The sequence below is a fragment of the Choristoneura fumiferana genome, chromosome 8 (assembly GCF_025370935.1).
Source record: "Choristoneura fumiferana chromosome 8, NRCan_CFum_1, whole genome shotgun sequence".
NCBI lineage: Eukaryota > Metazoa > Arthropoda > Insecta > Lepidoptera > Tortricidae > Choristoneura > Choristoneura fumiferana.
The window spans coordinates 348,096-420,184 of NC_133479.1; the positions used below are offsets into that span (position 1 = coordinate 348,096).

At 43.1% G+C, this 72,089-nt stretch overlaps 1 protein-coding gene across 1 annotated transcript; it reads right to left on the minus strand.

Moving 5' to 3' along the window:
* Positions 1 to 14,518: 14,518 nt before the first annotated feature.
* LOC141430082 (low-density lipoprotein receptor-related protein 2-like) lies at positions 14,519 to 51,455 on the minus strand. The gene is given in 25 exon segments (XM_074090624.1): positions 14,519 to 15,605; positions 16,387 to 16,580; positions 16,924 to 17,045; positions 17,048 to 17,178; positions 18,019 to 18,180; positions 18,433 to 19,274; positions 19,444 to 19,666; positions 20,103 to 20,329; positions 20,995 to 21,153; positions 21,621 to 27,560; positions 27,836 to 28,181; positions 28,264 to 28,368; positions 28,446 to 29,627; positions 29,712 to 29,815; positions 30,095 to 30,281; positions 30,740 to 31,043; positions 31,471 to 31,730; positions 32,206 to 33,811; positions 34,311 to 34,577; positions 35,117 to 35,343; positions 36,120 to 36,296; positions 36,856 to 37,110; positions 38,186 to 38,352; positions 40,574 to 40,682; positions 51,330 to 51,455. Coding segments are annotated over 25 exon segments (13,512 nt in total). The 5' UTR covers positions 51,373 to 51,455; the 3' UTR covers positions 14,519 to 15,432.
* Positions 51,456 to 72,089: the final 20,634 nt, after the last annotated feature.

Sequence of the window (72,089 nt, forward strand, 5' to 3'; positions counted from 1 at the left end):
TAGGTGCAACATTTTTTTGTTATGGAATTATCATCATCATCCCACCCTATACACGTCCCACTGCTGGGCACTGTTCTCCTCTCAGAATGAGAACACTTGGGCCGTAGTTCCCACGCGGGCCCAGTGTGGATTGGGAACTTGACACATAACTCCTGCCGTGAAGCAGCAGTGCTTGCCATTGTTGTGTTTCGGCGTGGAGGAGACAGCCGGTGAAATTACTGGCACGTGAGGTATCCCATCTTAGGCCTCTAGGTTGGCAGCGCGTCTGCAATACCCCTGGTGTTGTAGATGTTTTATGGGCGGTGATGATCTCTTACCATCAGGAGACCCACTTGCTCGTTTGCCTACCAGTCGTATAAAAAAAAAAAAAAAAAACTACCATTAAATTTTTATGGTATTTTGCCGCCCCCTAAATGTGCCGCCCGGGGCGGACCGCACCCCCCTCTCCAACCACGCAGTGTGTGTGTGTGTGATGTGTGTGTGTGTGTGTGTACTGTGGTGTGTGTGTGTGTGTTTACTGTGTGTGTGTGTGTGTGTGTGTGTACTGTGTGTGTGTTTGATTGATTGTTTTTAATGTAAACCACGATTTAATTTTCGGGAATTCCAACGGGAAATTAAAAAAAACCTGAAATTTCATTTAGTTGCTGGATCTAATGATTTACGTGTGGCGATTGTTACAATTAATGTACGATTTAAGTGTAGCTGCTTTTTGGCACACATCCAATGGCTACTATGCCTATCAAATCGCCATTTTTTCTTAAGCTGCTGGCCTTAAACAAACTATAAATCGTGGTCTAGAAATAGCCTCAGCCTTAGCATATAGGTAATAAACAATTTTAGTATAGTCAGCACCAAAAATAAGTTGGCCAGCGAATTGTGGCCACATGGAATGATGGCAATTAAAAAAGTTAAGAATTGCAACACATTTCACAGATAAAAAAGCGCGCGAATATTCGTCCATTGTATTTGTATGTGTCTACAATTCTGCACTATGCGTTATTATTTAATATTTGTATTTTCATCATCATCCAGCCTATATACGTCCCACTGCTGGGCACAGGCCTCCTCTCAGAACAAGAGGGCTTGGGCCATAGTTCCCACGCGGGCCCAGTGCGGATTGGGAACTTCACACGCACCATTCAATTGCTTCGCAGGTTTTGTGCAGGTTTCCTCACGATGTTTTCCTTCACCGCAAAGCTCGTGGTAAATTTCAAATGTAATTCCGCACACGAATTTCGAAAAACTCGAGGTGCGAGCCGGGGTTTGAACCCACAACCCTCAGCTTGAGTCGATAGGTCAAATCACTAGGCCACCACGGCTTTTTTACATAAGTATTATGTTTTTTTTAAATCAAAGCAAACTCAAACCATGCCCATAACCACCTGTCCTAGTAACCGCGAGATATGTTTGACTAGATAAAGTATATCAATTACGTTATGCTGATAGCATCAGATAAACCTGTTAAGCGTTATTAGATAATACTACAGTAGAACAGAACCACATGTCTGCAATGTCTGCATATTCAACATAATTGCATACTGCGACGGTAATTTTGTGAACTAGATGAACCATTTTAAATGCTAATGGCATTTTGAGATAAAGTGCTTTTAATAGAAGTCAAACCAGGTGTTCTGGAAGTAATTACTTTTTATGGTTTCATGCTACCACATACTAGGCAACTCCACACTTTAGAGCTTAGTCTTACAGTTTGTACCGGGTGTGGCCTGTAATATGAGCAAAAAATTAAAACATAGATCATTCTCGTCAAACTGAACAACATTCGTTCAGCGACTTGTGCAAGGTCCGCCCGGATTGCTACCACCATCTTTGCTCGCTAATCCTGCCGTGAAGCAGCAGTGCTTGCACTGTTGTGTTTCGGTGTGGAGAGTAAGACAGCCGGTGAAATTACTGGCACGTGAGGTATCCCATCTTAGGCCTCTAGGTTGGCAACGCGTCCGCAATACCCCTGTGTGTGCAGATGTTTATGGGCGGTGGTGATCTCTTACCATCAGGAGACCCATTTCTCGTTTGCCATCTAGTCAAATAAAAAAAAAAAAAATAAAAAAATAAAAAAAACTTTTAAAAATAATGGAGTCTCTGAATTTTCCTTCTTTCATACAAATTAAATATTGCTGTCAATGTACGCCATCCTAGAACACAACCTGACGTCGCCTGTCACGCTACAAACATCAAGCATTTTGCATTCCATTGCTTCTTCGAATAAACTTAAAAGTGTGTAATAAAAATTAATAAACTAATTATTTTTAAAAGTCGCTGAACTAATGTTGTTCAGTTTGAGGAGTATAATCTATGTTTTAATTACTTGCTCATATTACAGGCCACACCCGGTATATCATATAACAGTGACTAGACAACCTTTTCAATATTATGATTTATAGCCAGTACATGTCACCAGCACCATATCAAGCATGCATAAATATCTGATACAACCCTATTGCCTTGGCCGGTATGATGTGTCAGATATTTCTGTACTGGGCTGTGGCAGATATATACAGATGACTGTAAATTCAATTTGAATACTAAAAATACTTAAGCTTTTATATATTTCAAACATCATCAAGAAATTGAATGCTTTTATTTCTATTTAATCCCTAAAATTGGTTACTTATTATTATTTAACACAAAACCAGTCTAGAACAGTTAGAAGTAGCAAGTAACAGTAGAAATAATCCTGCACAAAATAATAATTAATAACAAAGGATACCTATCCAGATGAATACCTCAAAGAAAGTTTTAAAAAATTATTCAAATGTAAAAATATCAACTTATCGAAAATACAAACTGAGACATGGATGCACAGAAAAACCAGAAGAAGAGACCATTGATATGGTATTGTATTTTCGATATGGTTTCACGGATACCCATAAAAGTAACAAATTTGGAGTTGAAATAAAAAATACAAAAAGACTCCAAAAAACCAATCATAATATCAACTTATCCAAACTTTCAAAAATAAGTACCACAGACTCTTATTCTGACGTAATACGGCCATAGTAACATATTTTTGAGTGGTTCAAATAGATACTTATTTTTGGACTTGACTGTACCTTTTTAATGGTATGTTTTTCCTGATAAAACTTAAAAATTGAGCCTTATAATTGTACTTGGTTGTTTGCCAAAACCTTTGTTAGGTGTAATTCCAAAAACTTTTATACAGTAATCAAGGACAATTGCTTCAAAATCTTTGTGTAAAATTATACTCTCTTGGACAAAGAAATTTACTCTTTCTGAATTTGTATTATAACCTTTGTCTTAAATATAGCTCCATGACTAACAATATAATTACAATCCTGATTGGAATAGTTTTTTTAGAAAATAACAAGGCAGCAAGCACAATTCTTTACCTACAGCTTAATGAAACAGTTCAGAATTTCTTGCAGAATGCTGATACGAGTTCAATTACAAATATTGATTTTGATAAATTTGCTGCTCTGTTTTTATTATAGACATGGACAGTGTTGAATGACTTGACATTTTGCTGCTAACCCGGATAGTCAATGGGTACTAATGTACTTGTGCAAATTTAACAGATTTCAACATAATTTGTAACTAATTTTGTTACTAGCTTGGGAACTAGTTTAGTATACCCACAATGGAGATAAGCAATATCTTAACATCCAGATAAATACACCAGATAATTCATCGGCATGATAAAAGAACACAAACAATAGATATGTTTATGGAAATTCCGTATTCACACAAAAATAAAGCCAAGTAGAAAATAATTATGATGCTAATAGTCTTTCATACATGTGCTATGTCAGACTGTTAATTAGGTACTGCTCTAAAGAGGATGGTGTTAATTGAGCTAGCACTTTGCTATGTGCAAGGAATATAAAATCATTGTCAGGGCCAAACAGTTGTAATTTATTGTTGGGCAACTGTAGATACGAAATAATTAAAACAAGTTTTGAGCTGTTAAATAGACTGAATGGCCTTGTGTTCTGATTAATACTGGCCCCTTTCACTGGTATGTTAGGGAAAACAAAACGCAAGTGAATAATAATTTTGAAATAGTTTAGTTTGAAATAGTTGTAGTAAATTAAGAATTTGAGGGTGAACACAAAGTTAATTCAATTTTTAAACTCGTACCTTTTCGAGCTCCTTTTCGATTTCCGCCGCTCGGATGACCAGCGGGCCGCGCACGGCATATTCCAACTTCAAGATATTGGGGTTAATATTTTCGATCGTGATCGCTTTGGAAGCCATCCTGTACTGCGTGACTTGATTCTTCGGGGTTTGAACACTATTCGCGGCGTCCCACCGTGCCGCCACGCCGGACAACAAACGACTGCGGCTTATCATCTTCAACCCCGACATGGTTAGCTGCAATCAGTTACACTACTTTCAACACGTCACTTGCAAACACCGCAGCTAACCATACGGTAACAATCCCTGTTATTTACGAAATAATTAAAGGCACTGTTTTCTTTAATTCTCTCAATTTCAAAATTTCTCTCAACAACCTATCGTCCCATAGGATATAATGGCCCCGAGACGACAGCCGATGGAATGGAACGATGTTCGATCGATCGATATCACTTGAAACGTTCGTTCACATATGTAATTACAAAACAACTAAATGTTGGAAATAAATATAGCGTATTACTCTATAAAATTCATGACTTATCAAGAGTCAAGTTCGAAGGTTATAGTTATCTGATTACAGCAAGAAATAATACTGAAATAACAAGGGCCTTATTGATAACAATAACTAATACGTATTGCTAAGCTATAAATTATTAAATTAAGCAAATAAAACATTTAATAAGCAGTAAAAATAAAAAAAATCAACTACTTGCGGTGTTACGTAATTTATGTAATTTGATTGTAGAAGAAAATGAAATGAATGTATGAATACATTGTTTGTTTGGAGTATTTCTTAAGTTGGCAAGAACTGAAAAGAAAACTGAAAACGTAGGCGGGAACGTAAGAATGTGCAGGATGGCAACATTCTCAATCAGCTGTTTTTAACGTGTGCTAATTTTCACAATTTTCAGTTTTCAAATTGACAGTTTGTTTATCGTATTGATCGATGCGATCAGACTGATTCACATTTTATATTATTACACACTAGGATATTTCTTACATAACTTGTAATGTTTTTGCAATAAATGGGAACCTAATGGCTTACTAATGTTCAATATACCTAAACCTGTGTTTTTATTTAACCCCCGACGCAAAAAGAGGAGTATTATAAGTTTGACGGCTATGTGTGTGTCTATGTGTCTGTGTGTAGCACCGTAGCTCTTAGACGGGTGGTGGACTGATTTGAATGCGTTTTTTATTTATTTAAAATCAGGTTTTCTAGCGATGGTTCTTATAGTTTTGGTGGCGTAATCTCGGAAAATATTTCACTGAACCGATTTAAGAAAATATTTTCTATTTTTAGTTCCTGCGAGACGCAGCTGACGAAGATGCGGACAACAAACCTATTTATTAATTATAATAATATACCTACCTGGATGACCGAGCTTTGCTCAAGCTAAAACTCCAAAACACGCGTTTTTCCAGAAATTAGACCAAAGCTATAATAGATCGTTTGTTCATCCCTGAAAACCCCGACATACCAAATTTTATCGAAATCGTTAGAGCCGTTTCCCGAAATATATAAATATACAAGATACAAGAATAAAATTGTTCCTTTAAAGGTATAAAATAATAAAGAGATTCGCTATATTTGTTTAAGTCTGTCTTTGTTAAACTAGTGAATCGATATAAAAAAATTAGACAAAATAGAAAGCTGCACTAGGTACTCCATTTCTAAATACTTAATAAAAACTACTTTTTTTTAAGGGAAATCGGAATGTTTCTCCGGGAACTCAAATGAAGTAACCAAGAGCAGCTGGGCTACTACGAAACTCGAAGTTCGTATCGTACCGTCCCTCTCGCTCTCGTATTAAATAGTATAAGTGTCAGAGGGACCGTACGACACGAACTTCGAGTTTCGTAGTAGCCCAGCAGCTGCAAAATGCATACTTACCTAATATTATCTTAGTATATATAGTACCTACATACGTATCTATGATTATTCTGTAGGTAGGTACGTGTGCTTGTAACCTAACTCCTCCTAAACGACTGGACCGATTTAAGTAAATGAAATTTTGTGTGGATACTTCAAAAGGTTCCTGGATGGTTCGAAAACGCAATTGGATCCGGTAGGTGGCAATGTTATCGGTATGTTATCATATTTATTCAGGGCCTCTCCGCACTGCAAATTTTCACCGCGCGATATTTATTCGCGTAAATTATATTCCGTGCTTTACATACAACATCTGCGATTTTTTTACCGCCAGTAATTTTAATTCAATACTCATATTATGATTCAATGTGTAACAGAATGGCGAGAAAAAAATCAGCGCGGTGAAGATTTGCAGTGCGGACAGGGCCTTAAGTAGTGTTTTTCCGGGCAGGACAACACAACGTCTGGCGGGTCCGCTAGTTAATTATAAATTAATGTAAATCCATTTTGTGCGTGTTGCGTGTAAGCAGAGTGTATTCGTACCATTTTGTATTCCCATTTTCATCCGCACATTTAGTTGAGAATTTTTAAAGTATTTGACGTTGAAATGAACAAAATATAGTAAATCACAAGTGGTAATGATGTTGTTTCCAGTTTAATATTAAGGGGTAATTTAAAATATTCTGAAATTTTTTAATGCTGTATAATTTTTTAACGTTTTTGACACTGTACTGTCATAATTTTGTTTATTTTTCCGGATAATAATTTAGATGAAAAAGTTTAAATTGCATTTATGACAGTTTTGATTTTTGAACAGGCAACACAGAGTCACAGGGCAAAAGGTTTGTGTCGTTGTGATTGTGATGTGATCTATTGATAACTGTGGTTTAGTGTGGCCAGTATACAAAAAAAAACAAAATAACCAGGAATATGAAAAAAAAAACGCATAATTAATTCAATAGGTGTATTTTTTTATTAACTGTAGAATAATAATATAATAATAATGATACGCAAATGTTGAACAGTGTATTTTTTATAAATTATTGAGAACCATTACTTAAAATAGTAAAAATACCGTAAATGAAAAAGTAGTGCCTGCCTGAACATGGCAATGTTATATTAAAAAAAAACATTTGTTTTTGTTTGTGTTGGTTTTATTTATTTGAGTTTTATTATTTTTATTACAAATATACGTTAAACGCTAAGATAAGACACGTTTTATTAAGCTAAGCTAAGATGCTTCTTGCCTTAAGATTAGCTTTATAACGTTACTATATTATCATAATGGATACTGAGGAGCATGCATAGCCGCAATTGTAGCCCGTGAGTATTTATCATGTTTATTGTTATTTAGTGACACAGTAACGCGTAAGAATTATTTGTATCCTAATAATACTTTTTCCCGGGCTTGACCAACTCCTGCCCCGCATTTGAGTCCATCGTCCGAAGAGGTCTGGTTGGACTAAAGCAAAGGAAAGGGGGTCCCGACTATATAGGTTAGGTTAGGTTAGTGTTAAAGTTATATATGGGAACCCCTTTGCTTTAGGTGGACTCACATTGTGTACACCACCCATGAGGTTTTGTAGGTATCTGATGACATACCAAACTTACGCCACTTTCCAGGTTGATCACCATTATCTTCAAGATGTAAGAGTGGCACTTCTCAGTGGAGTAATGGCTATTTACCCTTAACTTCTGTTGGTCTCTTCGCTGTCCGAGTTGAGCCATAGACCACTTGTTACAGACAGACAAATAAAAGCTTGTAAAAATTTGTTAGTTCACAAACTTTTTTTATTTCAGGTTTGTGGAATGTAGCTCCAGTTCTGTGGGTGACGAGGTTGCCACTACCTCTAAGAAGAAAGTAAAACCACCCAAAGACAACTTTGGTGAGTATTTAATTATTTTGATCTACACCCATCAATGAATTAAAACAATTACTTTGCTTACCCGCAACCTTATGATAGCTATGCTTATACAAGATGTGCATATTCATACAGTTCCTAACACACATAAATCATACAAACCCATCTATCACCACTACCACACTACACTGACGCGTTTCGAACTCAACCAGAGCTCATCTTCAGAACAACACGACCATACGCTGTGCTGTCCATGCTACTAGCTGTTAGACTAACAAGCTGGGTGCCCTTTGCAAGGTCTAAAATTATTTTTCCTAAAATCTTTTGATCAAAATTGTTTGGTATAATATTGTATGGCATACTTATTTTTTTGCATAAAGCTTTTTTTGCATATGTTTTTGTTTCCTAAAGCACTAAATTTACCTGTTCATTAATAATAGACCCCATACTGTTGTACCTTATTATTTCCAATGCATTCCAGAACATAGTTTTTTTTTTTCAATTTTTTTTTGAGGCTTAAGTGCACCAGTGTGACTATGCCAGCCTCATTGAAAGACTCGATGTCCACATTCATCAAACACTCCTATTGCGATGTCCAGATTATCTGGCTGCAAAGGAGTGCTTGATGAACCTGTAAATTCATACTGCATCTTCCGATACCAGACAACTCAAATAACATTCACTGCACCATTGAACAGCCTCACACACACCACACACACACACACACACACACATTGAACATGATGACACCTGGAGTGTTCAAAGCCTCAAAAAAAAAGAGAAAAAAAAAAAAAAAAACCATTGAACAGGTCCAAATCACTCAACCACCTCTCGCGGATATCCTTCGTCAATACACACTCCACCAAAAAATGTATTAAGTCTTCAATCTTATTACAATCCATGCACATGGGGGATTGAACATAGAGATGAAACCCTTTACAACAATAATATAATATTACTTACTGATGCAGATAAATAGCATACTTATGTTATTTTTTTGTAACAGGAAGTGAAGAGTCGGAAGACAGCGAGGACGACGAAGCAGGCCTGCCCGTCATCCCGAGGGCTTTAAGGGCGATAATGGAGACCCCAGAGGACGACGTGACAGGGATTGAGGAATCGCCGCGTCAGCTTTCGCAACCTCCATACGAGCCCGGCGCCTTTTTAGATTTTAAGTGGAGTTCGTTCGCAAATCCTCCAACCTTGAGTTATTTGAGGAGGAAGTCAGTCTCCTACGGCAACACCGGACCGACAGCTGCGTATACTGACCCATATGTCATTTTTATTAACATATGGGATCGGCAATTTATGGAGCACATTGTCGCGGAGACCAATAAATATGCTCAGCTTTTGGCGCAGCAGTTGTTCCTTAACAACAAGCTCGGACCCACGAGCATCAGCGACTGGAAGGACACCACAGTCGACGAGCTGTACGTCTTCTTCGCTTTAACAATAGCTATGGGGATTGTAGCTAAAGGTCGGTTGGTTGATTACTGGAATGCCAATTCTAGAATATTTATCACGCCCGGGTTCCGCGTGTACACGCCTTTGCGCCGGTACCAACTGCTCTGGCAATGCCTACATTTCAGGGACAATAAAGATATTTCCACGAAAAACCTGAGCGTTTCCGAGGCTAAATTATTCAAAATCCATCCAGTATTAGACCACTTAAATGGCCATTTTCAGTCAATGTACAATTTGCAACAGAACATAGCGCTTGACGAGTCTCTGCTGCTGTTGAAAGGGTGGTTGGACTCTAACCAATGCTTTCCGAACAAAGCTGCAGCGACAGGCATCAAAACATATGAGGTTTGTGAACCGCAAACCAGCTATTTGAGGCGATTTGCAGTTCACGTCCACAAGCGTACAAAAAATGCGATTCCTAATTCGGACTCCCTAGAGGCCTACTTCCCGTCCGTCGTCTTGAAGCTCCTACGAGGGCTCGAGAACAGGGGCCACACGGTGTGGATGGACAATTTCTACAATTCACCGGCTCTCGCTAGAAAATTAAAATCGCTCAGGTTTGACTGCGTTGGGACACTACGCACCAACCGGCAGTTCGTGCCTCAGCTCCTGAGAAGCCCCTGAAGATCCCTGACGAAGAGTAATATGCGGCCGGGTCAGATCGTCGGTTTCACCTCCGGTGACGTCGACGTCATGGTATGGAGAGGCCGGAACCGGGTCGGGATGATCTCTACATACCACGGGGCCATCACTCAATCCAAAGGGGTCACGAAACCGGCTCTCATTCACGACTATAGTCAGATGATGGCAGCCGTTGACAAGAAAGATAAGATTCTAGTCGGTTTCCCCGTCGAAAGGAAACAATCAAGAATCTGGTACAAGAAATTATTCAGCCGCCTTCTCAACGTTTCCGTATTAAACGCATATATTATATGATTGATTTTTTGGAGTCTTTTTGTATTTTTTATTTCAACTCCAAATTTGTTACTTTTACGGGTATCCCGTGAAACCATATCGTAAATACAAACTGAGACATGGATGCACAGAAAAACCAGAAAAAGAGACCAGCAGTGGGAATCGAACCCAGGTCCTCAGCATTCCGTGCTGCGTGCTATAACCCCTACACCACTGCTGGACAGGAATCTAGACACGAATTTTTCCTATGCATACATATCTCAGGTTGCTTATTTCTACTATGCTATTTAAGCAGTTCGATTCCCAGTGCTGGTCTCTTTTTCTGGTTTTTCTGTACATCCATGTCTTAGTTTGTATTTACGGCATATATTATAAGCATCTCACCGAGTCCACACTGTCCCGTCCCGTCATTCGCCGCTGGTCCGTCCTGTCGCCGAGTCCTCGCATAAGCGAGTTCTTTTCGGCCAGCAAGCATTACCTGGCGGAGTTCGAGTTCCAGTCCCAGCGGAGCAATAAGTCCCGGATCCGCGCGTGTGCGTGGCGCAAAAAACGCATCTGCACGTAGGTACTGCGCCGGCTGCGACAAAGCAGTCTGCATAGGTGTTGATGTGATACCTTTCTGAGAGGCTTGTGCCCAGCCGTGAACGCGTATGAAGGTTGGGATAGTGATGATGATAATGTCATAAATTCCTATTTATATTATAAATGCGAAAGTTTGTGTGTGTATGTTTGTTACTCTTTCACGCTAAAACGGCTGGACTCATGTTGATGAAATTTGGTATGAAGATAGCTGGACGGCTGAAATAACACATAGACTACTTTTTACCCTGATATTCCCACGGGATCGGGATAAAATCTCGACATCTCAACCGCTAGGATTAGACATGAAATTGGGCGCAGGTGTCTTATATGCAAACGTTAATGAATGAAATCTGCGATGTATTTTTTGAAATTCCCATGGGAAATTATTGGAATTCCGGAATTTCAATTCAACTGTCGGATAGAATGGTTTACGTGTGTAAAACCGGGGGTAGAACCTAGTATTTTATAAATTTCTTGTACCTTATTCTTAATTTAGTTACGTTTAAGTTTTAACACGTTTCTAATATGATAGTAATTAATGATATAATGATGTTCTGTTGTAATAAGGACCATGTTGCAGCGGCCGTGGTCTTTTAGCAAAAATTTTCAAGACCTGTGTTTGCTATTAATTTGAAGATTTTAAAGTGGAAATCTCTGAAATTGTAACGTCACATGTGGATCGATACGGGCCGTGTTTTTAAGTATTAAGTATTCCTGGTTGGATTTATTTACACAAATATTCGACCTTGCTGAATTTACAATTTGTTAGAAAATCAATGAGGGTTTTTCGACTGGCAAAATATCGCTAGATGGCGTTAGTAAAGTGAGGTCCGTTCGACATTTCTGTAGGGCTACTACGAAACTCGAAACTCAAAGTTCGTGTATTGCGGTCTCTCTGACACTTATACTATTTAATACGAGAGCGAGAGGGACGGTACGATACGAACTTCGAGTTTCGTTTTTCGTAGTAGCCCTGCTGTCACGTTTGTGATTGTCTAAATATCTAAATGAGCCAATCGCAACTCGCAAGCAAGACTGAGGCCGCGGCCACGTGAAATCGCTCGACGCTCGTTTCCAGTGTCGCTGAAAGTCACTAAAGCTGAAAATGTTGAGCTATATCGCTAGAAAAAAAAACCTCTTCAATTTCGGCATAAACTGTTATTTTTTTTTCATTCACTCCAATTTCATTTATTTGTACCACTGCCATGCTATTAGTACTAGTACTGCTGCTATTTGTGGTCATTTAGATGAGATTAAGAAATCAGCTTCCAAGACCAAGATCAATCCTGCAAGAAGCCATCTTGTCGCTGCTGCCCGACGCGGCGACTTGACGCTACTTTTTTGAGTCGCGGGAAATTCAAAATCGCCTTCAAAATGGGGTCACGTGACCAGATTTATCGCTGCAATCGAGCGACGAGCGACTGCATGTGGGGGCACCTTGAAACGTCAAACGGATCTCGCGATACTAACGATCCTTAGAAAATATTACTTATTTTTCGTAATGGCTACGGAACCCTATTTTGGGCGCGTCCGACACGCTCTTGGCCGGTTTTTTCTTGCTTCTGTCGTTTGTTATTTTTTTAATCAGCTGAATTTGTGCTTATTAAAACAGATGAGACTAGAATTCAGTAGGCTAACTTCTTACATACGAGGGTTAATCAAATCACTCATAGGTAAATTATATAAAACAATGATTCATTTTGTAGTAGCGAATCTATACTAGAAAAAGAAAATCAGGGCCATTTGAGTTTCATCGGTAAAATTAAACCAAAACTACGTTTGACTTTTCTAAATACGTTTAATTGAACGCACAGTATTTGTATTGTGCTTATATTAAAAAAACCGTTTTTCAGACAAGGAATGTTGAAAAGAATTATATTAATCGGTATCTTCGCTTTAGTAATGAAATTCCGTGCCACCTATTTTCTTTTGTGTAAAGAAAAGGGTAAAAAGGTGTGTCAGTTTTTCATGGAGCTGAATGTTAGACAAATCTTTTTTTATGAATAAAATACCGATCTGTTTCATTATTAATTTATTTTTTACACAATATTTTCAACTACCGTCAGAAGTCCTCTAATAACTATAATAATCCCAATAGAAAAATATTTCATCTCTTTAACTAACCATAGTATTGACATTTTTACTCTTTTTACAATATTTATATATATTTTATGTTTATATATTCAATTCTCGATAGGCTATTTAGTTTATATAATTTTTTAAAATGTAAACAATGTGATGTATTCACAGAGGATTCTTCTTTATATTTAATATGGTACATATGTATAGCAAATCAAGTGGAAGTGTGTACGCAAAGGCGCCGGACGCATATTTACAACCGTAGAGGCTTTACAAACAAAACTGATCATAATAATATTAAAATTAAACAACAGAAACATTATCTCACACGTTATGGCAAATTGTCAATGTCCACAAAACAATTGTAATAATTTTACCATTCTTTTTACTTTAATAGACAATTATAAAACACAACATTGCTATATTTTACATAGTCCTAAATCGAAATAAATAAATTATTCTCTAAAATAGTGTATTACTTATTGTCAAATAAATTTATAACTCTAGAAAAAGTCCCGAGAGGGCGCTGTGCGGCAATTCCTACGTTTTATGTACTAGCTGAGGCCGCCGGCGATGCCCGGCGGCGCGCGCGCAGAATGTTAATGTGGGACTTCAAGAACTATGTAACTTCAAAAAATAAAAACAACTAGTACAATTTTTATACAATTATATCTCAAAGCCCCGAGTAAAGCAGGATAGGAATGTATACAACCTCTATTCAATATACATATATAACTATAACAGACATTATATTGATATCACGCGATGATATGATTAATTCGATTTCAAACATTCAACAGATAGCGAAGTATTAAGAAGTAAAGAATCATTCACACAGAAACAGCGAATACTGATACATAAGTACGGCCAGAACCATCTGGGGGATAGACAGGGACAACACAACGAAAAGAAAAGTGAAAGCCAGTGCGAGCTCCGTCGCAATATGTTCGCAGTATCTTCTAACTAATGTACTCACTTCACTTCGTAAAGATTAAAGAAATGTTAAAAAACAAGAACTTAAGAAAGGAATAAAATCTCTATTTACGTCTTAAAAATCTACATTTATATTATTGTGCTAAATTCGATCTCTGCACAAAACAATTGGATAAAATACGTAATGTCTTTTAATTTTAAGTCAGTAACGCTCATATTTTGCCCAAAACCTATTTAAAATTGATTTCGTACAAAATACGAGTGAAATTCAGTCCGGCAGCGCAAAAGTATTAAAATAAAATCATTTCACCCATAAATCAAGTCACCGTTGCACTGACGGCGCTTTGTTTTATTACTCAGTAAGTTGCTACTCAAAAAAAAAAACTGGAAATTAAAAACACAAACAATAACCACGACCACAAAACGAAATTGTAGGTGAATTCGACGGCAAATCAAGTCTGCTTTGGAAGTCTAAATTAAGAACCGCCTGTACTTTCGCTGCACCAATAACAATTGTACCAACACATAGATAACTAAAATGACCACTCACTTCTTCTCTTTCTACTTTAGTATGTCATTTGACACGTTGACTGTTACGTCTGATTGGAACCTTATTCAGTAAGCGCAACTGGCGGTTAAGCGTTTTCATACTAATTACCATTATTTGCTAGCTCGAACGAGAAGGGAATCGTATTGCGCAATTTATTCATTTGCTTTTGAATTAAATCCACCATTTTTTATAATTGTAAACAATAACTAAAAACTAATTAGCGCTCACTAATTACGTGTCCTTACAACAAGTACTGTTTTGGGTTAAATGTCAAAACGTCATGCAGGTAAATGTCGAATCAAATCACAATGTGAGAAGTCAAGCAACTTTCAAAAACTCGATACCGGTTCCGGACAGCTTCTGTTTTCAAAAGTTGTTAGTTTTTCACTTTAACGTTTATTATTTCAACAAAACAGTATACTTACAGAACGTTTTACTGTTCCACTTTTAGAAGTATACTTTGATGTTTGCTCCATGATCAAATTTAGTACGAAAACGCTTGTTTTAAAACGATAAACCCAATACGCATAATATTGCTGTTGCTAGTCGCTCAGTACAACCTACTGTAAGAAACTACAGTTTGCATGCTGCGGCGCTTGCATGCTTGTAACCGCCATGCTATTTAAATGACACTTAAATAGTTTACTTTATAAACATTATTAAAAAATCCCCTAGTTCCTCGTAAAAAACCGAGTTTGGCAACTGGTTGTCTCACAGGAAAAAGTCAACGCAGATACACCAGAGAATCCGCCATCCTTCCAATATGTATCGAAAATTATATTTAACAGTATTATCTGCTACAATAAACTAGCTTATAAAACTGGATTTAGTCGGTAGCGCAGTTCTCTGTATTACACGATATACGCCGGTTAGCTACGAGAAAATATTTTTTCCCAAGAAACAACTAGTTATCAAGCCGGTTGTCTACGAGGGATGGGTTTGCCGACTATTTAAGTGTCATTTAAAGAGTTAAGGGTAGTACGTGGTGACGAGGGCGAGGGGCGCGTGGGGCGCGTGGGGGACGCACGGGGCTCACGGGGCGGGCGGGCCCTATGCGGCCGGCGCTAGCAGTCCCGGTCCTCGCGCACCAGCTGCGCGGTGTCGGCGCCGGTGTCCGCGGCCGGGTCCAGCGCGCGCGGCCGCTTGCCGCCGCCGCTGCGCGTCTCCGTCGACGATGGAGATATCACCGCGGACACCACTTTGTCCTTTAACTCATCTGGGACCTCGTAGATTCCCGCTGGGGAAAGAGAGTGATGTTTTTAAATCAAACTGTTAATTCTGTAAGCAGGCCGAAAAATGCTCCTTTACGTGTCACTTTTTTATACATATACTTAATACCAGCGCTATCGGAAAGGCCAGCAAAAATGCGCCGCAAGAAGCCGAGCAGAAATTCATTTTTCAGAACAAAATCACACTAGCAAGTAAAAAAATACAAACTGAGACATGGACACACAGAAAAACCAGAAAAAGAGACCAGCACTGGGAATCGAACCCAGGTCCTCAGCATTCCGTGCTGCGTGCTATAACCCCCACACCACTGCTGGACAGGAATCTAGACACGAATTTTTCCTATGCATACATATCTCAGGGTGCTTATTTCTACTATGCTACTTAAGCAGCAGCACAACTAACTGCTCACCCAGACAAGAGATGTACCGTCGCTAGTAAGCAATTAAATTATGATTGATTTTTGATGGCTTCACGGGATACCCGTAAAAGTAACAAATTTGGAGTTGAAATAAAAAATACAAAAAGACTCCCAAAAAACCAATCATAATTAAATCCGTAGTTCCTTTCTAACATTACAACGCTTCCCAGTTTTAGAATATGACGGCCCCATCTTGTCCTATGTGTGTTCGTAAAAGGGGACTATGCTACAGGACTTGACTTGAGAGTACGCAGCAAAGGGCTCTCTATTGCCAACTACGAATTCCGAACTCCAGCACTGCGGTGTGAAAGGCAAGGGCAAATCCTCTATCCAAGGTCGTAACGACTTTAGAAGATAGTAAACCACTCACGTAAGGCGGGGTCTCCCGCGGGCGGGTGCGCCACGGCGTCGTACATGGGGTTGGAGAAGTCTCGTCCCTTGCGGCGCGCGTCCTCGAGGCTGTAGGCGGGCTCGGCCGCGCCCGCACCGAACTCCACGTTGGAGCCCGGCCGGAACGACACGCTCTGCGACGACGCCAGGCTGCCCAGCCCGCCGCCCTTGCCGCTGGAAATGTAAAAGTACAATTAAGTATTTTATGTTTAATAAGTAATTATTTATTTATTTCTATTTACTGCTCAATTATGTCATAGGTTCTGGATGAAAAAATACAAAACCGCACCATAAATACTATATCTAAGTAAGCATACATTATCAACAGGTCGATGCATTAATATTGTTTGGTAATGAAGTTGAATTCGAATTTATCAAACAAAATAACGAAAACAATTCCAAAAGGTGTAAACACGCGTGAAATAGCAATATATTTCAGAACAATATTGTGTTCGTTATTAATAATAACATGGTAAGCGGTAAGCGGTAAGCGGCAGGTCGTAAATTGTGTACTCACAAGGGTCTCTTCCGTATGACGAACCAGGCGGCGGCGCCGGCCACGGCCAGCAGCAGCACGAGCAGCACGGGCACCAGCACGGCGGCGGGCGCGGCGCGGGCGGCGGCGGCGGCGCGCGCGCACAGCGGCGGCTGCAGCCCCGCCCCCCCGCCCCCGCAGGGCACACGCACTCCAGCGCGCCCTCCGCGTCCTCCGCGCACACGCCGCCGTTCTGGCACGGGCACACGCGCGGCAGCGGCCGCGGCACCTCCGCCGCTGTACATACACACACATACACGGTTTACAATTACATCTACAGATCCGATTGAAATTAGCGGATTTTACTAAATAAGAATTCCTAAATAATCATCGTTGCCTTTATTTGCGTTGTATGCCGAACATCTGTTTCATGTTGAAAAAATCATGTCCTAGACCAAAGTCAAAGTCAAAATGTCTTTATTCAATTTAGGCTGTAACAAGCACTTATGCTTCCACTTCTTATTATTATTCTTTCTAACCTGTATAATGTGTCACTGCTGTTATAAATAATTATTTTCTTTCTTTCTTTCTTTATGAATGTCAAAAAAAATCTACTACCGGTTTTCAAACGGTTAAAATTAGAAAATTTTATACCAATTTTGTAGAAATGTCGAGATATACAGTATTTTATGTTTTAATCAAGACGTCCAATTAACTACATTTTAAAGTCGGAGCTATATTCTGGATTTCAAAATTCATCAAAATAATTCTAAAAATAGTTTTTGCATCTAGTCCCATCTTGTATCTAAATTTGGTAACCAGTTACAAAATAGGACATGTGATTTTTCGTAGTCAGTTATGAAACTGGAAAAGATATTACTGTATTTTTTAAAATTACGAATAAAGAATAAAAAATCCAATTTCAAAAACAATTAATTTGGTACATTTAAATCGTTTTCCCATTTCAAAGCTAATTGCTGAATCTAAAGTGACGTGATAATCAATAGTGCTCATGATTCTCAGTAAGAAGAAGACAGAATTTCCTATGCCAGATTAAAAATTAAAGCTAGGCACATTTAAAGTGAGAATAGGCAAGTGTGGGTAGTGTGTAGTGTGTAGTGTGTAGTGTGTACTGACCGGCGTCGCAGGCATGCTCGTGCGCGAGTCCCTTGGGCGGCGGCGCGCCCGAGTCGGGGCAGGCGCAGCGTCGCCCGCCCGGCACGGACAGGCACAGGTGCGAGCACGACGCGCCCCGGCACGCGCCGGCCCCGGACGTGTTGTAGCGCCGCGCGTGGTACACTGCCACACACAATAAACATCAGTCGAACGGAACCCTGAACACTAACTTTAGCCATTAGGATTAACTCGGTCCAGGTTTTATTGCTTTGAGAATATGGCATATTGCCATGTGATTGGTGTGAGCTCCCTCCTTTTCATATGGGCCAAAGTTCCAAGTCCATTGAGCAAAAGTACCTATCCCATTCTTCAAGGAATAAAACTGCAGAACGAAAATATACAGCAGACCAAAATATTGTTTTAAAACGGACTCACCTTTCACAGCCGACGGGTTGACTAGATCCTTGGAGAGCACGAAGGGCACGCCGCGGCCGAACTTGTCCTGGCGCACCAGCTCGCCCGACTCGCGCGTCACCCAGAACAGCGACGACTCGAACACGTCCAGCGACACCGGGTGCTTCAGCGCGTCTCCTTTCAGCACGGTCCGCCGCTGCGACCCGTCCGGACGCATCATCTCGATGGTATTCAGCTTAGTGTCCGCCCAGTAGATGGTGTGATCCATAGCCATGTCTATCGCTAAACCGGTCGGATGACGGATGTTCTCCGTGATAAGAGGCCGGCGCTGGGAACCGTCCATCCAGGCGGTCTCTATCTTGGGCGCGGAGCCGGCGTCCGCCCAGTACATCTTGCCCATCTGAGGATCGACGACGACGGACGTCGGGCTCTCGATGCCGACCGTGACGAGCGCTCTCCTGTACCTGCCGTCGGTCCGGGCGACCATGACGCGACCGCGCGGTTTGGAGCCGGTGCGGTCGGCCTCCGTCCAGAACAGGTTGTCTCCGATGTAGTCGACGGCGAGGGCGGTCGGTTTGGAGCTGCCCTTCATGTTGAGGTCCTGCGCGAAGCCGCTCTTGACCTCTCCCTGCAGCGCGTTGACCATGTAGGATCGTTTGATGGTCTTATCATAGCTGTCGGCCCAGAAGACCATCTCGTGCGTGGGGTCGTAGTCGATGGCTTCGATGCGTTTCTCTGCGGAGATGACGTCATATTCTTCATTCTTGTCCTGCACGAAGGCGCGGATCTCGGGCCCGTTGGCGAACATCAGCACCACCTCGTCTTCTGTCGCTTTGCACACACCGGAGAGGCTGTCTGCCAATCTGGGGAATAGGTGCATTCAAATTAGAAAATATAAATGTTAATGTGTGTGTGCGTTTATTTTTTCCGCAAGTTTTAACACACTCAGATGAAGTCTCTTGGAGAAAAGACTTACTTTACTCGCACTTGGCGAACCTATCGTCGCTTTTCTAATAGCCAAAGTGTACATACTTGAACCCTTCTCTGCAGGTGCAGCTGTAGCTGCCGTTGATGTTGGTGCAGAGATGCGAGCAGTGGTGGTCGCCGCCGCCGCACTCGTCCACGTCCTCGCAGCGCTTGGGGTCGGCGCGCGAGATGATCCAGCCCTGGTAGCACGAGCAGATGTAGCCGCCGCTGCCGCCGCCGCCCATGGCCAGGGGTAACGTCAGGTTCGTGCAGAAGTGCTCGCATCCACCTGGGAGGTTGCAAAAATTCAGGTCAGGACTGAGTTTAGATGTCTGAAAGCCATTGTTCCTTGGAGATAACCACGACCAGATAACTGGTTATCTGTGAAGATTTTTTTTCCTCGGAGTTAACTAAGTAGTTATCTCTTGAGTTCTGTTTTTTTAAGAGTTATCAGCAAAATAAGTGTATTCGTCAGGAGATAACTAGCTATTCTTGAAGAAGAATAGATTGTCTTCGCAGATATTTAATTATTAAAATACAGTTATATAAAAAGTTTTTTTTCTTGAAGGCAAGAGTTATGAGAGAGAGAGAGAAAGAGCGAGGGGTTTCTTCGCTTTGCTTCCTCGATTAAAGCATTATACCAATCCGGACCATATTTTCATGGATTCTGATTGAAAGTAATGCAAAATCGGTCATATAAATAGTGTGTGTTGCTGAGTGCTGACCCTTGGTGGTGAGGTCGCAAGTCTTCTCGTGATGGCAGCCGCGCTCGTCGGAGGCGTCGCCGCAGTCGTCGGCGAGGTCGCAGAGCTGCGCGCGCGCGACGCAGCGGCGGTTGGCGCACTGGTACTGCGCGTACGGGTCGCACGGCTTGGCGCGCGCCGCGCACAACGTCATGTTGTTCTCGTCGGACCCGTCGCCGCAGTTGTCTACGCCGTCGCACACTTGGTATCTGCCAACACATGCTCATTCATCATCATCATCATCTAAGCCGTTGGACGTCCACTGTTGGACATAGGCCTCCCCCATAGACCTCAAGGTGCTTCGGTTGGCAGCGGCTTGCATCCACCAAGAACTTATTATTTGAAATCACAATCGTTTTTACCATTTCTTTCTGTCACACGATGTAGATGAGGGTAGAATAGAAAGAGGTATGGAATACCACCGCGAAGGTCAGAGCAGACAATACGGCCAATGATTTGCCATTGTCAATGCAAGGAATTTGAATCGATACCAGAGTCTTAGGGTAAGCAACTAAGGCAGCTAAGGCGGGAATAGAAAAAAAGCTTGAATAATAAAAAGGATTTTCCTAACTGTCCTAAATACCTACAAGTTGATACGTTCACTATTTAGGGTAATTTTCGTTCAGAGCCCATTTATCTTTTCTAGGGATATGAGAACGGATAGCAATAGTATTGAGGGTTTGTTGGCATGACAGGCGTGATATTACAGTATTGGATGTGATTGGCTGATTTATTTAACCAATCACAAAGTGATGCAAATGTCAAACCTATCAAACGCGCTTCACGATACTAGTGTCCAGCAGTCTGTCACAGGAACCCTCATTGCTGGTTATATTGTCCGGCCTTTGTCGTCGGTGTGGTCGTTGGTAGATACCTGGGCACGCAGCGGTGGTTGGTGCAGTGGAAGCGGCGCAGCGTGTCGCAGTTGAAGTTGGTGCAGAGCTGCGGCGTCTCGTCGCTGCCGTCGCCGCAGTCGTCCGCGCCGTCGCACAGGTCCGACTGCGACACGCACAGGTTGTTCGCGCACTGGAACCTGCGCACACCACACACCACACACCACACGTTTATAAAATACCAAACAACTAGACTGTCTTTAACCTATGGGGCCCCGAGGTACAGTCAAACCCTTTTGATTCCTGACCCATCCACAATGGGCTACGATTCAGTTGGTTTGATAGTACTTTAAGGCAATGAAGTCCAAGATTTGGATTTGATTAGTACGAGGGAGCCCCATGGTTTGCAGGACCTTGGGCACGTGCTCATAGTTAAAAAGGCTTGTATGTGGGAATGAGAACCATATAAAGCGGAATATTATTCATTTTCAATACAGATAGCTGTTATGCGTTTCCTTAACGAAATCTAAGATTTTTAATGCGGTTCGGAGAGAGAAGTGCGGGTTCGAATTCCATTTATTGAATTCTATCCGGACCGGAGCACGCAAAAACCTTTTCCGTTTAAAAGAAACTTAGGTATCAAGTGGTATTTTGTGACGTAACTGACCTGCTTTCCGGGCAGTATCTGCCGCCGGGGAAGCGCGGCGGGCAGCCGATCTCGTCCGACAAGTCGCGGCAGTCGCGGTCGCCGTCGCAGCGGAAGTACGAGGCGATGCAGTGGCCTGACTTGCACTGGAACGTGCCGTTCTTGCACTGGAAGCCGCCGCACGCCAGCTCGTCCGAGTTGTCGCCGCAGTCGTCCTCGTGGTCGCAGCGCCAGCGCGACGAGATGCACTTCCCGTTGCCGCATTTGAATTCGGACTCCGAGCACTCCCTGTACTGGTGCTGGCACACGCTCTCGGCCTCGTCGCTGCCGTCGCCGCAGTCGTCGGTGAAGTCGCACAGCCACTGCTTCGGTATGCAGCGCTTGTTCTCGCAAGTGAAGTCGGTCTCGGCGTTGCAGGACGGGCAGTTCTCCGGCAGCTCGTCGGAGCCGTCGCGGCAGTCGTCCTTGCCGTCGCAGAAGAGCCACTTCGGTATGCATCTGTAGTTGGACTGTCCGGGGCAGCGCCGCCAGCCGGTGGTGCAGTTCTTCTGGCGACACATGTAGGCGGGCTCGTCGGAGTCGTCGCCGCAGTCGTTGTCGAAGTCGCACATCCAGAGCTTGGGGATGCAGCGGCCGTTCTTGCAGGAGAACTCGGTGTCGGGGCTGCAGGTGCGGTTGTGGCACATGGCGGGCTCCTCGTCGCTGCCGTCCTTGCAGTCGGTGTCGCCGTCGCACTTCCAGCTGTCGAGGATGCAGCGGCCGCTGGAGCGACACTTGAACTCGAGCAGCGGGCACTCGTGCGCGCACTCGGCCTCGTCGCTGCCGTCGCCGCAGTCGTCGGTGCCGTCGCAGATGGTGGCGGCGGGCGTGCAGTTGGTGTTCTTGCACTGGAAGGACCCGGCGCGGCAGTGCCGTACCGGGCACGTGTCCGGTTCGTCGGAGCCGTCCATGCAGTCTTTCTCGCCGTCGCACTTCCAGAACCACGGGATGCATTTCTCGTCGCGTCCATTACACCTGTGCTGTCCGTCCGTGCAGTTCGCGATGCAGGTCTTCATGTCCCGCGCGAGGTAGTACTGGTTCGGACACGCACACTTGTACGTGGTAGCGCCCTCCTCTCCGTAGCCTTCGATATTCAGGTAGCTGGATTCGTGAGGAGGCGCTATGAGACACAGGTGCGAGCATCCTCCGTTGTTGGTGCCGCAGGGGTTCGGATACGGCAGCTGTCTCAGCGGATGCACGACGTGGATGTCGTACGGCCGGTGCGTCGTGTTCCGCAGCACCGTGAGGTTCTCCCCGGAGTGTTTGTTGGCCTTGCTTATGGCCTTGAGATTCCAGTCGGTCCAATATATCTCGTCGTCGAATAAGCTGATAGCGAAAACGTGCGGGACTTTCTCTCCGGACAGCACGACGTGCCTGTGCCTGCCTTCGAGATCGGCGGAGCCGATGTAGTCCAGGTGAGCGTCGGCCCAGTAGATCCTGTCCGTGAAGTAGTCGATGGTGAGGGCGTTCGGCCAGGCGATGTCGTTCTCCCAATTCAGGATGGCGGTGTAGTTGGAGCCGTCCATTCCCATCTTGCCGATGTAGGCCTGCAGGTGCCAAGACGTGAAGTACAGGTACCCGGTGCCGGGGTGGACGATGATAGCTCGCGGGTCCGCGATGCCGGTCTTGAGGGTCTTTCGTCGAGTGCCATCCAATTCGGAGACGTCCAGATTCTTGGAATGGCGGTCGAGCCAGTAAAGCTTTCTTCCGATCCAGTCGACGGCGATGCCCTCCAAGCCGTGCGAGTCGTGCCGGATCACGACCTCCTTGGTGGGGTTGGGGTCGGTGTAGTCTGACCGGTAGATGGTCTTGGCGGACACGTCGGCGAAGTACATCTTGTTCTCGTTGAAGTCGAAGTCGATGGCGACGACGTTCATGAGGTCCTGGTGCACGAGGCTGTACTGGCGCGCGTCCGTGGACATGTTGCGCACGTAGTACTTGTTGGTGAAGATGAGCCAGGCGGTGGTGTTGTCGCGCCGCTTGCAGGTGTGCTCGTCGGCCTCGCGCTCGTAGTAGGGCTCGGCGCACTTGCAGTAGTAGGAGCCGGGCGTGTTGGAGCAGCGCTGCGAGCACACGCCGGGCGTGGCGCTGCACTCGTCCACGTCGGCGCAGGCCTTGCCGTCGGCCAGCAGCCGGTAGCCCTGGTTGCAGTCGCAGTAGAAGCCGGTGAGCGTGTCGACGCACTTGTGGCCGCACTGGTTGCTCTCCAGCTTGGCGCACTCGTCCACGTTGCAATGGGCGGGCTCGTCCGAGTCGTCCGCGCAGTCCGACACCTTGTTGCAGACGAGCCGGTTGTCGATGCACTGGTCGTTGTTGCACTTGAACTGGCCGGCGGGGCAGGTCTTGTTCTCCTTGCCGCAGTCGACCTCGTCCGAGTGGTCGCCGCAGTCGTCCTCGCCGTCGCAGCGGAAGTGTTTGCGGATGCACTTGAAGTTCTGGCACTTGAACTCCTGGTCGGAGCACTGCTTGTACTGCGAGTTGCAGTGCTTGCCCTCGTCGGAGCCGTCGCCGCAGTCGTTGTCGTGGTCGCAGACCCAGCCGCGGTTGACGCAGCGGCCGTTGGTGCACTGGAACTGGTCGTCGGAGCAGGGCGCGGGCGTGGCGCAGTGGTGCAGCGTCGCGTTCTCGTCGGCGCCGTCGATGCAGTCGGGGTCGCCGTCGCAGAGCCACTTGCGCGGGATGCACTGCGCGCGGTTCCACAGCTTGTTCTCGGCGCAGGTGTACTCGGTGTCGGGGTCGCACTTGCGCTCGTTGCACTGGTGGCGCTCGTCCTCGTCGCTGCTGTCGAGGCAGTCGTTGTCGCCGTCGCAGATGTAGATGCGCGGGATGCAGTTGCCGTTGTCGCACGTGAACAGGTCGCCGAAGCAGGTGCGGCCCTCGGAGCGGCAGTACTCGGGCGGCTCGTCGGCGCCGTCGCCGCAGTCGTCGTCGCCGTCGCAGTACCACGTGGCGGGGATGCAGCGGTGGTTGGGGCAGCGGAAGCTGTTCTGGGGGCAGGTGCGCTGCGCGCAGTGCAGCGGGTCCTCGTCGCTGTTGTCGCCGCAGTCGTTGTCGCCGTCGCAGAGCCAGTAGGGCTCGACGCAGATGTTGGTGCGCTCGCACTTGAGGTGGTTGGCGGGGCACGTGGTGTTGCGCGGGCAGCGCTCGTGCGTCTCGTCGCTGGTGGCGTTGTCCTTGCAGTCGTTGATGCCGTTGCAGACCTGCGCCTGCGGGATGCAGCGCGCGTTGGCGCAGGTGAAGTCGCCGGCGGCGCACGGCGCGTACACGCAGCCCTCCTCGTCGGAGCCGTCCTTGCAGTCGTTCTCGTGGTCGCACTTCCACGACTCGAATATGCAGCGGCCGTTGTTGCAGCGGAACTCGTGCGGCGAGCAGGAGTGGTACGCGCAGTAGTTGCGCTCCTCGTCGGAGCGGTCGCCGCAGTCGTCGTCGCCGTCGCAGGCCCACATGCGGCTGATGCACTTGCCGTTGGCGCAGGCGAACTTGCCGGCGTCGCAGGTGACGTTGCGCGGCACGCACATGCGGCCCTCGTTGACGAGCTTGGTGGAGTCGTCGCACTTGCACTCGGCGGTGCCGTTGGGCGCGGGATGGCAGGACTGCGCGCAGCCGCCGTTGCTGAGCGCGCAGGGCGTGGCGCGGCACAGCTGGCGGCCGGCGCTGACCACGTGCAGGTCGCGCGGCGAGTCGTCGAGCCGCTTGACCATTTCCTGCATGTCGGCGCCGGTGTGTTTCTCCGCGCGGTACACGCCGCGCAGCTGCAGGTCGGTCCAGTAGATGTAGGGTCCGTGCACGGTGATCGCGAACGGGTAGATGGTGGCCGACACCAGCACCTCCCGCTCGGAGCCGTCCATGCGCGAGCGCTCGATCTTCTCGCGCACGGCGTCCGTCCAGTAGAGCATGGCCTCGTCGAAGTCGATGGTGAGGCCGCTGGGCTGCGACAGGTCCTTGTCGATGATGGCCCTCTTGAGCGAGCCGGCCATCGTGGTGCGGTAGATCTTGCCGGAGGTGCCGAAGCGGCCCCAGTCGGTGTAGTAGAGGGTTCCGTTGCAGGGGTCGACGACGATGGCGCGCGGCCGCTCCACGCGCGTGATCATAACTATCATGGAGCCGTCGAGGTTCATCGCGTAGATCGAGTTGTTGGAGCTGTCTGTCCAGTAGATCTTCTTCTGGGTCCAGTCGTAGGCGATGCCCTCGGGGTTAATGTTCTTGTAGAGGATGCTCTGGATGTTGGCCGGGTCGGGGTTGTTGGACGGCATCCACGCGATCTTGGCCCAGGGCCGGATCTGGGTGAAGAACAGTTTGTTGTCGGCGTAGTCGAACTCGACGCCGACGACGTTGGTGAGGTTGACGACGGGCTTGAAGGGAGTGCCGGTGGACTTGGGGTCGAGGTTGACCGCGCGGATCTCGGTGCGCGTGGTGAACACGAGGTACTCGTCGACGACGTCGCACTTCTTGGGGTCGCTCTTTGAGACCTGTCCGGTGGCGCACTCGCACCGATGCATGTTGGTCTTCGCTTCGTCCGGAGGGTAGCTGAAGCAGAGTTGTTCGCAGCCTCCGTTCCCTAATTTTCTGCAAGGGTTGTTTTCGTCAGTCGGCTGGTTATTGATGTCAAAGATCACGATATCCCTTAGCTTCGGCAGATTGGTTCTCATTTTGTCAGGCAGCGACATGTTTCCGGGCAGTTTCGACGCCTTGTAAATGGTCTGCAAGTTTCTATCTACCCAGTAGACGCTGGTCGTGTGGATAGCGATGCCCATAGGGTTCGGTAGGTTAGAGCGGATCACTTGTCTGTTGCCGCCGCTGTACGAGATTTTCTGTATCTGGTCCAGTTTGGAGTCGACCCAATAGACGTCGTGGGACAGCATGTCGATAGTCAAATCTCTCGGGTTCGAAATTCCGGAACTGACGAGAGTTTCCCATTTAGATCCATCGAGGTAAGCTTTACCGATGCGTGGATACTGTCCGTAGTCAATCCAGTACAATAGTCGTTTGATAGGGTTGACCGCCAGTTCTCGTGGCGCGTCCATGGTCTTTTTCACGAGCACCTTTCTGTGGGAACCGTCCAGCCAGCACATCTCGACGTAGTTCTCGTGCGGGAACACGTTGGTGAAGTACAAGTTGCCGGCGACCCAGTCCACCGCCAGCCCGCGGATGCCGTTGCTGCCGATGCCGTCCTTGATGACGTGTTGCAGCTCCGTGCCGTTGGGCCGGATACGGAATATGCCGTTCCACTGGCCGCGGTTAAACTCGACCCAGTAGATGTAGTTATCGGCGAAATGGACGTCCACGTGGAGGATGTGGTGTCCGGCGCCGGTCACGGGCACCATGGCCTCGGCGCTATCCTCCAGGCTGTAGCCGCGGATCAGGTCCAGTTGCGACACGACCGCGAACGTCTTGTAAGGCACGCAGTTGATCTCATTCTCCTTCTTGTACCCGATGGAGCAAGCGCACACACGCGACCCGCCTTCGCCGGGAATACAGATCTGCTCGCATCCGCCGTTGTTCTGGAGACAAGGGTGGTGAATCATCTTTCTCTTCTGGAATATCGTCATGGATTTGAGGTCGCTCTCGTTGTCCATTATTATTTTGATGTTTTCTCCGTTCGGGAGATCGGCCTTGATGATCTTCTCGTGTCGCTGATCGAGGACGTACAAGCGTGAGTCGAGCACGGCGACAGATTTAGGGTAGGATATGTCATTATTCTCTGAGAGGATGGTGCGGCGGTCGTTGCCGTCGGTGTTGACGCTGCTGACGGAGGCGGGGTACTGCGTGCTGAAGTAGACGATCTTCTTCTCGACGTCGACGGTGATGGCCTCGGGCCTCTCGATGGCGTCCACCAGCACCGCGGCGTTGGACCCGTCCATGTTGGCGCGCCCGATCTTTGCCGGCACTCCGTAACCGCCCTCGTCAGACCAGAAGATTTTTCTAGAAATAAAAACAAAAGTTAAAGATAGAATAGGAACCTATTAAGAGCCTGCGAAGACAAAGAGCATATAGAGCCTTAGCGATAACATACCCAGCAGTCAGTCAAAACGCTATGGTCAAAGCGGACTGTCGCGTTCTAGAGTTCTTTACCGAACTAAGCTTTCTCACGAGCGGTAGGCGGTCACTAGGATGCCGAAGTTGAGACCGCTTTCTTTCTGCGCAGGCTCTAAAGGTCGGAAACGCAAAATATTTTTATTCAGTTCTCTGAAACTTACCCTTCAGTTGGATCCAAGCAGATTCCCTTGGGCCGTGCTACGGACACCCTGCTTCCGTCGTTCGCCAAAACGATAGTCCTGTATTTAACTTTGCCGTCCACGCGAACCATTTCGATGTTGCTGGCGATGCGGTTAGCCATGTACAAGTTGCGTCCGAGCCAATCGAAGGCGATGGCCGATGGGGCGCCGACGATGCCCGTGTCGTCTCCGAAGAATTCCACCTTATCGCCACCGCCGTAAGGCATGCTGTAGATCGTGCAGTTTTCGTTATCCTCGTTGTCACCTCCCACAGATTGCAGCCAATACAACATGTGTCCTTGACGGTCGTAATCAATTTGCACGCCACCTAAGAACAGATCCTCGTTTTAGTTTGGAGCAAGAGGTTTACTAAAAATTATTTTACTTGAAGGTGGATATGAAATTTATACCTTGAACACCGACAACCGGTGCGAGCTGGCCCGCCTTGCCGGAGCCGTCGGGTGACAAATCAATGATCTGTGTTCCCTTAAGCACCATCAGATAAGCGTTTTCCTCTGTAAACAAAAATGACATTAACGAAGAAGTCAGAAGAAACAAACAAAAGCTTCAATTGTTTTAAAAATGATCATACCTTCAACGCATTTTCCTTCCGGCAGCAGCTTGAAGCCCGGCTTGCACATACAGGTGTACCCGGTGGTGGTGTTAGGGCTGAGCAGGCACAGATGCTGGCAGGCGTCGGGCCGGCAGGGCGAGGGGTGCGGCGGCTGCAGCGAGGGGTGGTGCACGTGGATGGACAGCGGCTGCGAGATCAGGTGCGACACCACCGTCTGGTTCGAGCCCTTGAACTTGTGGGCCGACAGCACCCGGTTCAGCTGGCGGTCCGTCCAGTACAGAGTGTCTTCGAACATCGTCAACGAATGTGGATGCAAAAGGTAATGGCTACCCGCGAGCACCTGTTGTCTTCCTGTTCCGTTGTAATTGCAGAAATCGATAAAGTCGAGCTTGGAGTCGGCAAAGTAGACTCGTTGGGTGGCCGTGTCGAGGGTGAGGCCGTTGGGCCAGTAGATCTTGGTCGTGATGATGGCGAAGCGCTGCGAGCCGTCCATGCCGACGCGCTCGATGCGAGGGTTCTCTCCCCAGTCGGTCCAGAACAGCCACTTCGCGTTCGGTGCGGGGTCCAAGCACATCCCTCGAGGCTGAGTGATGTTTCCGCTCAATAGCGTCGTCCTCGCACTTCCGTCCTCTTTCGCTACCTCGATAGTGTTGAGCTTGCTGTCCAACCAGTAGATGTTGCCTCCGACCCAGTCGTACGCCAGACCTTCGACTAAGTCCAAGCCGGTGGACACGAGCTCCTTAGGTTCGCTTCCGCGATCCAGTCTAGAAATGGTCTTCAGTTTCATGTCGGACCAGAATATGGTCCCCGTGTGCATGTTGGAGTCGGTAGCGACGACGTTTTCGACGCTGATCGGGACCCTTTCCAGGCCCTGTTCGTTGAGATCGGCGACGAGGATGGAGTGGCGGTTGGAGATGATGAGGAAGGCGCTTGAGTGGTTATCGGCCTTGCAGGAGTGCTTATCGGGTGCCAGCTGGTACCCGGGGACGCACCCGCAGCGGTATGAGCCCTTGAGGTTGATGCAGTCCTGCGAACAGAGCCCGGGCGGCGTGCACTCGTCTATATCCTGACACAGGAAGCCGTCGCTGGAGAGCTCCTCGCCGGCGGGACACAGGCACAGTGGACCGTTCGGTGTCTGCTTGCACTCGTTCGAGCACAGTCCTGCTTGGTGCTGGCATTCCGCGAAATCACAACTAGGTCCTAAAAAAAAGAGAGGGCGATAAGAAGAAAATGTATACGATGTTCTTCCGATTGTGATTTGAAAATGACGGGAGTCAATGTTACCTTCGTCGGCTCCATTGGGGCAATCAAACTTGCTGTCACAAACTTGCGTGAGGTTGACGCAGCGTCCGGTGACTCCTGGGCATTGCCATTGGCCAGACGGGCATCTGAAAATAACATCAGGAGCGGTATAAATATTGCTTTCTGCCTGTGATCACGTGACTTGAAAACGGGGCGTCGCAACTTTTCATAAGTTCCGTCATAAGGGACATTTACCAAGGGAGTTATCATTATTATGAGGTGATTTTGACAGCTCTAGTGGAAACTGTACTGTCGCCTCTAAATTGGATCTACACAAAACGGTTACCGTAAAGAATCGGATGTCTCTTTGTGAACGGGCGCTGTATATAGACGCCTCTCAACGTGTTATACCGAAGTCAGCTTACCTGAAGGGCGGTGGTTTGCAAGCGTGAGCAGTGCTCTCGTCGGAGCCGTCGCCGCAGTCGTCGCGTCCGTCGCACACGTAGGCCTGGTACACGCAGCGGCCCGACGCGCACTTGAAGTGGTTGGGCGGACAGGCGGCCGCGCCGCACGTGGCCGGCTCGTCCGACAGGTCCTCGCAGTCCGGGGACCCTGCACACGCCACCGTCATGCTGATTACTTGTTATTTTCAAGTAAAAGGCTTTTTGCATACCGCGTTTTTTAAACGCGCCGACGACGCGCGTTTTTCTCGATACAAACGCGATACGCACACGAGTTATTTGGTTATTTTATGAAAAGAAGAACGCGATGGTGTGTTTAAAAACGGGGTGTGCGGATTGGGAGGTTCACACACACCATTGAATTGCTTCGCAGTTTATGTAGCTTTCTCGTAAAGCGGCAAAGCTCGTGATAAATTTGAAATGAATTTCGCACATTAATTTAGAAAAACTCAGAGGTCCAACAAACCCTGATTTGAACCCATGATCCGCTACTTCAAAGGCCATTGGTAAAACCAATACGCCACCAGGGCTCAGCACGGTAAAATCTATTACCAACTACAAAACTGCTCTTTTCTGCTTTATTTATGTGGGATTGTACGAGTCGCTCACCATCGCAATACCACGTCCTCGGTATACAAATCCCGGAGCTCTGGCACTGGAACTGCTTGTCGGGCGAGCACTGGTGCGGCGCGAGGGAGGGGCAGCCGGCCTCGTCGCTGCCGTCGTTGCAGTCGGGGATGCCGTCGCACTTGTAGGCCTCCTGCACGCACTGCTTGAGGTCGGCGCACTTGAACTGCGAGGCCAGGCACGACACCGGCGGACAGTCCGCCTCGTCCTGCTTGTCGAAACAGTCGTCGTCGCCGTCGCACACCCACGACGCCGGGATGCAGTGCCCCGTGCGAGGACATGTGAACTGACACACAAAACTGATTAGGTGTGGTGAAATAAACTTGAATAACTCACGTTTTAATTAGAGTTTCAAGTTGGTTAGTTAGAAATGTATTTTTTCAAGAATGGGATGAGTAAGAGCAGTTCTGAAATTCCGGGATTTTACAAAATTCCAATGAGAATTCTCAAAAATTATGCCGTGGATTTCATTTTACATTTGTTCATTTTTATCCGAACCCGTGGTAACATCGGGATATAAAGTAGCCTATTTATTATTCCACAGATGTCCATCGATTTACATACCAAATTATATATCTCAATTCATTCAGCCGTTTTAGCATGAAAGAGTAACAAACATAAAGTATACCCACATACTCTCAAGCTTTCGCATTTATAATATTGATAGGATTACTTTTAAGTAGCATTGTATAAGTTCTACATTCTAAACTGACCTGGAAGTAAGCACAAGTCTTCTCCGCGCAATGCGTGCCCTCGTCGGAGCCGTCGCCGCAATCGTTCTCCGAGTCGCACTTCCAGGTGTTGGGCACGCAGCGGCCGTTGTCGCACTGGAACTGCGTGGCCGAGCACGTGGCGTTGACGCAGCCGCTCTCGTCGCTGAAGTCGCCGCAGTCGTTCTCGGAGTCGCACTTGAATGTCGCCGGGATGCAGCGGCCGGACTTGCACATGAATTCGGAAGCGCTGCAGGTTGATTCTGGAAGGTTTCAGGGGTTTGATTAATCGACCATCGGCTGCTTGGCCAACGGTGCCGTAAAATAAATAGGACAATACTAGACAGATACTTGGCTCTTTGGTGTGAAGTGAAGGTCAGTTTAACGTACATTTGTGAATAGCATGAAGCTATTTTCTAATCAGTGGTATGCCAGATCAATTTCAAACAGGACAATATTTCAAATCACCTGTAATGGTTAAGATACCCCGCTACACGGTTATTTAATACTGAGATGGAGTTGAAACTTGAAACTTAATTCCTGTGATAACCCTACCCTGGTGCCGCAGTACAAGAAGTGCCATATTACTGCTCATGTTCATGTATAGGTAAAGCTTTTGTAAGACTTAGTTTGGAATCTTCACTTTTAAGACCTTAAGACTAAGCCCTGACCCTAGACAGAACTGGGATTCAGACAAGGAAGAAGAGAAGACTTGTATGAAATGAGCAAGTCACTCACTGGTGCAGTTCTGTTCCTCGTCGCTGTTGTCGAGGCAGTCGTCGTCGCCGTCGCAGACCCAGCTCTTGGGCACGCAGCGCTGGTTGCCGCAGGTGAAGTCCCAGGCGTTGGGGCAGGCCTGCAGCGGCGGCTCCTTGTTGGGGTCGGGCACGCAGCTCGTGCCGTCCGGCGCCAGCTGCTCGCCGTACGGACACCCGCACTTGACCGTCAGCAGCTCCGTGTTGTTGCGAGGCACGGCGAAGCAGAGCTTCTGGCAGTTCCCGTTGTTCCTCGAGCACGGCTGCATCGGATGGATCTTCTGGATGTCCTTGCTGTAGACTTTGACGCCGTATAATCTGTTGGTTTGAGGCTCGCGCACCATTATGTCCTCCTGCTCGCCGGTCAGTTTGTGGAGTCTCACTATCGCGTCCAGTCTCCAGTCCGTGATGTACATGAACTCTTTGTGGATCACGATAGAGAATGGATGTCTGATGAGCCTCGAGTTGACTGTTTTTACGTCGGTACCGTCTAAATTGGCGTGTTGGACGTGGTCCAGGAGAGCGTCGCACCAGTACACGCGGTCCGCGTCGAAATCTATGGAGAGACCGTTCGGCCAGCCGAGGGTGACGTTCTCGAACACTAGGAGGCCGGTCCCGTCCGTGTTGGCTCGGCTGATGTTGGCCGGTCGGTCCCATTCCGAGAAGAATATGTATCCTTTGTTCGGATGAACGACGATGGCTCTCGGTCTTTTCAGGTCTTTTAACAGAGTTCTTTTGTACGCGACGTTTCTCGTCGATAAAACGTTAAGTGTTCCTTTTCTTGAGTCGATATAATATAAATTCTTCGAGGCCCAGTCGACCGCCAGGCCTTCGACTCCCTCGTTCTGCGAAGCTAATACTATCTCCCTAGCCGTGCCGTTTCTGTGCACTCTATAAATAACATCTTGTAAAACGTCCGAATAATAAATATGTTCATCTCGCGAGTCGAAGTCCAAGCCGACGAACCTCGCCCTCCTCGACACGACCGGCAGGATCGCGTCGCTGAAACCCTCAATAACCGGGTTCAACACTTTTCCCTTAATGAACCTCTGCTGGGAATACATAAGGAACTCCGATACGACATCACAGTTCCTCAAATCAGTCTCTAACCTATAGCCTATATTACAAGCGCAGCGGTACCCGAGCCCGCCGTTCTGGAGCGCGGTCACTATGCACATGTGGGCGCAGCCACCGTTGTCGACCCCGCACGGGCTGTTCACGGAGGTCTGTTTGAGCGAGTGAATGACTGTGACAGCTTTGGGGTCGCGGATGTCCTTCATCTTGAAGATGGCCTGGATGCTGGAGGAGCCCTCGAACTTGTTGACGGAGCTGACGCCCTGCTTGGTGGCGTCGGACCAGTAGACGCGGTCCTCGAAGAGGGCCAGTCTGGAGGGGGAGGGCACCTGCTGGCCCCGCAGCACGAGGAAGCGGTGGCCGCCGTCGTAGTCCACGGTCTCTATGTAGTCGAGCAGCGAGTCGCACCAGAACACTCTGCGCGCGACGCCGTCCACGGCGAGCCCCGACGCCTTGTACGCCGCCTCCGACACTATCGATTTGGCGTGCGTGCCGTCCATATTCGCGCGAATTATCTGGAAGAAACATTAGGGACGATGTTACTTGTAGAACTAAAATAGTTGAATGCGATTGGCTACGATTAGTAAATGAAACGACATTTATCGAATTAGCCTCTCCCTGTAACGACACCTTTAGATTTATAGTCTTAACATATGTAATCTCCTAACACTTATGAAAAACCTTTTCCTCATTTCATTCCAATTCCAACGTATCAATTATCGAACTTTTTTCAATCGTAACCTGCCGTGGATGGATCCATTTACATAAAATATCACAGTGTCATGGTATTACATACAAAGGTCCAAACTATTATACCTACTATAAACTGAATATACTGTCAATGTTTTAGGATCGATCAGAGGCCGTATTATTTAACGCGCGGACGCTCATTGTTGGATTCACTATTTCTCTCTACTTCTCATCCGACACTGTGTGGCAAAAGGAGCCAGAGCGTCAGACAAAGCGGCCGCCGGAATCGAAAGGGCCAACTATACACAGCAGAATCCCACTCACCTGACTGCTATCAGCAACAAACATCAACCCCAGCGTGGGATCCAGCGCGATGTCCGACGGGCTGGTCAGGTTGGAGCCGAGCACGACGGCTTGCCAACGGCCGTCCAGCTCGAACACGTCGATCTTCTGCCCGACGGCGTCGGCCACGTATAGTTTGTCGCCCACCCAGTCCACGGCGAGGGCCACGGGCGCCCACGAGCCGGCCACCGAGATGTCCACGCCGTACGAGGAACTGCCCGCTGGGACGCTCAGCTGCTGCGAGTGGATCTGGAATAGACATGACATTGCTGCGTTCAGCGCAAATGTTTGCGGTATTCCTTTACTATTTCGATTATCTTATCTTTAGCTTTCGAGATTTTTAGAGGAGGTTGTCCTTAATTGTGCACTTTGTTCAGCAGGCAAAACGTTTTGCAGATGATGGTAATGATAATTTTTAGTTTTTTCTCCTTAATGAACTAGGCCTTTTAATCATTTCTTCGTCGTAAATATAAAACAGCAGGTCAGCAGTAGGCACATAACAATTTTATTCATTTGAAACGGAGTTCATGATAAAAATTGGTAAGGAAAACCACAGAACTAATAAAAATAATAGACGTGAAACAGAGGCTTGAGGCTTCTATGTGGTCAATACCAATCGTAATTTATTAAAATCTAAAAAAAACTTAACACGCGAACACAAATTCAATACCTACTTGCAAGCGAATATGTATCGACATAGTTTTTGAAAGAAAACACAAACGATAACATGTCTTTTCCTCTTAATCCTCTTATTAAATCATGCGGGAGTAAAACATAGAGACACCTACCTTCCTAGTTTTAAGATCAGACCAGAAGAGCAAGTTCCTCTTGTAGTGGAAGTCGAGTCCGGCGGCGGCGGTGGCGTTGGCGAGCGTGGCGGGCGCGCGGCCGTGCATGTCCATGCGCAGAATGGCCCTCTCGTAGGCCAGCAGCAGCGCCGGCGCCGCCGCCGCGCTCGCCACGCAGCGGGACCCGTCCACCAGCGTGTACCCGGGCGCGCACGCGCACTTGTAGGCTGAGGGAGTACTTTCATTACTAAGGTTATACACACATCAAAAAAGTCGTGGTCTTTATCCCTAGATTTTTTTTATGTTTTGACTCCATTCTTCTCTTTCCATCTTCAATCTTTTTCACCCAAGAAGCAGATTTGATGAGAAAGCAGACCTTCCATTAGGTAGACCGACGACATAAAAGAGTTGTAGGCATCCGGTGAATTGCAGGAAAACGGAGGGAAAGAGATACGCTGGGCAAAGTAATCGTGGCTGCGGAACATTCGGCAGTGGACAGGCATCGCCTCCGTCCAAAAACTGTTGCGAAAGGATACCAAAACTGAATCATGTACTAGGGTGAAACCTTTCTGCTACTTATATCATGTTGACATACCATGTTTTTGTCAAGGAAATTATAGTGAAATTGATTATTAAAAGGTAACACATCGTGGTACATGCATCAATTTCTTCGATTGTACAAGAAGCTGACGGCCAAGGGTGACACTATTTACCGGCCATACAATACCGAAATGAAAATACCGACCTGATTCGTGTACACGCCCATAGAACTCTTGTCAATTCGACACCAGTTTGTATTGGCGTGTACACGAAATACCGGGTGGGTATTAATTGTGCCGGTAAATAATGTGACCCACGACCTACCTACAAGACTGAAGAGGTACTAGAAGTAGAGAAGCTGAATTGCAGATGGCAAGTTGTTTTCATTGCTGCGTTATAAGGAGTCCTTTGATCTGGAGTGGATGTTTTCCGGTTGATCATAACCCATATTGGCATTTCTTACATCCAGGGGTGTTGACGCAAAGCTGGTGGCAGAAGCCCCACTCCTGGCACTCGTCGCGGTCGCCGCAGGTGCGGTTGTCGGCTGCCAGCGCCAGGCCGGCGGCGCACGCGCACACGCCGCCCGCCGGCGACGCCACGCACTTGTACTCGCAGCCCAGCGCCGGGCACGACGCCGTCGCTGGAAATACAAAACATGTAAAAAGGGTCCACACAGACGAACAATAAACTGATCCGATTGGGGTTCGGTTTTTCCTTTTGAAAATGACGGTCTCGGGAACACATTGGAAAATTTCGTTTGCATGCCGCCAAAGTTTGGCTTGGTATGTAGAGAGCACGCATCACCACAGAATAAGTAATGGCACAAGTAGCATCACGGATCGGTGAGGAGCCACGTTCAATTCCTGGAGCCCAGCTTTATCTTTTCTGATTTTTCAAAGTGTTTTAGTAGTCTACTACTCCAGACCTACTACCGGACAATCCAGACCTGACTACAAATCAAAAGGGTTCAATCCCCGGTTGGGGTAAATAGATGCCGCCTCTGTTTGTTTTGTCTGAATAAATTGAGACTAAATTGTATTTTTGTGTGTCATAATTATTTTTTTACGAGTGGTGATTATACTGAACGGCAAAAAATCTGACCCTCAAATGCGTGCAATAATAGGTAGTTTTATATGTAGAGCGGACCAAATGGTGTGCCGTTGAATATCTGATAAATAATGAAGTGTGGGTCCACTGACAGCAAGCCTTGTCCTCATCGGCGTTGTCCTCGCAGTCCCGCTTGCCGTCGCAGAGCTGCGAGCGCGCGATGCACTTGTGGTGTCCGCCGGCGGCGCCGCGCGGGCACAGGTACTTGTTGTCGGGGCAGGCGATGGCCGTGCAGTTGGCCTCGTCGGAGCCGTCGCGGCAGTCCGCGTACCCGTCGCAGTGGAACGTCGCCGGGATGCACAGCGCGTTGCTGCACCGGAACTGACCGATGTGGCACGGGGGGAAGCCTGCAACACAACATAATACATGTTCAACAATAGTACATTAAGGGCGTGGGCCGCGTGCGTGTCGCAGAGCGCGCGTTCAAAGAAAAGACGGTCGCATTGCCGGCCAGCGGCCTGCAAGGTTGTATGAAATCTCTTTGCAGGCCGCGAGCAGGCTGGCAGGCGATACTTCTCGGCCTATTATTTGTAACACAACGTCAATATTTCATGTCATGTTTGAGAAAAAACATAAATTACAAGACAGGGCTCCGTTTCTACCAGAGATGTGCGAGGATGCGTAGTGAGGAATGCTTTTTTCATGAACCAATAGAAACGCTTCATTTACCCATCCTCGCTCCGCTCAGTTGTTTCCACCAGAGCGATGCTGTGCGAGGATACTTTGGGGGCTTTGTTTTTTTTATTCGACTGGATGGAAAACGAGCCAGAGGATCTCCTGATGGTAAGAAATCACCACCGCCCATAGACACCTGCAACACCAGGGGGATTGCAGATGCGTTAGCAACCTAGAGGCCTAAGATGATGGGGATGTTCAGTAGTAGGCGTCTTCTGGCTGACAATGAAAATACTAATTACCAACTTATAGACACCATGTAGTAAATTGGTTCATAACTGGAGGATGATGAGGGCCGCTGGGTCGCTAAATTAGCAGATAGCACAGCAGATAATAATGGTATTCACGGGTTCACGGTGGATGCAGGCCGCTTCCAACCGAAGCAACAGGAGGTCTATGGGGGAGCCCTATGTCCAACGGCTGATGATAATGAATAATGGTTAGTTAACACTTACTAAAAATCCAGAGAACTCATGTTGATCATCAAGAGAAGAAAGGAAGCCAATCTAGGAGATGTATTAAGGCATGAGCGTTATCATTTACTTCAGACAATAATGATGGGAAAATAGAGGGGAAAAGACACGTCGGAAGAAGAAAGAAATCGTGGCTCCGAAACATCAGAGAGTGGACCGGTATCGCCAGTGAGGAAGAACTGTTTTCTCTGACGAGAGATAAGGAGCGATATGCGGAGCTGACAGCCAACCTCCAGTAGTGGAGAGGCACCGCAAGAAGAAGAAGAACACTTACTACAATGCGCCTCGTCCGAGTTGTCGCCGCAGTCGTTCTCGTGGTTGCACTTGGCCGACGCGTTGACGCACTTGTTGCCGGACTCGCAGCGGAACTCGTCGAGTCGACAGCGCGTGCTGTTCGTCGGACAGCCATCCTCGTCCTTGCCGGTCCTACAGTCTACGTATCTGGAGACAGAAGTTAAGATTGAGGGCCGGAAGAAATGTAAAAGATATGTAGTGGAAATGGTGAGATGAGCCGTATAGCATAGCGCATTGGTTTGACCAATACGTTTGATATCGAAATACAAGCTGAGACATGCACAGAAAAACCAGAAAAAGAGACCAGCGCTGGGCATCGAACCCAGGTCGTAAAAGTAACAAATTTGGAGTTGAAATAAAAAATACAAAAGACTCCAAAAACCAATCACAATACGTTTGAGTTTTTCGGGATATTTGTGCGATATTACAGTTCTTTGATGAAGGAAAACATCCCGATGAAAACTGCACCTGTAAAGTAATTCAATCGTGCGTGTTATGTTTTCAATCTGCACCCAATCAACATGATGCTGAGTGTAGCACGTATTTGTGCTTTTCGGCTAGTTTTTGGCACTATTGAGCGTTCTGTATTATACACTTAATTTTCTTTCATTTTATTTACAGATATTATTACACATCGTATTTAATCACTTTTATTGCATGTTTAGTGCCGAATTTTGAATAAATAAATCCTTCTTCAATAACTTCAACATGAACATTTTTTCAAGATTCCCTAATCATGATTGAGAAATGCTCATGGCTGCACTTTTAATCAAAATCAATGAAAAATCTTTACAAGGACGTTTAGTCAAGCTAGTCCAACTTAAATAAATTGTCCCGGAATAATCAGAAGACATCCTGTCCATAAACTTGTCTTGTATTTTGAGACTATCTGTGAGATCCTGTAATTGGCTATGTGTCACTATTTTCATAATCATATTGTTTTATAAGCTGTTGGTTCTCCTTTAAATAAAAAAATATGAGAGGACACGGGACTGTGCAATGTAATAAAAAAAGTGGTTTCCCTGCCACCTCATTCGCGACAATGATGGGTATCATCAAATAAATTATACGAGTACATTACAATATTACTTAAGTCAATTGAAATAGCCAATAACTTGATAACGCCACCCCTCCGAATTAAAGCGATATCCCCTAACAGGCCCAATTCAGTGTCAGGTATAAATGGCATTTTGGAATTTTCCGTAATGCATATCGATTGATGAATTGAATTATAAGCCGAATCGAGCACAATTGAGTCACTTAGCAGTAATTGTGTTTCCGAGGCGGCAGAAATGCTTTGTGTTATACTGATTGCAGCCAGGAACAGTGTCACGTCGAGTTAACGTAACGCTTTTATGTCATGTCGAACAATGTTAAATGTCGTAATTAATAACCACAGCTTTTTATAAAACCGTGGACACAATACTAACGGTATTCGGGGATGGTACGCGAGTTACCGCCGACATAGCTCGAAGAATATGCAAGTTGAAAGGTAACCACATCGCTCGAACAGAACAGATAGACGTTGGGGGAGAAAAGTCCTTGAGTGGCGACTACGAACTGGAAGACTACTAGGTTGACCGACGATATCCTGAGAGTTGCGGGCAACCGGTGGATGCTAAGGGGAAGGCCCTTATTCAACAGTGGACGTTTTCCAACTGGTGATAATAATGATGCGAGAGCTAAGCTGAGTAAGCAAGATCGTGCATAAGTATTTAAATATTTGAGTCACACTACTTGTAATAAAAAAAAAAATGGGACACTTTGGGATCAATTGGCCTAGTCCCTAACTAAGCAAAGCTGTACACACTAGGCAACGGATACACATACTTATATACATAAATACATACTTAAGTACATAATAAACATTCAAGACCCGAGAACAAACATTCGTATTGTTCATACAAATATCTGCCCCGGCCGGGAATCGAACCCGGGACCTTAAGCTTCGTAGGTTCTCTAACCACTTGGCCATTGGGTCGTCAATAAAAAAACAAGAATCGCGTACCAGGAACCTTTTAGTTCCAAATGTTACTCCACATTCTATACATCTACCGAAGAAATCGTCGAGAAGATTCTACCCTGGTACGCGGATCAGCCTCCTATACTCCATTTATTTCAACATTTGAAACTTAACGGTAAAATTTGCACACGTGTTTAATTGAAACAACGGAACTACATATTTAAAATTGTGTAAACTTCAATAGGAAAAACATAATGAATACCGCTAATAAATGTACATGTAGGTATTTTTAGTCCATTTGTGTTCGAAATACCGAAAAACGTGTTACAATTTGACCGTTAATTCAAACCTTACCGGAGTATACTTGGCGTAAGGGCGTAAGGTAAAAGTGTCCAAGTTACATACCCATCACATCTCTTCTCTTTGGGTATGCAGGGTCCCTGCAGAGCAACTTTCCCTGATACGGCCAGCTCCACCCCGCACTGGAAGTCATCCGGCTGGCATTTGCGGTATGCTGAAACAGACATAAGTAACGTAAATACAGATACAGGGATCAACAAAAGAAGAATTCTACAATTCAGGTGCTGATACAGGGCTTGCTCTGTAAATTATTATTAGCTAATACTGATTACATTTTATTTTTTACCAACCAGCAATAACGAAAAACAATTTAAAAGATTACAAATGGCTAACTTTGAAATATTATGTGCAATGCGACCGGCGCGCGGTACCTAGTGATATTTACGAGTATTAGTCCGTCCAAATGCCACCGGATACGTAGCTTCATACTTAAACATACATAAAAAAATACAAACATTGGAACATAGAACCTCCTCCTTTTTTGAAGTCGGTTAAAAAGCGGAATGCGCCATGCCTGTCTACACTACGAAGGTATGTTATTGTGTATAAAGTTCATCATCCCAGCCTATATACGTCCCACTGCTGGGCACAGGCCTCCTCTCAGAACAAGAGGGCTTGGGCCATAGTTCCCTCGCGGGCCCAGTCCGGATTGGGAACTTCGCACGCACCATTGAATCGCTTCGCAGGTGTGTTTAGTTATATAGGATTATTTTGTTACTAACAAAACAATGTTACGGACAATAAGGATCCCCATCATATACATATGTGGTCTGAAATTAATCTGTTTTTTTAATTCTATGCATCTCCTCATATCTGATCACAAGTCGCAAGGACACAGTAACACGAGTAGGTATATCTCCCCATTGCTGAAAATGTTAAAAATTATGTTTGAATGTAAACCGGTTTTTAAACGCGCGATCTGTTTTTGACGGCAGGCTTTAAAGTTGGATAAAAACACGAATGTTCGTAATGGTTTACATAAACGTTTCAAAAGCTTTTCGCGAACGAGAAATATAGACACTCGTAATTTAATAATAATAATAATAAACATCTTTATTTAGTGTGTAGACTATCGTGAACTCCACCCGAATCAATCAATAATTACATGCATCGTCACGTCACACTACCCAATTTCTTTCTCATGTACACCTACGTAACCACCTCTATTTTATTACGTGTTTTATTTTTGATAGCATTAACAGAAAACTGTGAACTCAACAAAATGCAATCTACAGCAAATTACCCGTCACAATTTAAACTAATTAACAGAAACGTAACTTCATTGCCGGCCGAATCTCATTACCGTGCGAGTGCCGGGCGCAGGACTACACAACTACACGGGCGTGTAGTCCGTAGATAATGCGGTTTCCATACAAAGTTAAGTGAAGGCTTTGAGGGTGCCTCAGTGTGCCTTTGTGTCAATACACTATACAGGACGTTTGGATAATACATGCAAACTGCAGTGCATACATATAGGTGGTTGATAAATAAGTCTTTGTAAGGTTTTAGACGACTTTATCATAGCTTATTAGTTTCATGGATAATTTAATGAACTGAAAACCTGAAAGTAGTTCGTTCAGAATCAAGAGTAGAATCGACTAAAATTTAAAGAAGGTTGTGTGTGATGTTAAATCACTCTTTTTCTGTATGATTTTTACAAGATTTTATTTAGTTTCACCTGTCCCGTTGTCGTCTGTCTGTCTGTGATCAAATCTTGCAAGTTAAATTCGAAAAACTTCCAGTAGTTGGATTGACTTGAAATTTGGTATAGTTAGTTATGTAAATTGCGTGACATACAATAATCTGGTGGTGACATCTTGGTAGTCCGGCCAGAATCGTCTCCACAGTCGGAACTCTTCAATGGTTAATGGCATCGACTTGAAATTTGGTATGCAAATGTAGTTTAGGTTACAATAATACAGTCAATAAAAAGTACAGTCATCAAAAAAAAGCTTGTATTAAAAATGTTTTTTTTTTACCAAAAACTTATTTTTTTATGATGACGAAGTAAAGCTATCAAGTAAATAAGATTGAAAATCAGTAAACCGCAAAAAGCTTTTCTTTTGTAGAGACACGACAAAATATAAAGTTTTCACAGGCTTTCGTATGGCGAGTCCTCAGTGCCTGAGTCCGATTCGCACTCGGTCGCCTTTTATTGTTTCATCAACTCATCATTATTTCAAATCATCAACATCGACTCGCTGATGTCGTAAACCTAATAATTGATTCTCGATATTGTAACAGGCCGTGTGCTGTGTATTGTATGTACAGGCAGACACGCCTCATCCGACACGAAACAAACCATTAATCTATGCACAGCTGAACACGGCACAGCTTACAACGATAGAGTCAATTCACTTGGAAAACTTACATAATGTACCCTTTATGTAGGTACCTATCATTCTGAGTGTTGCCTGGCTAAATTCTCCGAAAATACTCTGTCGCTTATATTATTTAATACGAGAGTGAGAGGGACGAACGTAGACTTAATACGAGAGTGAGAGGGACGAACGTAGACTGGAGGTTTCAGTCTTTCTTAATAAGACTGAGTCGTTTCACTAAAAGACTTAACGACTGAACGATTCGAGCTGTTTCTTCAAAGACTAACGCCTGAGTCGTGTATGATATTAAAGCTTCCATCTTAATAATATTTAAGATTCAATGGATAGGACTGTGTGAGCAGATCTGTTAAAAACCTTTAACTACACTAAAGGCTACCCGCTAACCGATTCGTTCAAAAACCTAATAAATGTGAAACCTTTTACCTTTAATAAATAAAAATACGATGTCGTAAAATGAACTTAAAATTCACAATAGCGATTATTCAAATTTCTCAGTAATTGAGGTCTATTTAACGGCAGCCGAACCCTAAAGGTTAAAAATACCTCGTTAATTGAAAGCAACAGCCTCGGAACATGCCCGTTGAATAACAATTCATTTTCATTTACCGTATTTCTGAATTAAGCTGGTTTTTCCTTAAACCGTCCTCTTCAAGAATTGATGGAATTGGTTTCATCATTTCGCCAAACTAAAAATTCGTTTAAGGTTTTTTGAACTAAGTATTTAAACAACCAACATCTTGTTTTCCCGTCAAGTGTTGAAAGGTTTGCCGGAGGAGTATCATTTAAAGGATGTCTTTTATAAACATATTCTAAAGATTTTTACAAAGTTTTTTGCTAAACGAAAAAAGATTATTACGAAAATGAAGGAGATGAAAGCTAATAATTAGCCGATTAGTGTTAACTGGCGGTTAGGTGTGATGCCGTCTCTATTGGTTTTGTTCGAATATACGGAGACGGCATCACATTTAACCGTCGGTTAACGCTAATCAATGGATGGTGAAACAGCCCCTTAAGCTACCACTTCCACAGAAATTAAAATATTAGTATGAAATAAAAAATAATTTACACCCGGCTTAAAAAACTTAAAAAACAAAACAAAAAAGGAAAACAAGCCAATCGTTCAAAGGTTAACTGGAAGAGATCCCTTCAAGGGATAAGTTCGCATTTGTAAATCTTATTATCCTGTGTTTTGTTATTTTCATGTGTTTTTATGTACAATAAAGAGTTTTACAATACAATACAAGCCTAAAACTCTGTTGTGTAGCTTAAACTTCAACATAAACTTTAACAGTCAGGGGGGGCTACTAGGAAACTCGAAATTGTTTTTTAATATTGTTTTTTTACTTATGTAGTTAGAATTGTAACGTATTATTCTTAGTCCGATTATTTTTGTCTGTTTAACATTTATCTCTGTTTCCAAAATGACTACGCCGTTTAGCTCTAAGTACTCCACCGGCGGACGACTCATACCACGGTCATACTTCGGGAGCAAATAATACTCATTTGCTCTGAAACGGAATAGTAAATGTTTGCTAACTAACTGTTATTCACTTAACGCTGTAATGCATGCGGTTTCCTTTGAACCAACCAATTCAACTCCTAGTTTTAATTATACGCAATTTTTGCAGGGAAATCAGATTTTAGAACTAATAATAAATTACGTAGATGCTTTTTCTTTTAGAGAATCGTTTAATTCAGTATTGTCGTTAAAGTTTGAGATGGAGCTAAAAATTGAATGAAAATATGTCACCTTTGTTTTTAGAAGTTATTTAAACTCAGACAATCGAATTAGCCACAGACAATTTTCTCAAGATTTTCCTTAACTTGATATTCTATAATACTAACAGAAACAAATATTTTTTGTCCATTTATAAGTCAATTTAGCGGTTTACGGCGACATTGTCTATTGTAAAATTTTATCACTCTCACTTGTCTTTATTGCTACAATATGATAGCTAACCTTTCCTGATTCGTAAAAATGTCTATATTGTCACCTATTTATTTTGTCCACATTCATAAATCGACAATTTCTTTACTGGGTGGATAAAAGTTGAACCATGTTAAGCGGTAGTTAATTAAACTACTGACTGGAAAAAGTTCCGTTGTCACAGGAAAATTTAGCATACAGCATATTATGTCGGTAGCACTGAAAAATTGCATTACTTTTACTACCAGTGTTAATGTTTCCAACTTTTTTCTTAAATGGTCCATAGTGTTAAATCGTCACAGTGCTAAATGTCGTCAACCCTATATGGTCCGTAGTGCTAACTCGTCCTCATTCCTATTTGGTCTACAGTATTGTCTCATACATATTCCTATTCCTCTATATCGTTTATTCGTCCAATTTCCATTATGTCATCAACTTACTCAGTTATTTAAAAGCAACAGAATAAGACTAATTCTGACTTCAAAATATTAAATAAATATTTTTCAACCCTTATGTAAGGTGAGTTTCCACATGCATAGGTAAGTTATCTACCAAAAAAAAGAAAGACCACGTTCCAATAATACATGCAACGCCTTTCAGGTCTAGATTAAATGCAAATTCAGACCAAACACTAGCTTCTACTATTTTTATGCTCAACTTTGGTCACACAAAGAACTAAAGGCCAGCATGGTAGAGCTCCCGCTGGCCATGTTACCGCCTGCTTCCTTCCCTTGAAGGAAAGTTCGACGGGTCATATTGTCTGGTCGGGTATAGGGTATGTGCAGGGCGCAAAATTGAGTCAATCCTTCGGAATCGCCGGCTTTGGCTCGACGCGAGCGCCGGCTCTCTTGTCAAAGGATTTGCACCTCTAATACATGCGGAACTAAATAAGGATCTATTCTACGAGACTACTTATGCCACAAAATGAGGGTAGTAGCTTATCGTTGTCATAGAAATGGAAGGCTGTTTGCGTATCGAGATTTGCGCAAGAATCTTGGCGGAAAGACAAAATTCATTTTATAATTCGCTTAAATATGAAAACGAGCCTATCGTACTCAGGGCCTGTTTCACCACTTGTCGACTAACTTTAAGTGTCAGATAAAAGTAATGCCATCTTTTTTTTTTATTCGACTGGATGGCAAACGAGCAAGTGGGTCTCCTGATGGCAAGAGATCACCACCACCCATAAACATCTGCAACACCAGGGTTATTGCAGACGCGTCTTACTCTCCACGCCGAAACACAACAGTGCAAGCACTGCTGCTTCACGGCAGGTCTTTGTTTATTCGGACAAAACAAACAGAGACGGCATCACTTAAAGTTAGTCGACAAGTGGTGAAACAGGCCCTTAGTATTATAAAGGAAGTTTGAGCGAACAGTGATGCAGTTGGTTACAAAAATGCTTGCAATTTATACTACTATCTACTAGCATGCTATAAAAGAATTGGCTATTGCCGGTCAAAATTCATAACTTTTGGTGGATTTATATTGTTAATAAGTGACCCAGGAAACATTGCCACGGCACCAGGCTACACTTAAAAGTTGATTGACCCATTTATGTCTTGTAATATGTCTCATTATGTCTCATATAACCTATGTGACCGAGTTTCAAAGCCATTTCCTATAAGACACAAGAAAATTTCCTTGTAATGTGCAAGAAACCGAAAGGCGACAGCATCGTAACCAGCAACGAATTCGCGAATGAATATTAATTGAAAGTGAGTAACCAAATTGGCGTGAAAGAAACGAGAAATTGAAACGGCTGTGACAAAGAAAACGCTAATTAATATTTTCGGCAAAGCGCACACCGCAGGTTGCCCGGCGACATTAATATCAAACGGGATGTCTAAATGGATTCCCGTCGCACAAAAACAAAAGTGTATTACTTCGCGGCAGATGAAGTCGTTTCCTCCCAACAAATAGAACGTCGAAAACATCAGACGCAAATCTCCCGCCGCGGGACCAATGCAATCCCCGGGAATGGAATTGTTGAGGCGATGGATAGGCCGATACATCTTTAATTCGACCTCAATTGCTTCTCGCTTCGTAAACAAAAGAACAAACAACTCCGACAAACCGTCCACCTTTTCAATCCGCCAACTCCGAGCGGTATGAAGAGCTATAATTGCACTCTATTAAAACTCCGGCTGTCCACGACCAAGTTCGCCGCGATATAGGAGCTGAAGTTTCGCGATATTTCAACTGGAAAAATGCACGTGTAAGAGCTTTTTATTGAGAATAATTGGCAGGCGCGCAGGTGAAATAAATCTAACTTTCTTATGAAATATGTCACTTTATGGGATGGTAAATTCGAGTCGTTATTGCAAAGAAATCGAGTTACGACGCCGTTCTGCGTTTGTGAATGATAACGTCGGCATTTGAGTGATACCCGCTGATGTTTCCTCTCCGGAAAGTTATTCAGGAATACTGCCTTTGTTTTCGGTGTAAATTTAAACATTACTCCACACTCCCATTAGAATTTGGGAACAAACTTCGTGCCTCGCGGCTCCGTCTGAGAACTTCGGGGACAACAGATTTACATCGAAACGAAACATCACGTTACGAACGGTAAAAAAACGGATAAGTGCGAGGTAAATTTTGTACTGAGGGTTCTGTACAATTGTGAAAGCAAGCAAAAGCAAAAGTCGATGTTTGGAGTTTGTTTCTTGCCTGTATAGTGTATAGTTCTTACGTAATGGGAAATAGCCTTGGTTTCGTTGTTATATGAAAACGTAATGTTTCCTAAAAGTTGTATCTTTTAGAGGCATACATTTAGGTTTTTTTTTTCAAAGCTCCAAGGGATTCCAGACATGAGCGAGTATTTGATATTAATTTCAACTTCAACGTGATGGATTATACGAGGTTTATGCCATTATTGTTTCTTCCTATTCGCGATTCTGCACAAAATAAATTCCACACAGCTGAATTTGATCACATGCGTAATGCTTCACAGTCATTATTTCTACGCAATCTTGTTTCTTCTTATTCGCGATTCTGCAATATGAATTCCACACAACTGAATTTAATCACATACGTAATGATATTCAGTCATTATTTCTACGCAATCTTGTTTCTTCCTATTCGCAATTCTGCACAATATGAATTCCACACAACTGAATTTAATCACAGGCGTTATACTACACGATTCTGTAATTATTTTTTAAAAATCTCATACATAACGGGAATCGAACCCGGACAAAATTGGGGCGAGAAAAAAAATTTTTTTTTTTTATTTCAATCGTCCCTGTTTTATTATTATTTTTTATTTAGGCTGCTGCTGCCTTCGGGAAGCTTCGTCTCAAGGTGTTCCGTTCACATAACTTAAAGCTCGCGACCATGATAATTTTTACCGCGGAAAAGCGACTCACGCAGTCTGTTTTTTTTTATTTATAAACGCGACTAGGAAAACAAGATATATAGAAAATAGATAGAATAAAAGATAAAGATATATCGTGAAGTATAACGCATGTGAGTAAATTAAGTTGTGTGGAATTCATATTGTGCAGAATCGCGAATAGGAAGAAACAAGAATGCGTAGAAATAATGACTGTGAATCATTACGTATGTGATTAAATTCAGTTGTGTGGAATTCATATTGTCCAGAATCGCGAATAGGAAGAAACAAGACTGCGTAGAAATAAGACTGTGAAGCATTACGCATGTGATCAAATTCAGCTGTGTGGAATTTATTTTGTGCAGAATCGCGAATAGGAAGAAACAATAATGCATAACCTCGTATAATCCAACGTGATATTCCCACACGCTCCCAAGAAAAATTGTCTTTAGACGACAACGTAGAGATACTACAAGCCCTAAAAACACAATCAACAGCGTAAAACTTGTCTACCTCTTGACTTATTGAGTATCTTCGTGAAGCCAAATATACTGCGAAACATACCCGGGCAGCTCTGCTGTTGCTGTTACTGAACGAGTGTTTCAAAGAGCACGCTAGAGTAGACTTGCCAGTTGTGTCGAGGTTTCTTTTCAAAATCGTATATTTTAGTGTCGATTTTGTCTTAACATGGCTAGGTAAAGACGATCACGTAAGGCAGCCAACCAAGCTGACTCCAGCCGCAGAACTTTTAACACGATGCCAATACAGCCTCCGACCTGGGTTTGAACGCGGTGGGTAACTTTATAAGCGTTGTGATTGATTGATTCGATTTAGAATGTTTAGAGGTTTAACTGGATTATGAAACTTAGTGGGGCTCGAGATGGAAACTTATAATGACGTTGAGTGTACTTGAATCGGCTTTTTCGGCACAGCGCAACTAGGCGGAAGGTTTCGATGGTTAACATTGTAGAAATACCGCGGACTAAATTGTATAGAATAATGCTTCTGTTGGAAATTCGAAAACGTCTTAACGTTCAACAGCTTTATATATTTACAATGTTTACATTTGAATTACCATATAATTAGGTCATTACATAAATAAGATTACTTATAAGCAATGTTATTAAGGAACAATTGAGGTTACACTAAACTATCCTAAAAATAAATTAACTATTTTATTTTGGACGTATATTATATGTACGATATAATTATGTATGTATTCGTAGATGTATTGCTGTTACGTTTACATTTTCTGATCTACTTTTGATGCACACCTGTTGTAAACTAGTCCTTCCTTTTTCTGTAAAAGGTTGCCTGGAAGAGATCGCTCTTAAGCGATAAGGCCGCCTATTGCTCACCTTGTAATTTTAATAATTTGTTTTCTGTATCGCTTACTATGTTGGTGTACAATAAAGAGTCTTTTGTATTGTATTGTATTGTACTATATATACAGTTCCCCAAGTCTTGTCCCTGAGGAAGAGTGCCCATAAGGCTGGCTGCATTTCCGCGCTGGATCGTGATTCCAATACGTTGGGTGAGAAATGCACCAGCCTATGGTCATTGGTAATTTCGAATATATTAATTCGTATTAAGATTATTCAAGTTGACAGATCATAAATAGTACGCTAGGTTTTAGTAAAAATACCTTTGTTTAAGTGAAGGGTCCACGGAAAGAACATAGTCACCTTTTCTGAAAATTGAGATTTTAATCAAAAAATGTAGAGCTCGCAAAGTACTATAATTTGCCATTGAATTAAATAATCTGAAAACATTATAAAATATATTTTTTTAACTTTTAAAGAAATGGTCACCGTAGTAATTGTTCGTGATGACTAACTTTCAAACCGCTATAATTCAAAAAGTTGCTTAGGTGACCATGTTCTATCCGTGGTCCCTTCAAGTAGACTTTACTCATACTTATTTAGACTAGACTTAGGTATTAGGTACTGTTAGGGACTGAGGTAAAAAAAAATACATGTAAACAATTTATAAATATGAGGTATCACAGAGGTATTTACTTTTTGGAACTTTAATTTTCTGAGAATAAAATAAATATTATTAAATATTAAATATGACAAAACCAACCCAGAATATTTCAGTCAAGTTCAACTGAACACCTTTGTAAATTTTAGTTGAGTTTGACAAATGTTTCAGTAGTTTACTATGTTTCCACGGCAGGTGATACAACGAGCAATGACACAAACCATTATGTTAGCGTCGTAACAAAACGATACTTATCTCTCTCCATCCTAACTGCGTCCTGCGTCTCGTGGTACGGGGTGGGGTGAGAGATGCTATCAGTTAGATGTAAATAATCTGTTTCGACATTATTTATAACGACGACACGTGGCGTGACAGGCAGAGCTTTTTCTTTTATTTCATACATCAATACGATTTACAATTTTGAATGTCACCAAAAAAGGTGTGCACACCGAGTTTTTTAAACGCGCCGTCGACGTGCGTTTGTATGTTTAGTGCTCTATAGAAAGCTGTCAGCTCGCGTTTCCAAACCGCGCGTTGAAGGCACGTTTAATAAACGCAGCGTGCAAAGGTTCCTGATGGTTTAACCTATTCGAGTTATTTAGGTGTACCCATTATACGTTGATCCTCAAAATAAACATTCATAATAAATCTAATGATTACTTATTGACATTTTCTTCACAAAGTATGAAGAAAAGAGGCGAAAATAGTGCGCGCTGGGAGCGGTGACGTCGGATTGTATGCGGAAGGAAGAAGTTTTTCGGATGCGCCGGCCGGGTTTCGCATTCACATCTCCTGCGTAGACGCGCCAAGTATGGCAACTGCACCATGGGGCTCCTGACCAACCAAGTTACTTTGGGACTATCCAACAACCAAGTATGTTATACCAAAAAAACAGCCAGACCACTACACACCGCCACCAGTGGCAGCCACTGGTGGCTTGATGGCCACTTGCGTCAAGTGATCTGACACTGTGGCCGTGTGTGCGCACGAGTCGAACGACAAAACGCAGCCACAAGTAGCGAGCGCGGTCGACTCCCGCAGCTTGTGGCTCGGACGCGGCCACTCAAACGCTCAGTGTGCGCCGATGCTATACAAAATGTATGAAGAAACGCAGCTTGTGGCGGCCACTAGTCGCTCAAGCGTGGCCGCCACTAAGTGGCCAATGTACGGGGGCCCTTACGAGTACAACAGTTATAAAACATAGTGTATACTTACTACAGTCTGCCTCGTCCGTGCCGTCCAAGCAGTCGACGTGCATGTCGCAGCGGTAGTGCGCGGAGTAGCAGTACGTCTTGTTCCACACGTACTGTCCGCACGACAGCTCGTCCTGCGCGCAGTCCGGCGGCGCTGCAGACAACAAACATGTTCAATTAGAGGTCAACAAAACATTTTCTCAAAAATGGTATGAAATGTTTGCCATTACGTCAACAAAAACGTCGTAGAAAGTAACGTATCACCTGGCGGTTCAGCCATCAAACTTCTACTCGTCCAGGATTGCTTACTTAGGTACTGGTCTCTGCAGTAATGTACTATAAAGGGTCTACGCAAGATCTTCAATCATAGAGTGCGACTAAAGTACCACCGCGGCGAGCACTCTTCGTCCGGCTCCATAATGCAGGCAAGTGCCGACGAATTATGCTTAATTTAATCACGTTGAAGAATCCCCGAAATTGTCATTTCAAAAATGGCTAAACCGATTTCAATCAAACATAGCTGAAAACCATCGTGAGGAAACTCACTCTCAAATCAGTCCATCTGTTTGAGAGCTACGATGCCACAGATATATACAGGCATAAGCGTTAAACTTATAGACTCTTCTTTTTGCGTCGGGTGTTAAAAATTAGTTTTATTATTTTAAGTGTCATTGGTTCATACAGGTCATAGAGCCGGGAATCATGAGTAAGTTGCACCAGTTTTATTCATTGTAATGAGAACCAATGTCAAATAACTGGTTAAAGACATTACTGCAACTAAAAATTTCCGGAACTACAGATTAGACGTCTGGTTTGGAAACTTTGGGATTAGTTACAACAACATATAGTAACTTGGTGCAGTTTATCTTTGCAATAAAAATGGTGCAAGTTGTTTGCGAGGTCGTAAAGGAAACGCCTATGAAATGGTCAATCGAGCGCAGCTTTTTTTCTCAGGTCTGAACTGGGCTTTATATTGATTGAAAAATACTTGTTAATATTTGTGAACTCCTAAATACTTAAGTGGCCGCATTGGCAACAAACGGCATTGAACCCACGGCTATTAGCCACAAAGGGTTCCGTAATCACTGACCCATCAATCAATGGACCCGGGGTTCGGCGGAATGGAACCATTTCAAACATATTCTCGATACAGGGATAAAAGTATCAGAAGGAGGGAAAAATACTTGTTGATGTTTTGGCCACAACCCAAGGGTTCCTCATACTACGTAAATAAACATAATGATGATATTTTTTTTAAATCCCCGTGGTAATTTAGCAAAATCTTGGAATTTCAGTCTAAGCGGAACTATAATGTTTCACACGAGCATGGCTGTGAATGGTTTGTAAAAAAAAGAAATGTTCCTTCTAGTGAAGTAACCATCTTTGTTGTTTATTTGGGTGTAACCAACGCTGCAGGTAAAGCCTACTCAATAACAAGTACGAGTACTACAGGACAAATTGGTAACCGGTGGTAGATTTTTTTTGACATTCATAAGTGCTTTTCTAGAACAAGCCCTAAATTGAATAAAGATATTTTGACTTTGACTTTGACTTTGACTTTGATTGAAGATATGCACTGTCCGCCTTAATCGTTCGTATACGAGTACTGAGTAACTGCCATTTTTGATGAGTACGCTAACCAAAGTGAAAGTCAAAGGCAAAGTATCTTTATTTGTCAACATAGGTGGTTACAATATACACAAGCTGTTACAATTAACCGTTCCGGTAATCCTACGCGGCGCCTGGTTGGGTCGCCATGTGTGGCATGGCGGGGGGCTCGGGGGTCGAGACAATGAAAAGACGTCTTTGCTCGAACGAATATCTTTTAATACTAACTTTGGATCCAAGCAATATATAGTACGTATATCTAAACAGTATAATTGTATAGCAGGAATGCATACACACACCACAAGTTGTTACCTGTGACACTCTGTGGAGAATTCGTGTATCTCTATCCCGTGGGAACTATATAATTTTCCGGGATAAAGTCAGCAGTGCAGCAAAACAGGGGGCGCCACCATCGTGATCACTCACCCTTGAAAAAACGGGGAAGTACAAAGGCAGAGATGATGATGATGATGATGAGAGATTCAGAGATAACTTTAGAGATCATGATGTATACAGGATTAACTATAGTTATGAAACTTATGAAGCTCCTCGGCACACCACACACATACATGTAATTTTTCTACTGACATGTCGTTTGTACCAACTTTGTGTATGTTTTAGCAAAAATAAATGATTTATGATTTATGATTTACCATCAAGTATTTTGACGGTAGCTGTTCCAAATACTTTGACGGACAGGGTAGGAACGAGTGGGTGCAAAGGTCCAGCCAGCGAGGTGTGAACAGGGCGGGCGGGCCGCGCATACTTGCGGACTGAGGATCATTACGGGATCTAAGGGTGCACTTGGAAACAAGCAACTTTGGATAATTTGGTGCCTTTCATGATTGACATGATTCTGGTGGTTATAAATGAGGTATCCGTTTTATTTGACAAAGAGTGTTTGCGTGTGTGTAAACTGACCACACTTTGACAATGAACTAGTAAATAGTTCGAAACGCGTTAATGTTTCATGTGGTGTTTGTATAAAAATAAAAATTTGGATAGAAACATTGTGTCATGGTACTCTACTGGTCTAGGTACTCGTAAATATCTTCCTTCTGTAATACGCTGTCGTTAATGCAAGCCTAAACAAACGTTTTCACATTCACCGCACAAATCTGCATTCGCAAGTTCTCTTCAAAAACTGCTGGAAATAACGTATACGACTGACAAAGAGTGAGCAAGGATATTCCTGTAAGCCTGCACGCGATTGCACTGCCGTGCGTCAAACGAATAGACGAGAAAAATGCAAAAGCCGCTAGCACGCCTGTCGTCTTAACTGGAAAGTAATGTTTTACAAATAAACCATATTATAGATTCATCATGAAAATATTATTTTCTTTTACTACTCATAATAGGTACCTACTAAAATAAAGAAATAAAGCAGGTGTTCATATAAAACATAAACAAGTGAGCCAGTGTGATTTACTCATCAAAGTGATATTTAGGATTCGTCGTTATTTTATTAAAAATATCCCAATTCAAATTCTTAGTGCGGGTATCTATACATTTTCCAAAAAAATACAGAAAAGCGAAATTTCTCCAAAACGGAAAGACTTTTACTAAGATATTTTTCTATATTTGGCAGATGATTTGCCCACCTATCTTTTCTGTAAGTTTGCCCTACTACATTTGGAACAACCTGTATAATCAATCATATACTTTTCGTTGGTTCTCATGTTCTCAGAAATTTTGCAAATCATTAAACCTCTCTACAACCCGTATATAACCCTGTATATAACCCTATATTCCACTAAATTGATTGTTTTTTCTTTCTTTAAATATCAAAGTATCGGTACTACCCGGTTCTTGGTATGAACCACGCAAAGCCAAAGGCATCGTGGCCATCAGCACGATTCCTGCAGCTAAATCCCTCGCGACTGGCAGAGAAACAGAAGGCGCAATGTCACCGCACCATTCTTTGAAATATAATCCATTTTAACAGATCGCGCGTTAAATTGATATTTGCTTTGAGACTTCTACGGTAAATAGTAAGGAAAAACTGATAAATGTTTCATAAGTACGATTGATTAATGCTCCCAGTGTGCTGTGTGCTCGATTAGCAGCGGAGAACTAAGCGAGATAAAAATATTGCAGTTCATTGATATCATTTTTTTAAAATAGCCTGGTATAGTGTCATATAGCTGGACAAAGGCCTCTCTTTGGGTAACAATGGGGGGGTGTTCCGTACACAGAACTTTAACGGGCTTATTATTTTAATAAATTCTTTGTTAATCCCAGGAAGAAAAATAAGCGTCCACATTTTTTTTGTAAATTCAACCGTGATTGTAAGGCATTGCAGCAATATGGTTGTGAATTCATATATTGCACGTTACATTTTAGTAACCGACCCTGTGTAGCCACCAATACACAACACAAATGGTTATTGCTTTCTAAGCTCCACCAAATCGCCCGTAGCTGACGCATGGACATAAGATATAACACACATACTCCATTTCTCGGCGTTATAACATAGCCTCGGTCTGCCGACAAATCATCATACATGCTTGGGTTCATGCGAGCTAAGGGACGCACTCAGGATGATGTATCCAAGCTTAGAAACTTGTCAATACATCGAATTTTGTTGCGTATACTTTACCAAATTGCAATTTATTTTTCAATAACATGGATTTATACATACTCATAACAATACTATTTACATTTACTACAACTATCCCAATTAAAATTACTAATACTAGTTATTTAAACCGTAAGTTAATGGGATAAAAATTTGCCCAACATGCGTTTTTGTGGAAGTTTTAAGCTCCTTCTATAATTGGTCATCTAATAAGCATGTTAGTATAATGTGACACACTTTTTCTTTTATTAAATGTACAGTCAGCATCAAAAGTAGGCTAGGCTTTTAGTACGTGGCTGTAAAACGACAAAGTACGAAAGTGCATAGCTACTTTTGATGCTGATGAGATGCTTCATTGAGCCCAATGAAACCCTGTCCGTGATATCCGCATGGTTTGCTGCCAATAATTTGTTACTAAATCCTAAGAAAACTAATGTATTAAATTCTCGTTGATAAATTCATCTAGCTCGAATTCAGTTTCTAATATAAAGTTAAATGGTCAACTATTGAATTTTGTTAAAATCAACAGTATTTTTAGGAATAACGCTCGATTCTAAACTGCAGTGGGGACCTCACGTCACAGCAATCGCGGGTAGATTGAGCTCTGCTTGCTTTTGCAGTTTGGAAAATACGGCAGCTAACCGATGTGGCGACGGCACGGTTGGTGTATTTTGCTTACTTTAATAGCATTATTTCGTACGGCCTTATTTTATGGGGATCTGCTGCAGACATTGAGTCAATTTTTATCTTACAAAAGAGAGCAATTAGAGCAATTTATAATTTGAAGACGCGTGAATCTTTAAGATCTTTTTTAAGGAAACAGATATCCTAACCCTGCCGTCGCTTTATGTTTTTGAAATAATCATGTATGTTAGGAAGAACATATGTGATTTTCCCACTAACGTCGATAAGCCAAAGGCTACTAGAAACACAGGGAAGCTTAAAGTTCCATCTTACAGACTGGCTAAAACCAAAAAGTCTTTTCTGGGAAATTGCATACGTTTTTATAATAAAATTCCAAAAAATTTACAAATGAAACGGATACAAAATTCAGATCTATTGTTAGAAGACATTAATATCAAAGGCGTATTATAAAGTTAATGATTATATCATGGACAGGGATATTTGGAAATAATTCCGATCCGCATTAGCGATCCCTTCAAATAGCGAACCTACTGGTGTTAAAAATAAAGTTGTGTTAAATACTTGTGATGTATACATATCATTTAATAATATTGTAAATCTGTTTTAAAAAAAAATATATACCTCGTTGAGTTTCTTGCCGGATTCTTCTCAGCAAGAGGTTTTTCCGAACCGTGGTAGATTTTTTTTGACATTCATAAGTGCTTTTATAGCCTAAATTGAATAAAGATATTTTTGACTTTGACTTTGACTGTACTACATTTGTCCACCCAATTACACTTATAAAAATATATAAATAATAGATAAATATCATGGGACACCTGACACCAAATTGACCTAGTCCCAAACTAAGCAAAGCTTGTACTATGGATACTAGGCAACGGATAAACATACTTAAATACATATTAAACATCCAAGACCCAAGAACAAACATTCGTATTATTCATACAAATATCTGCGCCGGACGGAATCGAACCCGGGACCTCAAGCTTCGTAGTCAGGTTCTCTAACCACTTGGCCATCCGGTCGTCCGGTGATTGACCCCTATCTCACCTGATGTTAAGTGCAGATGAGGCCAAAGGTGTATCTCACTGGTTCAGTAGCAGCCTATTCACTCTAGCCTTGAAGAGCCCTAGATTGTATGTATCCGGAAATACAGACGACGGGAGCAAATTCCATTCCTGAGCAGTTCGCATTATGAAAGATGAAGCAAACCGCTTTGCGCGGGCAAAAAAAAATTGAATTATGCAACTAGAAATAAAAAAAATCAGTTCAGTTCAGGTAGTTTAACTCACGGGGTAATTCAAAGACACTTGTAACAATTTTAACTAAGAATTTTTCATCCAGGATGAGGTCACGTCTTTTGCGTTATAATTTTGGAAGATCTGCTAAATGTAACGGTATTCAGTTGTACAAGTACTTATTAACCCCCGACGCAAAAAGAGGGGTGTTATAAGTTTGACCGCTATGTGTGTCTCTCTGTGGCACCGTAGCTCTTAAATGGGTGGACCAGTTTGAATGCGGTTTTTTTATTTGAAATCAGGTTTTCTGGCGATGATTCTCAGACATGTTTCATCAAAATCGGTTTAGCCGTTTTTTAGATATTGAACTCTGATGTGACAAAGTCGGGGGTTATCCAACTTTTTGGTTAGGTTATTCAACCACTAGAAATATCCCAGTCTCATTATGATACCTTGTAAAATAAATACCGTTTTTTATTCCCGGCAACCCTAAGTAAGGGACAGGCATTTGTCTAGGGCTGCCTCATTGTTTCTAGTGAGTAATAGGGCTGACCCCTCCAACTTCTTGGGTCCGCCAAGTTGTGAACAATGGCCTACGGTGGTCAAGTACAATAATCCGGATCTATGTGGTGAGATGGAAAATTATAGCGCGGCGGTAATGCTGGATCATTGGGAGACTTTTGTAGTCATTTTGAGAGGAAAAGATGGCTTGGAGATAAATATTTTAGTATAAAATTTTGATTTTTTTCTAAACGATTTTTATTTTTACGAGTTTTCTCGTCGATCAGAAATAGTGCCATCTCTGGTCCTACCTACATTATGTTCTATAGGAATATGCATCCTTGTTATACAAGACATGTATGTACATTAGATAAAGATGTCAGTGTCAGTGTGATTTACTCAGTCAGTGAATCTGATGACCAAGATTCGCGAAGGAAGTAGTTGGAAACTGCTTCAAATAAAGCATGGTGATGGTGAAGAACGCATAAATGATTAAATGAAATGAATTATGCTAGATTAATTCCATTTCCAACTCCTTTTCTAATTTTTCTGTTTTACACTCGTAATTTCGGTTGAAAGAAAGAATTTTATTACATAGGTACCTACTGCCCCAGAAGTATCACCAGTAAAGAGGCTACCCGAGGTTTTCATCGGTTTTTTGACAAGTTTTGAATCGTAATATCTCCTACTTTTACACTACAGATAGAATTATAAGTCAAACGGCTATCGATTCTTCAATTTTTTAACTCGTTTTTAGTCTACCGGATTAAAAAAAAAAAGAATACTTATTTAATTTTGTATGTTTTTTTTAAACATTGTCTAAAAACACTTATTTCGTATTTCTATTAACGTGAAAGATCTAACATATACGAAATCTACATATTTGGGTTCGTCTTTGACGTCTCTATAAACGTGTCCAGGTTTTCATTTGAAACTGATTAACACAAAAGTTATGATGGTCAGAAAACCAGTCTTTTTTCCTAAAATTGTTCAACTTTGATGCCAAATATCTCGAAGACAATGAACTTTGAAGTAAATATGGGATACTATATTGCTTAAAGCCGTTGTTGTTAATACAATAAGCTACAAAAAACATAAGAAAACTAAGGAATTAAGATTGTATATATAACAGTAACAGCAACATATGTAATTGTATTACAATGGTCGTGACAACAAATGTCACCAAAATAGGGTATCCACTCAGCACAAGCACTCGTGTATGCAAATAAGAAAGAAAGAAAGAAAGAAAGAAAGAAAGAAAGAAAGGTTTATTTTGGCTCCAAAAGTACCACCTAAAACTAAGACTAAAACTAGCACTAAAACTATGTTACTTGCTGACACGGCAGGATACTAAAAAGGGACTCAGCATGTGTTGCCGCACATTATGTGCAGTAACGCTGGTTTTCTGTATAGCCCAGTGAACTTATTTGAACACCAGTCACGCATTATAGGCAATAAAGTGCAGCCTGCAGCTCGTCCGTCACTGTCGCTGTCGTCGTTGTTGCAGCGATGAGCGACGTCGGAGCAATTTTTCGCAGCGCGCGTGTCGCAGCGTGCGAGTGCAGGCGGGGAGTCCGACTTCGGCATCTTCAAGGTTTAGTGGAACTTTACGACGACGAGTCGAGTTTGTGGACGAGTGGAATGCACAAACTACTGGAACTGCCCTGCAAACTATAGACCCCACGGTTAAACCAGATGGTTTCAGTCTACCACGCAGGCTCTGGTGCCGCTTAAACAGACTAAGAACAGGGCACGGACGCTGTCACTACTTTCGGTACAAGTGGGGTTGGCGGGACTCGGCCCTCTGCGAATGCGGCGAGGAGGCTCAAACTATGGAGCACATTGTACAGCGCTGCCCTCTACACTCATGCTCGGGCTCCCCTGGAGATCTGTACAATCTGACACCTGACACAATGTCGTGGCTTGGGACCCTGAATGTGGATTTATAGCTAGTTTGTAATTTGCTTTCTTTAGTGTAATTGTTTAATGTTTTACGCCATACGATTAAATAAATAGTGGAACTTTAGAGAAGTTGCGGCATTTGGAGGACGTAATTATGAATTCGCTGCTGTTTGATAATAACGGAGAACATTTCAGGTTTAAGGACTGTGCTAAGCGAGATAATATGATCTTTAAAATTGACCGCCGCTGGGAAGAGTGAGCGAAAAAACGCACTGATTGGCGCAAACGTATATTGGAACTATTTCACATCAGCTCGTTTGTGGTGCGCGTGCCGCGGCTGCTGATGCTGCCTTCTGGCCGAAAGACGTCGTGTTCCGGCGGTTCCGGGGCACCATGCCGCAGATGAATGGCTGAATGCGACGTCGGGGACGATGACTCAACGTGGTCAGGCAGTTTTGTCACCAAATTAGTTAAGGTATTTATTGTATTTATGGGCCAAGTAGCCCGAAATAAATGGATTTATTATTATTATGATTTCGATGAAACCTGGTTCAAAAGACAAGAGACAGAAACGACATCAAGGCGGTTCTGCACCAACCTCCGCAAACTCCCCTTGTCAGGCCTATGGACGGACATGTCGCTCACACATTGATATTTTCTGCCACAAAAGACGTTGTGCACAGGCAACACGCCAAAATTCGTTTGAAACAGACGCGTAGGCCTAAACGAAATGAATATGCATTCAAAGTCAAAGTCAAAGTCAAAATATCTTTATTCAATTTAGGCTATAACAAGCACTTATGAATGTCAAAAAAAATCTACCACCGATTCGGAAAAACCTCTGCTGAGAAGAATCCGGCAAGAAACTCAATTAGGGTGAGAGGTTGTTTGTTCGTGCTCAAACGAATGTTCCCTTCTCCCCCTTGTCTTAATCATGTCAAACTTTAACGTAATTTCGTACGTAACCAGTAACCACCACTCTCCGCTGTAACCGACACCCCGCCCGCTTGCAGTAATCCTGGTAAAAATAGGCCTCCGCGCGCTCCGCAGCCCCCGCGCCACTGCACCGGCCGCCACTTGTTACCTTGACGCCTCCATTGTGCTCGCCCACTTTTTACGCGATTTAGGCCCGCTTAGGGACTTCAGCGCTGCAGTTTTTGCAATTGTTACAATGTAAATACTTTTATTACTAAGTAGTTTAGTCGTATAAAATATGCTCCTTTGTGTTGCCTAATGTTTAAAAACTAACCTAGCCAACAGAAAGTTGGAAAACCCCCGACTTTGCCACTTCAAAGTTCAATATCAAAAACAGCTGAACGATTTTGATAAAGCATATCTAAGAACCATAGCTAGAAAACGGAAAGCATTCAAATAAATAAATAAAACCAATTTCAAATCGGTCACCCGTTTAAGAGGTACGGTGCCACAGTCAGACACACATAGCGGTCAAACTTATACTTCGGTCTTTTGTTAGTTCTTCACGCTGAAACGGCTGGACGGATTTGGATGTAATTTGGCAAAAAATTAGTTTATAACCTGGATATTTACATAGTATGTAAGTATCCAGTCCCTTACCTTAATTGAACCTACGATCGACGATACATATGATACTTTTTATTCCGATATTCCCACGGGATAGGGATATAATCTCGGAATAACAACCACTGAGTTAAGAGTCATGAAATTTGGCATGGGTGTTTTAATTTAACGTCAATGAAAACCACGATGTAATTTTAGGGAGTTGCCACGAGAAATTTAAGAAAATCCCGGAATTCCTATTCAATTGCTGTGTCCAATGATTAAACGCTAGTTGTTAAATAACTTTGGATCGACTTTCGTTCACTTAGAGGCCTTTCTCGTAAACAATATGCATCATAAAAAATGAAGCAAGCTCATTCGAAGCGACTGACCAGTGTTAATTGCTTCGGCCGGGCTGTTTGGAGCAGAACAAGCGCATCATCAGCGGTACAAGCGGGAAATTAGCGGCGCCTGCCCACTTCATTTAGCGAAGTCCGCCGGGAATACCGGGATTTAAGGATGATACATACTAACAAGATAGAGTTAGGGGAAATAGTGTGCCGTGGAGCAAACAGTTTTATTGACATATTTTTTAGGGTTGCGTGCCTCATGAAGGAAAAAAGGACCCTTCTTAAAAGGTCACTTCATTGTCTGTCGGTCCGTTCGTCTGTCACAGCCAATTTTCTGCGAAATCTATCGATCGATTGGGTTCACATATGTATGTAAATCGGTGACCCAAAGTCGGAGGTGTAACGTAAATAAATGAATTTCAAACACACGGCCACTTTTCGAGATAAATTATAATTACAAAACGAAAGCAGGACATATTGTGTGATATATCAAATAAAGGCTAGAAAAGAATTGATTTATTTTTGTTTTTAACCCCCGACGCAAAAAGAGGGGTGTTATAAGTTTGACCGCTATGTGTGTCTGTGTGTCTATATGTCTGTGTATCTGTCTGTGGCACCGTAGCTCTTAAACGGGTGGACCGATTTGAATACAGTTTTTTTTGAAATCAGGTTTTCTAGCGATGGTTCTTATCTTACACATGTATTATCAAAATTAAATTATTGTTAGTCATAAATTTTTTTCCCGCTGAAACCTAAATTTTTTATAATTTTTTAAATGGTCATCCTGTAGAACTCTATAAGGTTTGGTTAGGTTTGTTTTATAACAATTCTGAAAAATAAATGGTGTCAGAGAAAAAAAGAGTTATGTCAAACATTGCATTATGCCTTACAATTTATAACCAGTCGATATAGACCCCTGAAGACTAAATTAAGTGCGGTAAAAAGAAAAACAGTTTTTTTTTAGAAAATTATACATATTAAATCATACGTATACCTAAACAGACAGTTAAACGGATAAATATAAAATATGACTCAAAAGCGGAGGGTGTCTGAATGTTTGTTACTTGCACGCTAAAATTGATGAACAGATTTGCGTGAAATTTGGCACACAGATAATTTATTAACGTCAATTACATAATGATACTTGTATACTAGAAAAAAATAGTTCTCACGAGATAGCAATAAACCAATTATTTGTAGAGAAAGTTGCGGGTACCACCTAGTAATAAATAAAAGATGGTCCTGTAGCGTAGCTGTAAACTCGTAGCAGCCCCTACGCGGCCGCTACGCCGTAGCAAGTTCGTAGCTCTCGATTCCCGCATTACCAATTATATTCCAACTTCGCATCGCAGGGAATTAAGTTTAATTGAAGTAATTAGACGTGTTTAAACAGCGGATCAAGGTCAAGGGAAAAGGTTGTCCTCGAGGTCATGGCCATGAGGGTTTACTAATGTTTCGGTGAATAACGTTTGGCAACCTGTTTCATTTCGCAACATTTCATTTCCCAGCTGTTTAATATTTCTGAAACTGTAAATTTTTCAGGATTTTTATAAAACTAACCTAACCTAACCTAAAGGGTTCTACACGATGGCCCTGAAATAAATCCTGAAATATTTACAGTTTCAGAGTTTGCGAAATGAAACAGGTTGCCAAACGTTACGTTGCGAAAAGGCAGTACTCGGGCCATGAGATTCAGGGTCGAATAACAAGATAAGTAGACGCTCATTTATGATTAATATATTGGGATTTCTTTTATATTACAAGAAATGAGAAAGCTTGTGAAGATATTTGTTACTAATAAATAGATTTTTCACACCTCTCCTTCAGAAAAGTAACTTTTCCTCCCTGACGAGAGGGAGCAAAGTGCAACTTTTCTGTTCAAGGCTATTCTAAGTGTTTTATTGCAAATGCCATTTTTTGAAGTTGATAATTGTAAAGCCACGCCATTTTCTATGCTGGTTGTTCTTTAATAATATTTATGTATTTTTTTTCAAGTTTCTTAATGCTCGGTGTGAAAAGTTGTATGAGCCACTCGGGAGCAAAATTATTTTCATCTTGGGCGTTAAGACTTGAATCCTTCATTACGATCAGGACTCTACTTTAGAATCCGTCGCTACGCTCAGGATTCTATTGTAGAATCCTTCGCTACATTCTGAATTCAATGTACGCCCTCGTAAATACACCATTTTGCTCCCTTGTGACACAAATAACTATAGATGAAATTTGGTATGGAAATAATTAAGTCCTGAACATGGGCATACGATAGTTATTATTCCGGAAATGTTGATAGTTGCCGCAGGATAGCGATAAATGAATTTTCCGCAGACTTTGTCGTGGTAACAGGTACTAACTGTCATATATTTTTTTGTAGAAAAATACAAGTTTTTTCTATGTGTCTTTCGTTGAATGTACTGCATTGCTGCCATCATCCAGATCCAATGTTTCACGCGAAATTACGGGCAAAGCAAGTTAGTTACAAATCTAACAAAAGTCTTAATATCAGACCGGCAACGATCACGTCGTAAATATTACTCCGAGTACAATGCTGTATAATGCAGTACAAAAAGCCCACATTCGACCGCCCGTAACAGAAGCCGTGATTTTCGAACAATACACATTGTGCTGATTGTCCCACTGATGTGGCACGACTCGCGATTAGTTCGACTGTACTAGTATCTGTAAACTGATCCCTATTTTATGCGGGACATGTTTAGGTTCAATTGTATTTGAGAGTAACCATCAACATCATCGCCTCAATGAGAGGGCTTTGGCCGTAGTTCCTACGCGTTCCCAGTACGGATTAGGAACTACACACCATTGATTGCTTCGTACTCTTAGGTTTGTGCAGGCCTCCTCATGATGTTTCCCTTCACCTTAAAGCTCTTGATAAACCAATGTAATTTCGCACGTGAATTTCGAAAAACTCGGAGGTGCGAGCAGTTTTAACTTGAATTCCTTGTTTAAAGACTTTATAAAGAGGACATCCTCGAAGCGTCTGTATGTGTGAACTATTTAATTGACAAATTTCATTATAAATGATATACTAAGTTAAAATTATAACTAAGTAAAAGTAAAATAAAAGTAACTAATAACTAAACTATAACCTAGAAAAAAATGGTAAATGGACACCCGCGGCATGGACCCAAAGATGCTGGCAGCATTTCCTCGCTGTATAGTTATGCTGAAACGTTGTGCGAGGAAACTGCCAGCTTTTCTGTCCCCTGTGGTTCCAAAAAGTCGTTGAGACAATTCTTTAAATAGATTTTTTGCGCTATTTTCTTTAATATCACAAATACCTATTAGTAAAATTATGAACAAGTGGGGCCCGTCTTTATTTAAATTTACGACTATGTGACCCTTGCTTGCTAAAAGGTTGCCTTGCCCACCGCTGCCTTAGAGGCTCAGACAATAACGTTAAGAGTAACAATTCAAAACTCGACTCCTCAATAAACAATAAGAGCGTTATGACATTATCCGATCCGATATCGGTATCGGACGACGATACGATATCGGCGCAAGTTAAATGTATGAAATATGTACCTGTCTCTCACATTGTCCGGCCCGATATCGGATATCGGAGCCGACAGCGATATGTTGGCGGCACTATCGAACGCCCGTGGGCTATCGGACGATAATGTCTGTATGTGTGCTATGCTTGTATCTAAATTGTCTCTGTGTGCGCAGAGCCCGATGCATGGCAGCCATTTTGAGTCAGCCGTATCGTAACGATTGTGTCGGAAATATGTGAAAACAGCACATGGTGTCGGCTATCGGGTGTCGTCCATCGTCGTCCGATACCGATATCCGGATAATGTGAAAACGCTGCCTGCATTGGCTACGTCTAATGACGAACCCGTGACGTCTCAAATAACGGAAACGCGTCACGTCACATCGACGCCACGTCAAACCGCCTAAGTGACAAATTGTTAGCGCCTAATACGTGTTTATGTTCTAAGGATTCAAAACGACTTATCTGCATCACAAGAGTTGATGTTTTAGACTTCATAATAGTTAAGTGTAAGGCTCAGAGTGGTATTCTCAGTCATGTAATGTTATAATATGGTATAGACAAGCGGACGTAATAAATAGGATATATTTGAACAGTATTATTGTTAGGAGTCGTTTCGTCATGCCATGCAGTGTTTCAATAGATTATTCCTTATGTGTCACGTCAATGTCACTTGTGAAGTTTGTTCATTATAGAATTTAACTATTCACAATGACTGTGAATGTATTATATGCGTGAAAAAAAGATTTTTATAATCCAAGCATTTAAAAAAAAAAACAAAAATTGTTTTATTACGTAGTTAATATCAATGAACTGAGCCGTCTGCTGAAGTTAACGGATATAAAAAACACGGCGTAGAAACATTAACAAGCTCAATTTGACACCAAACATGTGCTGAAATATCCCGGCTTATTTTTCAAGATACAGCGTATAGGTATGTGTCACACAGAGTAGTTGCCGTGCACGTTGGTTGTAGCGTAGCAAGGTGAAAAAATAATAAATAAATAATTAAATAAATATCATGGGACACTTGACACCAATTACCTAGTCCCAAACTAAGCAAAGCTTGTACTATGGATACTAGGCAACGGATAAATATACTTATATAGATAAATACATACTTATATAGATACATACATACTTAAATACATATTAAACATCCAAGACCCGAGAACAAACATTCGTATTATTCATACAAATATTTGCCCCGGGCGGGATTCGAACCCGGGACCTCAAGCTTCGTAGTCAGGATCTCTAACCACTTGGCCATCCGGTCGTCAAAATAGTAACAGTAATAGTAGTAGTAGTAGTAAAATGACGCGTGACGCAGGCGCAGTGTTGCGCCGCGTTAATAATTCCCGCGCTATTCCCGGGGCGGGAATCCCCGGATTGCGAATTAGTCAGTTGTTAATGTGACATTATAAATTCTAATCACGTTTCCGCGCGACGTTGCAAATTAAAAGATCCAGTTTGAATATTATTTACGATGAGGATTTATTTTGAATTTCTTTCTGTTAATTTGCGAAAAATGTCCTGATTAAACAACTTCCAAGTAAGGAAAAATCTGTGTTTGATACGGCTGCTGTTCAGATTTGGACGTATTTTTTTATTATAAGTAATAAAATGATGATATAATCTTTAGTAACCACGAGACGGAAGGCGAAGCGTTCTCAGGCCTACCATTAGGTGGACTGGCATCGCAAGAGTTGTGGACAAACGGAGGATGCAAATGGCGAGTTGTCGTTCATTGTGGCGTTCTAAGGGGGGAGACCTTTGCTAAATCTTTGGTTTCCTAGGACAAGCGATTTCGTCATTATAGTGACCGTAATAAGCGGGGAATGACGTCACTAGAACGTTGTCTATGTAAACAAAATGGCCTGGATTCCTAGAGAGCGGAGTCAATTACGGCCGCTATATGACGGCACCGCTGATCCTAGGAAAAGCCTAAGCAGTGAACGTCTTCCGGATAACGATGATGAATAATATTCCAGTTTAAGTTTTCCAGGATGCAGGGTGCATGAGGAAGGAGGCGCACTTCGATTCCTAATCACTATAAGACGGACTTTCTATTCCTGATAAACGGGATTCTTTATTACGGGATAGCATAAAGTTTGTGAGTGTCTATGGCGTGCATTGAGTAAGCACGCCAACTGTGAACATACTACAGAATGTGAATCCCTATATACCACTAATATCCCACTAATATAATAAATGCGAAAGTTTGTAAGTCTGTTTGTTTGTCTGTTTATTTGTTACTTCATCACGTGTCAACCGCTGAACCGATTTAGATGAAATTCAGTATAAAGAGAGTTTGAGTCCCGGGAAGGACATAGAATAGTTTTTATCCCGGAAAATTTTATAGTTCCGGCGGGATAGTGAAAACCGAATTCTATGCGGACGGAGTCCCGGGTAACGGCTACTACGTTACTATTTACTAATGTTACTTGAGCTCTGATCCGGCGCTCGCCACGAGAACTGCAATTACACTAATGGCGAAGTACTTGTCGTATTAAGTTTATGCACGGGCAGGTAGCTGTGCAAACTCGCCGCCAGCGACTCGCCCTCAAACTAGTTTCCCGGCTGTCCGACTGCACATGGAATTAACATGAGTTTGTAGGAGCGATTGGAGTAGAAATGATTTGTTAACTAATTATGTGACTTTGTGTATGTAGGTAGAGAGAGGTATAAAAATACGTTGACGCATCGCAAGCGCGTAAAGTCGCATACGCGTATTTTACAAACCAGTACTCGTACATATTAGGTAACAAGTTTAGCAGAATTACCTTTCATTTTTTGAATTCAATATTTTAGAGAAATTATCTAACGTATTAAATAAAGTACAGGCCTCCTCTCAGAACAAGAGGGCTTGGGCCATAGTTCCACGCGGGCCAGTGCGGATTGGGAACTTCACACGCACCATTAAATTGCTTTGCAGGTTTGTGCAGGTTTACTCACGATGTTTGCCTTCACCGCAAAGCTCGTGGTAAATATCAAATGTAATTCCGCACATGAATTTCGAAAAACTCAAGAGGTGCGAGCCGGGGTTTGAACCCACGACCCTCTGCTTGAGAGGCGATAGGTCAAACCACTAGGCCACCACGGCCCTCTTATTCTGAGAGGAGGCCTGTGCCCAGCAGTGGGACGTATATAGCTGGGATGATGATTAAATAAAGTATTATTATTTATATGAAAACTGTTTATCCAAAAACAACTGTTACATGATTAATTTAATAATATGAAACTGAAAATATGTCCTTTTGACGCAGGTTTTACGCTTACTGTCGTCCGATGTGTGCTGAGTGGAGACCCTTTTTGGTATCCTGCCGTGTCACCAAGTAACATAGTTTTAGTGCTAGTTTTAGTCTTAGTTTTAGATGGTACTTATGGAGCCAAAATAAACCTTTCTTTCTTTCGAAATCAAAGGCATTCGCAAACTGTAAGATTGTTCAACTGTGCTTATTCTGTGCATTTTGCTTTTGTCTTGTTGTTGACTTCTGATGACTGTTACAGGAAGAGAGAGAGAGAGAGCTGGTAGACGGGCCGCTCAGCAAAGGTAGTTTTAAATTAGTGGTGCGCCTATTGAACTCAGCTTGGATATTCGATGCTAGGGAGAGTAACGCAAACAGGGATAAGGATTTAAGGATTTTTAGGCAAGATGCCGTCTTTTCGGAAAGCTAATTTTAATTATAATTGATCGCGTATTGAAGAATTTTACTAACAAATTAATTCCACTTATAGGTATTATAAATGCGAAAGGTTGTAAGTCAGTTTGTTAACTCTTGACGTTTGCTGAACCGATTTAGATGAAAGGTATACAGATACTATATGTAAGGGTAAGGGTAAGGAAATAGAATAGGATGGTTTTTATCCCGAAAAATTTCATAGTTCCCGCGGGATAGCGATAAAAGAATTCTGCGCAGACGGAGAAGCGGGAAACAGCTAGTTTGTTGTTAAATATTAGTAAACTCAAATTACTCATTAGTAAACTAATCATTACGAGTATAGATTAAAACGTAATCCATTTAAAAATCACAATCAATGCTCCTCTCATCCACTCAAAGGTTGACTGGTAGAGATCCCTAAAGGGATAAGTTCGCCTTCGTACATATATTTCATTGTTTGTCATCTGTGTTTGTTTACTTATTTTACATACTAAAAAACTTTATTTCCAGAACAATACAGGTCCAACTATAAAAAAGGTATATTAGGTACAATAAAATTAAATAAACTAAAACTATAATAAACTATATTAAGTAATTATTATGTTGTCAAATGACGAGCTTTTCAGAGAACATAAATAAACAGTTTCCACGGAACTTACTAGTAAAAGCCAGCAATTCCGTGCTATAATTAGGTTACATTTGCTACCTGCATGGAAAAGTTAGCTTTCAGCTGTCGGGTAAGTTCAGTGACCTAGATATCCCGACCTGTGTTACACTGATAATATGTATGATAATTTGTCGACAACTGATGTCGCGGGAGGTGTGACTGCAGCGTTGAAATTCGAAATGGAAAACCATTTCCGATGTCATTTCGCGACCAGATTTACCACCTGTTTCACTACTCTACGTTAACTTCTGGTTTGTTAACAATGTGACAGAATCTATGATGTCGTAGTCGAAGGGTGATAAACGGAAATGTTGTTGCCGCTACAGTGTCCGTCTGTGCGTTTGTCACAGGGATGTATCTCAAGTGTATGGACAGACAGTTGAGATTTAATAAAATTTCTATTGCCGCTACAAACTTGTAGGTAATAAAAATAAAATAAAATTGAGAATCAAAAATGGTCCTAGGAAGTAATATGTAGAAAATGACTGACTACATTTTGCTTAGAAACCAGGCACTGCTAACACTACATTTTATAGATATGAACCGTTTTTTTTGGTCCGTGTCAATACACACCGTGATACCGTCGCTACTTTGAAAACATCTCGTATCTCTAATCAATATGTCAACAAAATTGACCCTTGAAATAATTATGATTGGTTTTTTGGAGTCTTTTTGTATTTTTTATTTCAACTCCAAATTTGTTGCTTTTACGGGTATCCCGTGAAATCATATCGAAAATACAACAATTGATTGCTTAGTAGCGACATCTCTTGTCTGGGTGAGCGGTTAGTTCCGAAAGAGTGTGACGTCTGTCGGGATGTCGCTAGTGCTGCTGCTTAAGTAGCATAGTAGAAACAAGCAACCTGAGATATGTATGCATAGCAAAAATTCGTGTCTAGATTCCTGTCCAGCAGTGGTGTAGGGGTTATAGCACGCAGCACGGAATGCTGAGGACCTGGCCTCGTATTGCCTAATGTTTCTGACGCTCGCAATTGCAATCAAATTACAGTTTTCCCATACAAAAACTGTCATTTGATTGCGATCGCGAGCATCAGAAACGTCAGGCAATACGGCCTCTGGGTTCGATTCCCAGTGCTGGTCTTTTTTCTGGTTTTTCTGTGCATCCATGTCTCAGTTTGTATTTTCTTGAAATAATGTACGTTCACTCGAAAAACTATCGATTTTGAGGTACAGTCACCTGCAATAATATCACACAGCGGAGCGTGCAAAGCATCTCATACTCGTACGGCCTACCGGCCCTAGAAACAGAATCGCATCAGATACTCGTATGTATTTTTGCACGTTTTGTTGTGTCAGATATTTAATTAATGCACGTGACTATACAAGCCTTTTAAAAATAGTGACTAGCGTTACCCTCGACTCCGTCCGCGAAGAATTCATTAATCGCTATTACGCGGGAATTATGCTATTTTCCGGGAAAAAATATCCTATGTCCTTCCCGGGGACTCAAACTATCTGTATACCCATTTCATCTAAATTAGATCAGCAGTTTAGACCTGATAAGGTAACAAATAAACAAACTTTCATTTAAATGAACTAAAATAATTTCCTTGCTCACCCGCGACCTTACGATTACCAGTTGAACTGGTAGCATGGTGTACGGTTGTGTCACTCTGAAGATGAGCTCTGGTTGAGTTCGAAACGCGTCAGTGTAGTGTGGTGGTGGTGATAGATGGGTTTGTGTGATTTGTGTGTGTTCTTACAGTGTGGAGGTGGAGGAACTGCATGAACACGCATATTTTGCATAAGCTTAGCTATCGTAAGGTCGCGGGTGAGCAAGGAAATTATTTTAGTTCATTGATATGGACCTCCGCAAAGTAACGCCTGATTCAATAAATTAAACTTTCCTTTCTTTCCTTACTTTTCTTTCTTTCTTTATTCCCGCGTGGGAACTACGGCCCAAGCCCTCTTGTTCTGAGAGGAGGCCTGTGCCCAGCAGTGGGACGTATATAGGCTGGGATGATGATGATGATGATATAAAAGTGAACACAGACAATGGCACATGCAAGCTCTTACAAGCGTAAAAAGGCTTTATTGTATGACCTCGTCGAACGTACGTGCAAGTGCCGTCGAGCGCCATTACCACCGCTCGGGATGACCACACGGCGTAACACGTGTTATTGCCAGGAAGCAGGAAGGAGGGAAGTGGTCAGTCGTTGGTACAAAATATTTTGTCTGAGAAAACATTGCCGTAAGCTGAGAACCTAGTAAATACATGACAGTCCTAAGTCCCACTACAGTAGTTCAATTCAATTTAATTTTTAGAAAAAATATAGCTCCATCGATACTATCGATGATTCCGCCAATGTCGAGGTTGAAAAAGACACTATCGGTTGGCCGTTGTACGGTAGCGACACTACAGTAGTTTCTATGTAGCATGGTGCGGGTGACAGCCGTCAATATCACAAGACTAGAGAGTCAGTGTCGAAAATTGAGTCGAGAAAACTAATAATTTAAAATCTTAATCATAATTAATGTCATCATTAATCCGATTATTACGCTAATTTTGATGAGAATATTAGTCGAATGCTAGGTTGGAATACTATACGGAGTTTGAAAGAATATTCGTTACTTACCAATTAAT